Genomic DNA, 67,561 nt, shown 5'->3' with positions numbered 1-67,561 from the left:
AGATAATTTTTAGGCCTGTGAAACTATTCTATATGACACTAAAATAATGGGGGATACATCATTATACATTTGTCCAAACCCATAGAAAGTACAAGACCAAGAGGAATCCTAATGTCAACTACAGACTTTCGGGTGATGATGATGTCTCAATGTAGGTTAATCAACTGTAACAAACGTACAACTCTGATGGGGTGATAATAGTGTAGGCTATGCATGCGTGAGACCAAGTAGCATATGGAAAATCTTTGTATGTTCTTTTCAATTTTGCTGTGGATTTAAAACTGCTTTAAAAATTGTCTATCGGCTGAGCGCGGTGGCTTACGCCTGTAATCCCAGCACTTTGGGAGGCCGAGGTGAGCAGATCACGAGGTCAGGAGATCCAGACCATCCTGGCCAACATGGTGAAACCCCATCTCTATTTAATATACAAAAATTAGCTGGGTGTGGTGGTGCATACCTGTAATCCCAGCTACTCGGGAGGCTGAGGCACTAAAATCGCTTGAACCCAGGAGTTGGAGGTTGCAGTGAGCCGAGACCGTGCCACTGCACTCCAGCCTGGTGACACAGCAAGACTTCGTCTCAAAATAAAAAAAAAGGCTATTCAAAAAAGAAAAAAGTATGTTGACTTCGTCAAAAATATTTTAAATTCAGAATTGAATATGTTATGGGAGTATTTTTCTCTTATTACATACGTTTCTATAATATACTAATATTTGATCATCAGAAGTGTGTCTACTAAAATGGAAATGACGGTGTATATACTTTATTTCTATTGTTATTTATATTTAATGAAACCACTTTAAAGTTGTCAGTCAAGTGGTCTATAATGGTGAGTTGTAAAAAGACAAGGATCCAGCTAAAGGTGTGTTGTCCCCCGACCCCCCGGTTCCCCACCCCCCATTCTTTGTGCTGTTTTTAAAGATTTGATTTATGAAAGACTGACAGGCACACTTGGCCTGGAGTCTGTGTGCAGTTACTGTTTTAGGTGCTTCGGTGTCCCTGGCTGAAGGAGCCTTAGAAGGACAGAACAGGCCTCTCAGAACTTGAGGACTTGACCAGCTCTGCAGTGGTGGACTCCAGGTCAGAGCGCGCCTCTCCCGGAATCTGTCCCGGGCTCAGACCCACGGGGCCTGTGTGCCTCCTGTCGCGCCGTCCTGTTACCTGTCCTTTTTGACTCCTAGGTTGAGACCAGAGATCCCCAGCAAAACACTGTGCTGCACTTTCGCCACGTTGCCCAAGAGGCACGCCGGTGGATTTTCTCGAGCTCTGTCATGGCGCACGGTTCCCATCCCTCGTCTCCAGCCAGCGCCCTGAGGCCTCTCCTCTAGTCCTGGAGGAGCCGGGGGCCACTGTCCCTTTCTTCTGCGGGAGAATAAACCGTTTCATGTCTCTGGGGAGAGGGTTGAGGACAGCCCAGACAAGTCCAGACGCGCAATTTTCCTCTCTGCTTTTCGCAGGAACCCCTACACTAGCGCTGGGTCACAGAAGCAGGTCTCGCTGTGGCCCCGCCGCCGCAAAGCCCTGCTGCTTACAAACCATGGCTTCCGAGGCAGGAAAGGACGTCACAGCCAACTCCGCAGGTCTGCTCTTGCGCGCGCCCTTTCGGTCGGCGCAGGCCAAGCGCGCACGCGCAGACCAAGCACGCCGGCTCTAGGCTCTAAACTGGGTGGCGGTGGTGTTCACTGCTAGGTCTGGAGGTAGAGTATCTGGGGAGGCGTTCAAAGGGAGGCTGATGTCTGTGGACAAGCAGGCTTGCACAGGACCTGGACCGTGCCGACCGGGGCTCCAGGACCCTGAAAGTCTCGTCGCAGTAAGCTTCCCCTGGCATCTCGCACTTAACTTTTTTTTTTTTTTAAAGAGTCTTCTTATCCCACCTCAGTCCCGGAGCATATTGTCTTCCCACTCCCCTCTGGGCTCTTCCGCATATGTTTCTAGAAAGTAAAGGAGATTATTAATGATTGAGAGCCCATTCAGCAACCCATGTCGCGGCTGTGGTTTCAGAGTGTGGCAGCACATCTCCAAGGGAAACTTATAAGAAAGAAGAGAAGTACGCAGTTTAGATGTAAAGAAAAAAGGGTATTCTGCAGAATCACTCCTCCTCTCCTCTTCTGGCTCTGTCTCATTCCATTAAACCTTACCTTTAAATGTTAACCCTAATGTCAAATGAGTGTCATGAATTCAGTCACAGAGATACACATACAAGATTTGAAGAATTCAAATTTGTAGCCAACGTATGCAATTCATATCAAAGATACATGGTTCCAAGGATGCTGAAGTAACATACACGTAGGGTAAAGGAGAAAAGGTTCTCCTTTATGAGGTCAATCCTGGGAAGTGACCAGTACATCATCTTTATATTACATCTAGGGAAGTGGAGCTATGGTTAATGTCTTAGTCTGTTTGTGCTGCTATGACAAAATTCCTTGGGACTGGATAATTTATAAACAATAGAAATTTATTTCTTACAGTTGTGGAGGGTGGGAATTCCAAGATCAACGTGCCAGCAGTTTTGGTGTCTGCTGAGAGCCCAGTGTCTGCTTCCAAGATGATGTCTTAAACACTGTGTCCTTTAGAGGGGATAAATACTGTGTCCTCGCATGACAGGCAGAAGGAAAGAGTTAAAAGGGCCAAGGTAGTTATCTCCAGACCTTTTATGAGACAGTAATCTCATCCATGAGGTCAGAGCCTTCATAGCCTAATCACCTCCAAAAGGCCCCTCCTCTTGATACTGCTGGATTGGGAAGTGAGTTTCAACATAAGTTTTGGAGGGGATGCATTCAAACCCTAGCAGTTAAGAAGCTTGAAAATTATGATGCTTCTAAGTGACTAGGTAGGAATTTGAATCTACTATATCATTTTCATTCTATTACTAAGATTATCAATGGAAATAGTAAATATATTAAGGAGGCATACGATATGGAGAGTTTTTCTCTTATGTTTGTAGAGGACAGAAAAATAATTTAAAAGCTTTAATAATAACTCTTATTAAATAGACACATTTTCCAAAGATTTAAAACTTAAAAATCAGGAGGCAAAGACATAATATTAGAATATGTGTCAGAGAGTGAATGTACAAATAGACAATGGCCAGACCATGTATGAAAGTAGACCTCTGACCCACAACCTCTGCAGCAATCAGCCCAGAATGGCCAGTGACTGCCAATATTTTGCCTCGCTCCAACCAGAACCAACCAGAGAAAACCAAATAGATCCTCAAACCAATCACATAAGTTGTCCCATTTCTAGTTCTCCAACTTCCAGCTTCCCCATGCCAGCAACCCCCCAATCAGAGCACACTGGGAGTCTTTTCTTTTTTTCACCATTAAAGTTTTTTCATTTTCCTTTTTGCCTTTGAGTCTCTGTCAGATGCAAGTAATGGTGGCATGCAAACTCTGAATAAATAGGTTCTGGTTATTCTTATTTGGGTTATCTTTATGTGCACAGTTTCCGTAGACCACCAGTGAGATTTGGTCTATACTGCTTGTTACTGCAGACCCCATCCTTCAACCAGTGGTTCCCGTGGAGACTCCTTGCACCTTGCTTTTCATGGCTTGTTGAGTCTTTGCTGATGTGACTAAGTCAGCACAACTCTGCATTCTGCTTTATGTGTGTGTGTTCAGTTCCTCTACTATTTTTTCTTCGATTTTCTTGGTTTCTTAGTTTGGTATCTGGATTTTGCTACTGACTTTCATTTGTTTGGCATCTTTGGTGAAATCAGGCCATTCTCTTTTATTCCTTCTTGCTCTATATTTGGACTTTCATTTTACATTGTGTTGTCTAAAGTGTTGTTTGTCATAAGAAGGAGAATCACAAGATAAAACATACCCAATGTTTTGTAAGCCTGGTGTTTAAGCTGGTCTCACAGACCAGTGAATGCACCAGGCTGGCATCCTATTTGGACAGACTTTGTTTTTGATCACCAATAAAACTGGATGAGGCGTCAATTTTTTTTTATCCTGAGATCTTGAGTTTGAGTACTGTTTCTGATTTTCCACCTGTCAGGGGATTGGGAGAGGGACACATTGTAGAATCTGTGTTTGGAGCAGGTCAACCATCAGATCGGGTACCTGAGGTACAAAGTGTACAAGCATCACTTTTGTCAACATAAGAATCACAAATGCATAAATTAAGAAAGGAGACTTTATTTCTTATAAAAGGTTGCAGCCTATAAAGGTGGCCGGCCATTCTGACAGGCTGGGAAGCCTAGCCTTTAGCAAAGACTGTTAGCAGGCACTTTGAAGGAGGAAGTGTTGGGGCAGGAACTTTATGTTGCACGGGTTGGCTAAAGATTACATATTTAACAGGTGATAGGAAGAGCTGTGAATAATCATAAAAGGGGTCCTGACACATGAATGAGGAGCATACATGCATGCTACATGCATTCCATGTTCACTTTGCATTTAAATGCATTACAGTTAGGCCCATATGTCAAAAGGTGAAGCAGGGATATAAAGGCACTCAAGCACAGAGCCTCTGTAAACTGGCCAGAGCCAGTCTATGGTCAGCGATCTCTTATCAGAAGAAAGTTACTGAAATCAGTCTCTTGTCCAATCAAAGCAGAGGTTATGGCTTGTGGAACAGAGGAGTCAGTTATTCAGTGTCTGTCGGTTGGTGAAATGCAATTGTTTGAATATTGCTTATCATGAGGTCAGTGCTTGTTTAGCTGCTAGAGAAAAAAAAACGTCTCCTGACAGAACAGTTTATTCTTTAGGTGTAGCAGTGTGTCACTTAACCCTTGCCTGGCATGACTCTAGCAATAAGATACCAAATTAAAAACAGGACATAGATATCTTATTGCTTAGGTATCTTGTTCCAATTTGATATCTTATTGCTACAAAGAGTCCATTCTGTCATTCTTATGATCTCTGTTTTGACGTTAATGCTGATCAGTTATTGTGTCTGCACCACAAAAGGGAGGGGGTATAATGAGGCATATTGAGCCTCCTGTACTGTCATGGCTGGGAGCTCAGTTTTTAAGGTTTCTCTGGGGTCCCTTGGTCCATTCAGTCAGTTGCAGGGATTAGAATTTTATTTTTAGTCCTCACTTTAGACTGACTGTTGCCAACTGTTATGGATGGAATCATCTAAATCAAAATTCTGTCCTTCTCCAGGAAAAGCTGCTGCTTCTTACATGTACACTTTTAAACCATGGAGGAAAAAACACTGATAGTACAAAACTGAAGCTAAAATATGTCCCAGGCAGAGAGAACAACATGTGTGAGAGCCCTGAGATCACAAATGGTTTGTGGCATGAGCACAAATGAGCAAGGGAGAATGGTTTAAAGATATACTCAGAACATAGATCATGTAGAAGCTTAAATATACTTGCTAAGAAATTTTCATTTTTCTCCATGAAGAAACAACTTAGAGTTTTAAGCAAGGAGAGTGACACAATTTGATTCATATTTTGAAAGAAGTATCTATATAAGAATTATCTAAAAGGTTTCTTCTCTCAGGCACAGCCTGGTCTTATAAGATAAGCAGATATCAAGAGCTCAGTAAATTATCTGAAAAATACTCCAAACCAGCTCTGTCTCTTCTGTGTTCTCTCTTCTGTGTTCAAGGTTGTGTGTTACAGGGCTTGGGGAAATTGCTCTAGGTTACATCAGGCTAATGTTTATATTTTGAGTTGTAGGAAGTGAAGATATATTGGAAAGTTTTCATCGAAGTTTTTAATAAAGTTAATGCTGGCAGCAGTGTGGAGGATGGGCAAGACTAGTCATAAAAGTTGCGGCTCAGTGATCATTTAGATGTCTGTTGTAATAGTTTAAGGAACAAAGAAGAGCCTGGACGAAGGCAACAGGAATGGGAGACGAGGGAAAAAGGGAAAAGATAAAAAACAGATCGTTAGAGATAGAAGTCCATACCCTTCTCTGTGTCTGTGTACCTCTCACATAAATGTAGATCTCCTGGGCTCTAGGTTCTGATGGGCGGTCCTATAGGATAGAGGTGTTATCTTCCCGAAGAGAAGGAACAGATATCTGGTGGAAGCAGGTTTGAGAAAGAATGTGAGGAGAAAAACTAGAAAAATAATTCCACACAACTCCATTAAGGAATTTTTGTGCTAAGAGAAAACGAGATCTAGGCAGCAGCTGTGCGTGTGTGTGTGTGCGTGCGCGCACGCGTGTGTGTGTGCATAAGCACACCATAAAGCATTGAGAAATTGCAGTATCTATTGAATGAAGGAAAAAGAAAACATCATATTCAAATTAGAAAAGGGAGAATTAGTGGAGCAATATCCTTCAGAAGTTAAGAGGTGATGACCTGTTTCTCAAGGGCTGGCCTACTTAGGAGCAGAAGCATTTCATCCACAGTAAGAGGAATAAAGGAACAATGGGCAAGGTGCAGTCAAGAGGGTCAGAGTGGTCCAGGAAGACTGTGTAAGTTGCCTTCTGCTGGCTTTTCACGTCAGTGAAATACAAAGTCATCAGAGTAGGAGACAGGTAGATATAGAAGATAAGAAATAGTGATCTGCAAGGATGGAAGTGTCAGTAGATCAGGGAACTATCATTTTAGCCAAGTGACATTTAAACTAAGTAGAGGAGAAATTTCACAAAATATACACACATCAGGTATTTTCAGTGACTCACTTAGAATTTATTAATATTGTAAATGGAGCTTTGAAAGATCGTCTAGTATAATAGCCTTTATTCAGAAATGCTTTACTTTGAAGAGAAACAGAGAAATCTTCAACTGGCACTTAGTACTAATACTTTTACATTTTTTTTTTTTTTTTGAGATGGAGTCTTGCACTGTGGCCCAGGCTGGAGTGCAGTGGCTTGATCTCTGCTCACTGCAAGCTCCGCCTCCTGGGTTCAAGCCATTCTCCTGCCTCAGCCTCCTTAGTAGCTGGGACTACAGGTGCCCGCCACCACACCTGGCTAATTTTTTGTATTTTTAGTAGAGATGGGGTTTCACCATGTTAGCCAGGATGGTCTCGATCCTCTGACTTCATGATCTGCCCGCCTCAGCCTCCCAAAGTGCTGGGATTACAGGATTACAGGTGTGAGCCACCACACCTGGCCACTTTTACATTTTTCAATCACACTGATCAGAAGTAGATAAAAATTGTTTATAGCAAGGAGGTATCTATATAAGAAGTATAGATAGGTCCTGAGAAATGGGAGTAAATGTCACAACAGGGCTCAATTCACCTCTGAGGTATGTATGAATGAAAGAATTAATGGATAAAGGCCCTTAGAGGACTATTTTTAAAGAAAATTCAGAAAGAAAGGTAATAATTTTGGTGTAGAAATATCTCACAATTTTGCTATTTTTAATTTCCAATTTTCTTAAGTAGGACTTGATTCTAATCTTTGTAAAATCTACAGAGTATACTAAAATATACGTTCTTTAATTTGGAAAAGGAATTATATATTTTCAAGTAATTCAAAGAAACTACTAATATTATAACAAAAGAGATATAATCTTTAGGTTTATGAGATTTCTGTTCCTGTACTTCCCAAGAACAATTTCTTTATACTAAACTTTTAGGAAAATTTTGTATATGAGTATTAATGTTGATTATAGAAAGTAGGAAAATTGATGAAAAAAGATAAAAATAGTGACCATAAACAAATGTGAAAAACAACCATTTATCACTTTAAACACACATAAGTCATTGTCACTTTTATTAAGAATCATTTTTTTTCATAAATCTTGCTTGGATACTTCAACAGTTGATTTCAATTATTATTCTTTCTAAATTTATATTATCTGTTTTTTAATACTTCTTGGAATAGGCATACTGTAAGTATTGAAAATAAGCCCTGATATGTAGTTCTTGTCAATTTTCTTGATGACCACTGTCCACACTGTCCACTCTGGGACTGAGTCATCTGGTAAAAATCAATATATAAGTCAATATATAAATTTGGAATTTACACCGATTTTTATTTTTTATTTTTATTTATTATTATTATTACTATTATTTTGAGACAACGTCTGTTACCCAGGCTGGAGTGCAGTGGTGCAATCTTGGCTCACTGTAAGCTCCGGGTTCACGCCATTCTTCTGCCCCAGCCTCCCGAGTAGCTGGGATTACAGGGGCCCACCACCATGCCCGGCTAATTTTTTTGTATTTTTAGTGGAGATGGAGTTTCACCGTGTTAGCCAGATGGTCTCGATCTCCTGACCTCGTGATCCACCAGCCTCGGCCTCCCAAAGTGCTGGGATTACAGGCGTGAGCTACCGAGACTGGCCGCCTATTTTCATTATGTAAATACTCTCATTTCTGAGTGTAAGCTTCCAACAGTTCTTGTATATTTAGCAATCTAACCCTAGGTATGATATGAATGACCTCCAGCTCACCACTGTTTGAATGATGTTTAAAGTGAAGGTACAGAAGCTATTTAAAAGGTCACAGAAGTAATCTAGGCAAGAGATAAAGAGACTAAATTAAGGTACTGGAAATAGGAGAGACTATTTCCGAGTAGAAGAGATGGAAGGGAGCTCCTGAGGGAAAGAATCCTTCCATATGTCTTTATATCCCTCATATGGATGTTGGACTCCTGTGTTCTGATGACTTGTTCTGTCAAGCAGAGGGTAAATTGCCCTAAATATAGTGGATTTTTAAAAAGCAATCATCCAAATAAAAGACATCCTGGAAGAGGAAATGAAGGATTGAGTTGCGGCTCTTTATCACATGGTAGAACAATTCACTAGTCTCTTAGTGCTGGACTCAGAAGATTCTATGACATGAACGAGGGCATATTCTCTAAGTTGATGGCCTTGGAAAAGCAAAACAAAACACATTCATAGGTACAATCATGTGCCACTTCACAACAGGGTATTATCTGAGAAATATGTTGTTAGGTGCTTTTGTCATTATGTGAAAATCCTAGAGTACACTTACACAAACCTATATGGTATAGCCTACTACACACCTAGCCTATATGGTGTAGCCTATTGCTTCTAAGCTACAAACCTGTACATCATGCTACTGTACTGAATACTGTAGGCAGTTGTAACACAATGATAAGTGTGTATCTAAGCTGTCTAAACATAGAAGAGATACAGTAAAAATACAGTATAAAGGATAAAAAAGGATACACAAATATAGGCACTTACCATAAATGGAGCTTGCAGGACCAAAAGTTGCTCTGGGTGAGTCAGTGAGTGAGTGGTGAGCAAATGTGAAGGCCTAGGACATAACTGTACACTGCTGTAGACTTTATAAGCACTGTGCACTTAGGCTACACTAAATTTATAGAAAAACCTTTTTCTTTCTTCAGTAATAAATTAACCTTAGCATACTGTCATTTTTTTACTTTATAAACTTAAATTTTTTGACCTTTTGACTTTTTGTAGTAACACTTAGCTTAAAACACACATTGTGCAGCCGTAAAAAAATACTTTCTTTTTTTACATCCTCATTCTACAAGGTTTTTCTATTTTTTTTTTAACTTTTTAAACTGTCTAGTTATTGTGCACATTAGCCCAGGCCTACAGAGGGTCAGGATCATCAAGACATCCAAGACATCAGCAGATCACAGAAATTTTTCAGCTCCACTACAATCATATGGGCCTATAATTGTATATGCAGTCCCTTGTTGACTGAAATGTCATTATGAGGCACATGATTGTATTTTTTTGATTTACATACTAAATATATGAGTTCATGTGTCAGTGCACTAATATATCATGTCTATTGTAGAGCACACAAAATTATTTTCAAAGGAAGATGTAGAAATAGGTATGAAGAAGTTCTGATACTTTTTTCCCACCCGGCAGATCACTGTTTTTTATCACTTGAGTGTTATGCACTGCTCTTTAAAGATTCCTGCTCTCAGGAGCACCCTAAGGGTAGAATAGGAACTGGCAGTCTCCCATGGCCAGGACACTGCCTTCTGGAGGCGCTTATGGAGATGGACTGGAGTCTGGGGTCTTGGAAAGTAGACATATCTGATGGGCCAGTTTTACATTAAATTCTGTAGTCTCATTGCATCTGATACCCTCAAGTTTTTTATTAAATACTACAGCCTGGTTTTTAGTGTTCCATAGTAGGAAAAGTTTGAGCATAGGAAAAGTTCTGTGCCCAAAATTGCATCCAAGAATTCAAAGGGCAAACAGAAGCAGAGGCTATTTTTCATATACTTATCCGTTCATTTGACATACATTTACTGAGCACTTAATGTGCCAAGACCTGTTCTGAGAGTTGAAAAGTAGCCTGGAGTAAAGCATACAAAAATGGCTGCCTTCTCAGAGCTTATATTATTGTGGCAGGACCAGCATTCCAGGAAAGGGGAGCAACAAGGTCAGGGTCCCTGAGACAGGAACATGCCTAGTGTGCTGGGAAATAAAGAAATCACTGTGATTGAAGCTATTTGAGCTTGGGTAAGAAGAACTTGAGGTCAGAAAAGTAAAAGTGGAGGCAGGGCATATGGGATTGGGGTCACAGATTGCATAGGGCCATGTGGATCAGTATAAGAAATTTAGTTCTTACTGTTAGGAATTTGAGAAACGATTGGAGAGTTTTTTGCAAATAATTAACTTCATCTGACAGTATGTTAACTGGATAATTCAGGTGGCTAGGTTGAGAATAGACCAGGGCAAGGGAAGTGTACGAAGGCAGAAGCATGAAGATCAGTCAGGATTCTAGTGTAAAATATTAAAGCAAGGTAATGCAAATGGGAGAGATGATATTAGTCTGGGAAACATTGACAGGAGTGGTCAAATTCTGTTTATATTTTGGAAATAGTGCAGTTAGGGTTTGCTAACTGATTAGATGTGGCCTTCGAGAAAGAGAAAAGTCAAGGATGGCATCAAAGCTTTTGCCTTGATCAACTGGAAGAATAGGATTACTCGATCTCAAGTAGGAAAGACAGTAAGAGTGGAATGTCAGGAGACCAGTTTAGACCTGTTGCGAGTGAGATGTTTTTTGAGTCTACAATAGAAACAACCAAATTCAGGTATTGAATAGGCAAGTGGATATACCAGTTGGGAGTTCAGGAGAGGGACCAGACTGGAACTCTCAGTTTGAGTGTCAGTACCATATAGATGCCATTTAAAACCATAAGACTGTGATAACCCAGAAGGGAATATGGATAAAATTAAAAAAAAAAATCTGAATGTATTTTGTAGCTACAATTGACAGGATTTGCTGGCTGTCTAAATGTAGGTATAAAAGATAAAATTTGAGAATGTCTCCAAGGATTTATAAAGAATAAAAAAAAGCTGTTGATGGATTGATTCTGGGGCTCTCCAATAATTGAAGATAAAGAGGAACCAACAAATTGGATTGAGAAAAAATATTTAAAGAGGTAGGAATCAAACCAGGCAAGTGTGATATCTTGGAAGCCAAAAAAAAAAAAAAAAAAAAAAGTGTTTCAAGGAGTTAGCAATGGTCAGCTGTGTCAAATGCTGCTGTATTTACATGAAAACTCAGAAATGATCATTAGCTTTCATGTGATAGACATCATAGTCAATCTGGCTTAAAAGTAGTGTCAATTTGAGTGATGGGAGCAAAAAGATGATGATGGGAACTGCTTTAAGTGAGAACAGAAGGAGAAAAATTGTAGCAGAGATTATAACATTTTAGACAATCCTACTGAGGAATTTTGCCATAAAAGAGAGCAATTGCGGTGATGATTTCAGGGGTAGATGTGGTCAATCTTCCTGTTTGTTTTTTTAGGATGAGACAAATACTAGCATGTGTTTAAGCTAATAAGAATTGGTTAACAGAGAGGGAAACTTTAAAAATACATATGAAAGCAGGGAAGAAGGGTTTACTGCATAATGTTTTTGGATAGGCTAGAGAGGATGGGGTCTAGTACATGCAAGAATGGTGCTGACCTTTGCTAAGAACATAAACATATCATCTATATGAACAAGAGAGAGGTAAAGGGTTTTTTGTTTGTTTTGTTTTGTTTTGTTTTTGCAGGTAAGTGGGTAGATATCTTGGGAGCAGGTACAGTTTCTCTTTTGACTGGATCTTTTTCTCAATGGATCAGGAAAAAGGGCCATGAACCAAGGAGGTGTGAAGAGAGAGGAAGAATAACATACAATTTGAGGTGGATTTTCCTGAACTGGAAATGAAAGATGATGGCAGGACTGTGTTTTTTCCTTCAGTCACATTTCAGTGGCTTAGGGCAGACCAAACAGTTTAGATTTAATGAGGGTTTTGGTTTAGGCACAGATAGGTAAGAAAGGGAATGGGGGAAAACTTGTTGAAGGTATCTGCCTGGGAGTGATTATGATGATTGACCGTGGAATTTAGTTAAGTAGTGAAGTGAGGACACAGGGTGTGGTGGTCCAGGCCAGCGAAAGGATATGAGACTCATGGACTGTAGGTGCAGTGAGTTAGATTTTCAAAGGACTTTTGGAGTTTTGTGACCAGACAAAATGAGCTGGAATATGAGAAGTGGTGTTAAAAAGTGTGTATGAAATTGAGGTTATTGAGGAATTGCAGTTATTATGAAGACAATTTGTAGCATGTGGCCAGGGAGGTGAGAGGCTGGGAGTAGGTTGGAGGGAAGATCACTGGAAGAGATCCATCCCTATCCCCATCCTCATTCCCATCCCCATGCCCATCCCCATGCCCATCCCCATCCCCATCCCCATCCCCATCCCCATCCCCATCACAAGGAAGGTAAATATTAGTTTGCAAGAGTTCAAGCCCTTAGATCTACTTTTGAAGGAGAAGAGGCTATTTGTAAGAAAGTTGGTAAGTTTCTATTCCAAGATAGGAAGACTGCAGGTGTGGCTGTCAGGCCCAAGTCCTAGGTGAGAATGCAGGTCTGCGAGCCCCTGGGACCGGACCATAACGACCTTAACAGCCATAACGACCATAACTGCCATAACGGCCGGCTGCGCAAGGCCCTTCCAGCATTTCCACTTTCGTCAGGTAATGGAGAGAGCCGCTGGCCGGGTGCTAGGGCAGAGTGGCAGGGCGGACGGCTAGGAGGCCAAGGAACATCCTGGTCTGACGGAAAGACTGCAGCCTGCACCGCCATGAATAAGCTTTTCAGCTTCTGGAAGAGGAAGAATGAGACCCGCAGCCGTACCTCCTCAGACCCGTCCATAGGCCAGGGCTACAACCTTCGAGAAAAGGATTTAAAGAAACTTCACAGAGCTGCTTCAGTCGGGGATTTGAAGAAGCTGAAGGAATATCTTCAGCTCAAGAAATACGATGTAAACATGCAGGACAAAAAATACAGGTGACCAGACTGAAGAGCCAGCGGGGGAGGACGGATTGGGGCCCGGGTCCTTCAACCAGAAATAAGACAAGTAGGGGCTGTTTAACCCTGATTGTCACTCAGGGTTTCCCAAAGAAGAAAGATTGTCTGGTGATTATTGGCAGAGGGTCCCACTCCAACTTTCGGCTATTTATTTATTTTTAAATGTTGTGCCGGGTGCGGTCGCTCATGCCTGTAATCCCAGAACTTTGGGAGGCCGAGGCGGGAGGATCACCTGAGGTCAGGAGTTTGAGACCAGCCTGGCCAACATGGCGAAAACCCGTCTCTAACCAAAAATACAAAAATTAGTGGGGCATGGTGGCGGGTGCCTGTAATCCCAGCTACTCGGGAGGCTGAGGTAGGAGAATCACTTGAACCCAGAAGATAGAGGTTGCAGTGAGCCGAGATCGGGCCACTGCATTCCAACCTGAGTGACACAGCAAGGCTTGTCTCAAAAAAAAAAAAAAAAAAAAAAAAAAAAAAGGAATACTTACTTGAATATTTTCTGCCCTTCCTGAATCCATCCCCTCCTCTCACTGGCTTGGTCTCCACTGGCAATCCATCTTTTCCCCACCTTGTTGTTTTGCTTCTTGGTAATTGATTGTCCCCAGGCACTAAGATGCACAAGTTTGCTAATTGGAGAATAGTAAAAGAGTAGAGACGACCCACTAGAACATTGGTTAGTCAGATTTTAACACTTGGAAACATCAAAACAAGTAACTTTTTAATTTTGTGAAAAAGAAGCTTGCTGAGTTTATTGATGCTTAGCAAACTTATTTGGACAGAGGATGATTTTTTTCTCCCTTCATTGCTGCCCATTACTCATCACCAATTTTCTTAAATCTGATTTCATTTTCTCACCAAATATGTGCTGCAAATATGTGTAACAACTGTATAAACGTGTCAGATTCTGGGATAATATGATAAGCCATACTATTCATTAACCACACTCATTACCATTGAACTTGTCAAGTCACAAAGGTCCCTTGCAGCCCCCTGGGGCCTTGATGCAACACAATCAGCTATATGAACTCTGTTAAACCACTGTGCTTACTTTAGTTACAATTTAAAAGAGACTTTGAGAGTCTCCAAACTCAGAATTGCTGTTTAGCTGGGGTTGACAAAGAGAGGGACTCCCCAGATAGCTTCATACCCAGGTTAGCTTTATAACAAGTACAGTTTTAGACTCTATCTTGGCATACTTGAGAGCACAATGGCTGCTTCCAAACAGGCATTTGAACTCACTGTTTAATCAAATTCTCCTTAAATCTAAAGTGAGTTTCTGATAGAGAGCATATACACTTAACCCTTGAACCACATAGGGATTGGGGTGGGGAGCCAACCCCCTGTGAAGTAAAAATTTGCTAATAACTTTTGACTCCCCCAGAACTTAGCTATAAATAGCCTACTGTTGATTGGAAGTGTTACCAACAGCATGAACAGTTGATTAACATATATTTTGTATGTAATATGTATTACCCATTGTATTCTACAATAAAATAAAGTTAGCAAAAGAAAAGAAAATGTTATTAGGAAAATTATAAGGAAGAGAAAATATATTTACTATTAAGTTGAAGTGGATCATCATAAAGTTGTTCATCCTGTTTTCTTCACATTAAGTAGATGGAGGGGGAGGAAGAGGAGGGGTTGATCATAGTATCTCTGGTATTTTATGGTAGTTAATGATAAAATAGACTGGTATCTACATATATTTTATGCATTCATGGCATATGTAACCTTTTCTTAATTTTTTAGTATTTTTAGGCTACTTGTTTCATCTGGAAGTTTTTTCAAATTGTTGCAAATTTCCAAAATTTTTCTAATATAGCTATTGAAAAAAATCTGTGTATAAGTGAACTTACACAGTTAAAACACCTGCTGTTCAAGGGTCAACTGTAGTTGCACCTTGTGTTTTATCTATTCAGCCACTCTTTGATTACAGAGCTTAATCTATTTACATTTAATGTATTTATAGATAGGGAAAGTTTTACTATTGCTATTTTGTTAGCTTTCATGTTACTCTTATAGTTCCTTTTTCTTTCTTCCTGTCTTCCTTTGTATTTTCTTGATTTTGTGCTTTGATATTGATGTGCTTTGGTTCCTTTCTCTCTCTTTTTTTGTGTAACTTCTACAGATTTTTTGTGGTTACTTTGAGACTTACATAAAATAGCTCATAGTAGTTTAAGTTGCTAACAATTGAAGTCCAATAGCATGTAAAAATTCTAAATTTTATCTCTCCCACAAATTTTGTTGTCATAATTAACATGTATTCATATAGTTTATGGGGAAGCTGGGGTGCTGGCAAGCCACCCTCTTTGCTCCCTTGGGTAAAGCTGGGAGCTAGTGAGTCTCTTTCTGATCATATGGCACTGTGTTGGAGGCAGGATCTTCAGCGAGAGGGTGTTCTGAATCTGTCTATAAGTTCTACTACCTCTGGTTTTGTATTCTCCCAGGGTGCAGGAGACTTTCAATTAGTTTCTGATTTTTCACAAAGGGAGTTTGTCCTTATGCTGTTGCTGAATTGGTGTGTTTGTTGTGGGGAAGGGTACTTCAGGGTTTCCTACTCTGTCATATTGCTGACATCCCTCTGGTTAATCTTTTTAATGTGGATCACTTATGAAAGATTTCCTCAATTACCTAATATCTTCAAACCCATTAACAACCACTTGCTGCAAAAATTAATACATATTAAGAAAAAAAGTTATGTGTTTGGCATTAGTAACAGTAAATATGTACTCTCTGTGGCTGCCTTAAAATATTTTTGGGAGTTTCAAGTCAAAGGGTATGAAAAGCATCATCTTTCATCACAATAGGCTAAGTGAAAACTATATGGTTAGAAAAAATATTTGTATTTAGCTTACTGGTAGTATTATGTCTTTTTTTTTTTTATTTTTGAGACAAAAACAGTGTTGTCCAATCTTCTAGATGGCTTTTATCTTACACCACTCCACTGAATGACTTTATAAGGTAATCGATAACTTCAACATGACTTCATTCAGGGGTTACTTTTCAGTCTTACCTTGCTGGCATGTCAGCAAAGTATTTTATTTGCCATATCAGCAGTATTTGAATTAATGTCTTTCAGAACACTGGGGCCATCTGGCATTTCTCCTAATTCTGTGGACACTTCTTTTGAGACTCCTTTGCTGGTTTCTCTTCATCTTCCTGACTTGTAAATACTTAAGGAGTTCCGCCAGAAATGATTTCTCTCTGTATTTTGATCTTCACTCTCCTAGTGAAGAGAGATTAGCTTTAAATATACATATTCCAGTGCCTTCCAACTTTTAATCTCCAGCCAACGAGACCTCTTGCCTGCCTATATTTATACTTGGATATCTGATATTCACTGCTGTGATAATAAATGTTTAATAACAGGCTCTTAATGGGTAGGGGAGGGAAAGAGGGAAAACCCTGATTCATAGGGTTTGTAAATAGTGGCCAATTTTAAGCTACCAATGTGATATCAACTGGCTTGCAAAATTCCTGAAAATTTAACAGTTAGCTTGCAAGAACCACGAGCTCCATCACATCACTACTTAACTTTCTCAAACTGAGGTCTCAAACATTCCCAAACTAAGATCCTGTTATTTCATTTCTGACCTGCCTTTTCTTTTTCTATAAATGCCAAATGTTGTCTTTCAATTGCTTTAGGCTGAAATTCTAGAATATTTTTGATTCCTCTAATTCCTTCACATCCTTCATTTGATAAAACAGGAAATCTTGTTGGCTCCTCCTTCAAAATATATCTAACATCCAAGCATTTCTTACCACCTTTATAAGTACTACCATAGTCAAAGCCACCATTATGTCTTAACTAGAATTACTACAGTGCCCACTTAACTACACTTTTCCCTTTTCAGCTTATTCTCAATACAGCAATCAGAATGATCCTGTATAATGTATGTCAAATGATATTACTCCTTGTTTTCATAACTTAGAATCACTCCCATCTTATTAGGGGTAAAAGCGATATCCATCCAGTGTCTCATACAACCCTATATGATCTTCATCCTCACCCTGTTACTTCTCTGATCTTACCTCCTGCAACTCTTCCTTTCATTCATTTACCTCCAGCTACACTGGTCTTCTTACTGTTCCACAGAAATGCGAGACATGCATTTAGGGTTTTTGGACTTGCTGGTCCCTCTGCCTGGGGTGCTTTTCCCTCAGATAGTCGTATCACTTGCTCTTTCACTTCCTTTAGGTGTTATTCAATTGGTACCTTACTAGTGAGGCCTTTCCTGGCTACTCTTTACCTAAAACTGTACCCTTTCTCCTCACTGACATTTCCTATCCTTCTTCCCTGCTTTTCTCTTTAGAACTTAATATTGTCTGATGTACTTTTCATCTTTTAAATTGTTTGTTGTTTACCTCTTCTACTAACGTGTGATTTATAAAAGCAGGTATTTGCACATGCTTTGTTTGCTGATATATCCTCATCAGCTAGAACCCTGTCTAGCCGTAGTGAGTGCTCAATATTTTAAAAATACGTGAATGAAAGGATGAATACATACATACATACACATATAAATAGGATAACTTAAAGATACTATTCAGTAATAAATGCAATGAATTATGGATATATGCAAAAAATATGGGTGAATCTTGAAAGTGTCATGCTGACTGAAAGAAACCAGACACAAATGATTCCATTTACATGAAATTCTAGAAAAGGTAAAGCATTGTAGCATACAGGAAACAATGAAAAAAGAAAACTACAGTCCAATATTCCTGATGAACATAGACACAAAAATACTAGCAAACCAAATCCAGCAGTACATCAAAAAGATAATTCAACACAATCAAGTGGGTTTTACTCCAGGTATACAAGGATGGTTCAACATATGCAAATCAATAAATGTGATTCACCACATAAACAGAATTAAAAGCAAAAACCAGATGATCATCTCAATAGTTGCAGGAAAAGCATTGATAAAATCCAACATCCCTTCATGATAAAAACCCTCAACAAACTAGGCATCGAAGAAATATACCTCAAAATAATAAGGGCCATCTATGACAAACACACAGCCAACATCATACTGAATGTGGAAAAGTTGAAAGCATTCCTCCTAAGAACTGGAATAAGGCAAAGATGTCTGCTCTCACCACTCCTATCCAACGTAGTACTGGAAGTCCTAGCCAGAAAAGTCAGGCAAAAGAAAGAAAAGGCGGCCGGGCGCGGTGGCTCAAGCCTGTAATCCCAGCACTTTGGGAGGCCGAGACGGGCGGATCACGAGGTCAGGAGATCCAGACCATCCTGGCTAACAGTGAAACCCCATCTCTACTAAAAAATACAAAAAAAAAACTAGCCGGGCGAAGTGGCGGGCGCCTGTGGTCCCAGCTACTCGGGAGGCTGAGGCAGGAGAATGGCGTAAACCCGGGAGGCGGAGCTTGCAGTGAGCTGAGATCCGGCCACTGCACTCCAGCCTGGGCGACAGAGCCAGACTCAGTCTCAAAAAAAAAAAAAAAAAAAAAAAAAAAAAAGAAAGAAAAGGCATCCAAAATTGTCAAAGAGGATATGAAATTATCTCTATCACATGGACATAAAGGTGGAAATAATAGACACTAGGGTCTCCAAATGGGGGAATGTTAGAATGGGCATGAGAGTTGAAAAACTACCTATAAGATACTATGTTCACTATTTGGGTAATGAGTTCAGCAGAAGCGCAGCATTATGCAAGATACCCATGTAACAAACCTACATATGTACACCCCGAATCTAAAAAAAAAAAGGATAGTGACATAATGCAAATTAATAGTTACCAGTGGTTTTAGATATGGGGGCGGGTGAAAGAATTGACTGCAGAGAATTGACTGTAAATTGACTAGTCAAACTTCATAAAATTGTACACTTTAATTTTATTATAAATTACACCTCGATAAAGCTGAATGAAAAAATCTCAAACTGTATATTTCTGTTTGAACATTTGTGTGTGTGTGTGTGTAAAGAGAGAGATACCAAAAATGAGAAAGATAATTTTTTTTTTTTTTTTTTTTTTTTTTTTGAGACGGAGTCTCGCTCTGTCTCCCGGGCTGGAGTTGCAGTGGCCGGATCTCAGCTCACTGCAAGCTCCGCCTCCCGGGTTCACGCCATTCTCCTGCCTCAGCCTCCCGAGTAGCTGGGACTACAGGCGCCGCCACCTCGCCCGGCTAGTTTTTTGTATTTTTTAGTAGAGACGGGGTTTCACCATGTTCACCAGGATGGTCTCGATCTCCTGACCTCGTGATCCACCCGTCTCGGCCTCCCAAAGTGCTGGGATTACAGGCTTGAGCCACCGCGCCCGGCCAGAGAAAGATAAAATCTTAAAGAACATACACTTAAATTGCTATTTCTGAGAGAGATGAAATGTGGGGAGAGGAAAGTAGATAGAGTGAGATGGTCATTGGGAACTATTCGTTTTGTTTGAATTTTTAATAAGGTAAATTACAATGTTTTATCAAATGTTTCACAGACTCATTTTGGAAGCATTGTGCTTAAGGTCTCTGAAACCTCATGTAAGCATATGTGCATATTAATGGCCTAATGGAAGTAATATTTTTATATATGTTTTCTAGTAAAAATAATGATACTGAAAATTGGAATTTCTGGTTAAAAAAAAAAAGGGACAAGGGAAATAGCATTAGCAGATTGTTCAGGAAGCCATAGTGGCCTAGTAGGAAAAACATTGTTCTGAGAGTCAAGATCTGAGTTTGAGGCCTTCTCTACATCTGTATAATGCGGATATACCTTCAGTCTCATCTTTCAAACTAGAGCTACTACTCGATTAGTGTTTTTTAAACAAAGATCTGCAAAGCTCTGTTGCAGGCATCTTATTAAATCAGAATAGCTCCCTGTTAATGTGCTCTGCATAGTTAGCTTCTATTTTTGTTTTTATTTCAAGAGCACTGTGCCTAATAAGTTTGAAAATGAATTGGAGATGTTTGATATCTCTCCTGATATAAAATCACTTTTATGGTTTTTAATAAAAAAGCCCTTCAGATCACCTTCATAAATTGGTGAGTGGAGGCCCAATTCTAAATTAATACCTTCAACCGTACTACTCAAACCTAGATTACATCGAAAGTGCCCAGTCTAGAGTTGAAAATAAATGACCTAGGGTGAGTTAGCTTCCTTGGTTACTTCTCCTTCACTCACCCTGAACTCTTAAGTTATCAAGAGTCCAAGAACATTACTTAAAAAGGACATTCTCATGATGAGACTCAATTGAAGGCTACAGCTATGCCCTGGCCCTGTACTCTGTCTAGCAGATAACACTTTTCACTTCAGCTTTCAAAGTAATCATTCAGCCTTGACACTCATCTGAGTCATGCCTTTTGCTGAAGTTCAATTTGAGATTTCTGGTATCTGATCATTCATCACCTGTCCACAGTCTATGCTGACAATTTTTCCATTGATATAAAAGAGAGTGGGAGTCTGGGAGAAAACAGAACTTGAATGAAACAAAATGACACCAGTTAGCCTGAAAACCTAGTAACCAATATTAAGCTTCACAGGAATTTAGATTTCTGGTTAGATTAAGTACCATGAGTTAAGAAGTAACAATATAAAGTCTTAAATTTGGAGTGTAATGTATTGATGAAAGTTAAGGATTTTTGACAAATGGAATAACATTGATTTAAAAATGTTTCTCCAAGATATCTGTAAATACACTTTTTGCATTCAACTATTTCAAAAAATAGAATGGCCTTTGTTTTTGACATTAAGTGGAAAAGCATTCCTATTGGCCTTGAGGCATTTACATTATATGTGTAAACATATAGAGAAGCCATGACAATTTTTTTTCTTTTGCTGCTTGCTCCAATTGTGAGCTCTAAAATTTTACACTTAAATCTAAAATTTAAAATAAAATCAATGTAAATGTTAAATCTGTATGTTTTTAAAACTTTTTTTTAAACTAAGATAACTGCTTTAAAAGGATGTCAAATATTCTAAGTAAAAATCTTCTTTACAAGACTGACAGTTTGAGTGAATATTGTCAACTTTTTAGTGTTTTGTGCATGCTCAAGCTAGATTAGCTCTTGTTTTCAGATTTTGTATAAATGACCCCAGGCTGCATTGTTCAATACCTCCTTTGAAGGTGCAATCTTTCAAGGCTATTTTATTTTATTGAATTTGTGGCTGATTTCCTAAGTTCTTGGAGTTTAATATGGGCCATGAAATTTTTTTGTAGATTTGTTACTGAAGGTTTTAGATTCAGTTGGTCGAAGAGTGAGGTATACAGCAGGATGCAGCAGCTATTTTTGGAGGACCTATTGGGAATCCATTTACTTTCTCTTAGTAAGAACAGTCTCTCTCTCTCTCTCTCTCTCTCTCTGTGTGTGTATGTAATTTTATGTATTTATTTTAAATTAGGTAAAAAATAAAACTGGAGTTGGAGGGAGAGGCAGATCTAAAAATTGGGTGGAAACCACCAAAGTTCCTTGGAACTAAATTCTCAAGATAGGTGTAATGGCAGATGAAGGGGACACATCAAAATGTTTGCCAGGATTTGCTATCTACTGCAAAGACTTATCTTTGGTGGGCTTAAAGCTATTTAGCCCTGTGTTGTGTTGGGATTGAGGGCTCTGAAAAACTCCTATTACATAAGGAATTTCATCCTTAAACCAAATTGTAAATGTGAGCAGAAAGGTTAATCAATGCTTCATTGTATCAGGATTACTGAGAAATTAGTCATCAGAAATGCTTGGTAAGGATGGAATCACAGTAAAGTAAGGTGGATAGTTTTGAGGGAAACATAATTTAGACCATGGTGTTTGATGAATCACTTTTGTCCTACAACAAAGTTCTTCTTTGTTTGTTCCTTAAGTTCAGATTGTCTTTTCCATGAAGTACGTTAATTATGGATAACTTCTGGTTTTATTCTGTTATGTTAGCTGACTGTCCTCTTCCTGACTGTGCTCTCTCTTTAGCTAAATAATAATATAACTGGTTAAAATTTGGCTTTTTATATTGTAGTTATATTACAGTCCTGCCTTCCAGAGATTACATTCGGGTAAACTTAATTAGATTTTTAGCTTTCTCCAATTTTTTCAAACTGTTTTTATATTTCCTTGGTTTACTGCTAGAGATGGTAAGTTATTGTGAATAGGTTTAGTTAGTTTATCTTTTTGAAAATTGCCTTATTTTTAAGTAGTTATCTTATTTTTGAGGTTCATCTTTTTGCTACTCCTGTGTGTCAATAGCGGGTCTATTTAGGTACCCATAGAGTACTTCTGAGGAGCTAGAGTGAAACAAGGAAAATATATTTAAGCTTCTTGTTTTAAATGGATTATTTATATGTGGCCTTGGCATTATAAAATTATCTAAAAACAAGGCTATAATGATATCACCTTAGGAGAAGATAAATGTTTATTGAGGGCCAGTCCAGGCTAAAAATTGCAAAATTTAAATGGATCTAATTAGTCTTCTGTCAAAGTTCATGAATGTGTGTCTGGTTTCTGGCAGGCTACCTAGAATATGGTTCTTTAGAAGTGGAAATTAGTGTAATAACTTAAAATAGGCTTAAGATCTACAACTTAGAGAGTCCTTAGGCATTCACCTTTTACTCCTCAGATACAAATGCCAACATTAATCACTGAGTTAATAAAGAAAAACACACAATTAGGGATAACATGTCATTAAGTAATATACTTTCCTCCTGTTACCTATTAGATGCATCTCAGGTTTTAAATATAATTTCTAAATTTTATTGTGATGCATAACTTTATTATCTTTTCCAAGCCCAGATATCATTTTGGTACTTTTTAAAAAATCTATTTTTCATCTAATTGTAGTTACATTTCCTTGAAGTGAAATCAGTTAAATACTTAATCTTCAACACACTGGCATAGCCCTGAAATTTCAATAAAAGGTAATTGTAGTTAATGTACATTTGTTTAAATAGAAATATGTGCATGCATCACGTACTTTAGCAATGTACAATCTGGCTTGTTTTTGAGTAAAATAAGTAACTTCTCAAACGGAGGCTTATCTCTAACTTTGTGTTTTGTTTTATTGACATAGAACACCTTTGCACCTGGCCTGTGCGAATGGACATAGAGATGTTGTACTTTTCTTAATTGAGCAACAATGCAAAATAAATATCCGGGATAGTGAAAACAAATCCCCATTGATTAAGGTATGCCATAATTTTTCGTTTTCAATTGGAATGTGTTTGAGTTCTCCTAGTTAACTTTTGTTGATTTTTCATGTTTTAAAACATAGTATCAAACATTAATTTATCATATCCCAAATAGTAAATTTGTTACTCATCTACTCTTGTTGCATTAACAGGCAGTACAGTGTCAAAATGAGGATTGTGCTACTATTCTTCTAAACTGTGGTGCAGACCCAAATCTGAGGGATGTTCGTTATAATACTGCTCTTCACTATGCTGTTTGTGGTCAAAGTTTCTCATTAGTTGAACAACTGCTTGATTATGAAGCTGATCTTGAAGCGAAAAATAAGGTAGTTTTCTATTAAAGGAAAAAATCCTATATTTGAGAAAGCAACTGAAGAGCATATTTCAGATAATTCATCTATGTTGAAATATATGTTATATAAAGAATGAATTTTCCAAACTGAAATTGGGGAGAAAGAGAAGAGATTATCAAAAACTGATAAAATTTTTCTTCTCTTAAAGTCTTTCTTTATTTTATTGCAGATTGTAATCCTGACCTCCAAAGAAACACTATATTTAACAATTATAATTGTTTAACAGGCCTTAACAAATGAGGAATATTTAATTCTCTTATAACTGGGTATTGATAAAAACATAAAACCCACCTTTTTTCTATTTTATTGATATACTCATGAATAATAATAATAGGGTTGAAATAGCAAATCACATAATATTAAAATTAATCTAACTCTTCTATTAAGGCATTATGAATAACCAATGAATTTTTTTAAAAAGCATATTGATACTTTACTGATATTTTGTCTACATGACATCCAAAATAAGTGCCAGCCTTGGAGGTTTAAATGAAACCCAATGGAAATCTGAATATGACAATATTATGAAATGTGAATTGATGGTATGCAATACTTACATTAAATGCTAGGTGCTCATCACTTACTTATTCTAGGCTGCTCTTAACCTACAATTTGAATTAAGCCTAAAATAGCAACTTTAATTTTTTGTCTGGCTCAACCCTGATTTGTTTTATTGGTCTTTGAAATCACATTTTTTTATGCACTAAAATCTTTTAAGGGTTACAGTGTATATTCAGAAGTTTTTATACACACGTATTTTAAGTTGAACTTAAATCTAAAGAGCATGAAAATTTGCTACAATATTTTAATCATTTTGAAATAATTTTTTCAGGATGGTTATACTCCACTGTTGGTTGCCGTTATTAACAACAATCCAAAAATGGTAAAATTTCTTCTGGAGAAAGGGGCTGATGTGAATGCTTCAGATAATTATCAAAGGTATAATTAATAAATAAGATAGCACGTAACTAGAGCTACCTAATAGGATTGTGTGTGTGTGTGTGTGTGTGTGTGTGTGTATGTCCACGAAACACAGGGATATGATAACGAGAAAATATAGAACCATAAGACCCATAGGATGTATGCTCACATGCTTTTGGACAGATTATCTGAACTTTCAGGATTTGTTTTTCCCTTTGTAAAATCAAACAGTTGGACCAACTACTAATTGGTTATTATTGTTGTTATTTATTTATCATTTATTATTAGAATTTAACGTTAGACTCTTACATAGATGACCAACTGTTGTAGTTAAATGGGATCAGGGGACCCAAAGTCCTAAGACACATTCCTTCATGGAATTTTGAGACATGTTTTTGGAAACTCTAGGCTTCCAGGAAGAAGAGATTGAAAATGACTGAGCTAGCTGCTTCCTAGGTACTGTTCAGTTTAGACTCCATGATATGATCTGTGACTGGCACCCTTTTTTGAGCAGATCTGCTGTACTTTTTACATTCTTGCCTTGATTCTTTCTGATAGAGGTCCTACATTTGAATAGTAAATTGAGAAGACTGACTTTTTAAAATGAGGCATGTTTAAGATCTTTAAATGGGCATTCGTTTCTATTTCTTGCTCCAGAACAGCCCTTATTCTTGCTGTCAGTGGTGAACCAACACGTTTAGTAAAGCTTCTTCTTCAGCAAGGTGTGGAATTATCTTGCCAAGATATTTGTGGATTCACAGCTGAGGAATATGCTTATTTCAATGGTTTTACTGTGTAAGTGATACTGCATGTCTTTTAACAACTGTGTGGGGTTTGATTGTAAGGATCGAAGCCTAAGCCCCCAAGTACAAGCCTGGAATAGGCTCAACAGTAGGGGTAACCACATACAAATCTGTGCAGGGATTCTTGATTTTCTCTGTGAGTTCAATCAATGTAAGGGCTACAAATGGGCTGAATATGCAAATAAACTACCAGAGGCACGAGCAGTGGAAGTGTGCCAGGACAGGGATTTAGACACTTGTAACATAGCCATTAAAAAACAAAAGGTGATAGAGTTGGACAAAAGATGATTCATTCACACAAAGCCTTTCATTGTCTTTAGATATAGATATTATTAATGTATGGATTTTATTCATATTTTGAATATTATTGTTAACATTTCATTAGCTAACTTTAGTTTGATAAGTGTTCAGAATTCTAAAGTACACTCTATTTACACCCAAAAGAAAAACTATTTTCATGTATGAATACGAAGTTCGGATTTTTAATAATGAGAAAATTAGATATGATATAGAGAAATTTAATTTATAGCTAATGAATTAACTTATAGATAATTTATAACTAAATTTATAGCTTAATGAAGTTAAATAACATACAAAGTATTTTCTCTATAATTTTATTTTAAGAGCAATTTAAAATTATAAGTAGGTATTTTTTTCAGTTTTTATTCTTCTTCTTTCACTGCTTTATTCACATTCTAGGAATACTTGTTAATCATTAATTCCATTATGAAAAGCATAGGTGGGAGGGAAGAAAAATAATCACATATAGATACAGATGTTTAGTCTTAATTTAACTTTAGACACAAAAGAATTTTTATTCTATTAAATGTATGAACCATGATTGAATAAATATAGTATTTTCATCTTTGTAATATGGAACATGTATACTTTGTTTTACTTTGGTTTAAGCAGATCACATGCATAAAAACTTAAATGAAATAAACATGTAAATTATTGATGAATATCCAAACTATAAAAGGATTCTTCACTCTATAAAAGGGATCCCTAATGTTTCTTTTATGTACAAATTTTTTTCCATCACTTAAAAAGCTTAGGTATATGAAACTGGAAGACACATGTATCTGTTTAGTAATTATCTATTGGTCAAAAACAGTACTTGTATATTAAAATACTTATTTACATCTATGTAAGCAAGTCTTATGAAGGCATTATTGGATAGTTTGATGAGAAGGAAATCTTACAATCTTCCTTTATCTACCCCAAATGGCTTTTAGAACAGAAAATTCTTTTTGTAGATTGCTCCATCATTAATTTAAAAATAAAAACATATTGACCATGAAGTTTTTGTCCTCTTAATAGATTCACATTTTCAATGTTGAAAATTCTAAGAGAATTACATTTTTTTTTCTTTTTTTCAAAGAGGTGAAAGGGAAGAGAAGCAACTTTCTAATGATTAAGCAATTACCTCTAGGATGTGGAAATGATCAACATTTAATAAAAATTGCAAGTGACTCTTCAAAACTACAGTCTAATTCCCCTTGTTCTTTTGCAGTATTTGCCCCTTTTTTGCAGTGGGAACTAAGCTTTCTGTAATTGTGACTTTTGTTGCTTGCGTAGCTGTTGCCTATCTAACGTTCTCAAGCATGTGCTGCTTCATAGCATCATTTGTTGACTCTCTATGTAGAATCTACATAGATTCTATGGCTTAGTAAAGTGGAAGCATAGATAATATTCCTTATATAGTTTTAAAAAATTAGTGAAACACTTCCAAATGAAGGAATTATATTTAAGTATTTATTTTATGGTTAGCCATAACCCATGCATTTCTCGCATTAAAATTCAGAAGCCATATGGCTCTTTTCTGTCATGGAGAAAAAGTATATTCATCACTGGATGTGTTTCAGTCCCTGACTGAGTTAATTGTCTTCACTTTGTTAATTTACTATTAAACCTGAGTGCTGTGAGCTGAATTTCCTCCTAAAATTCACACGTGAAAGCCCGTGGCCTAGTACCTGCGAATGTGACCATTTTTGGAGATAGAGCCTTTAAAGGGGTGACTAAGTTAAAGTGAGGACATTAGGGTGGGTCCTAATTTAATGTCTAACCTGGGTCCTTATGAAAACGGGAGATTAGAACATGCAGAGAGACACTGGGGTGCTTGTGCTCAGAGGGATGACGTATATGAAAAGGCCAGTCATCTAAAGGGCAGTCTTCTAAAGCAGGGGTCCCTAACCCCTGGGCCATGGACCAGACCTGTTAGGAACCAGGCAGCACAACAGGAGGTGAGCCGCAGGCCAGCAAGCAATGCCACCTGAGCTCTGCCTCCCGTCAGATCAGCAGAGGCATTGGGTTCTCATAGGAGCGCGAACCCTCTTGTGAACTGCTTTGCAGGGCATCTAGTTTGTGATCTCCTTATGAGAATCTAACTAATGCTTGATGATCTCAGGTGGAACAGTTTCATCCTGAAACACCCCTGTCCCTCAACTTCTGTGAAAAAATTGTCTTCCACAATGCCGGTCCTTGGTGCCAAAAAGGTTGGGGATTACTAATCTAAAGAACAGTTATCTAAAAGGCAAATAAGTACCTGGGACATTTTTTCCCTTAAGGACCCCAGGGAAAGCCTACCCCACTGGCACCTCAATAAATGTGCAGCCGACAGAACCATGAGAAAATTAGTTTCTGTTTAACCCACCCCATTTGTGGTGTTTTGTTATGGCACCCCTAGCAAATGAATACACCAAGTATAAATTAAAGCCATTTTTACTACCTTGATAGTGGCTTTAAAAAAAATCATATTTGTGATAGCAGGAAGAAAAGAGGTGCCAGAGAATGGGAGTACATGAAATAAAAGTGGTGTCTGTTGACAGAGTTGGCTCAAGAGGAAGCTTGTCCTCAAGTGTGTTACATTCTTGGGACGGCATTGGCTGGTGTCTAAGGTTTTGATTTGATATTTATATGTTAGGAATTAAATTTCTATGCATGTTGGCATTCACACATAATTTCCTTTATGGATAGATATCCACAATTCACTGCAAGTCATGGAAAGAAGAAACATGTTAAATAGACACCTTATTCTTGGCACTGCATGTGACTAAAGGAAGGTAAGAAGATTGCTAACTGGATTAGGGTTTTTTCCTTGCTTTTCGTTTGTTAATTTTTTAGGAAAGGAAACAACTTTCTTAAGTAACATTTAATTTTAAAATGAAATTTTTTATTATTTTGAAATGTCAAATATTTTTAAGAACTATTCTAAATAATATTTGTGTTTAAAATATTCCGACGTTGTGTTGGCTGAAAATGTAAAGATGTCTCCCAGTAAAATTTTTGGAAATCATTATCGATAAAGTAAGTCCTCTCATGTAAAACCGGTCCATTCTGAAAACAAGTAAGTGTTGGAAAGGTTTGTCCCATTTCTGGGGGTGTTAGTATTGTGTGGGAGGTTGAACTGAGGTCCAAATGTAAAGATGTAATGTAAAAATATGCTTAACGATTAAGATCATTTTTTAACCCATTGTCTCATGTCTAGCTATAAAAAACAAAATTTTTGCACATATATAGACATTTTAATAGATGAAAAGCTATCATTAAAATTTTAATTTTATTGTAAAAATACATTAAATAAGCAGTGTTGATAGTAGTTGATATAAGATATACCAAATAATTATATAAAATTTAAAACAAAACAATATTTGTAAAGAATTTACTGTGCATCAACTAAAATAAAATTTTGTTATTCATTTTCAAGAATGTATACAGTTATTTAGGTCTGTAAAAAATAGTTTTTATTGACAAGTATGTTTTACACTGACTTGTTTTATTGGATGAGAGAAACTTTTAGAACTCTCCTCTGTATTCACTAGCAGACTCCTGCACTACAATTCACCCCCAGTGTAAAATGGAAGAAAATAAAAAGGACATAGAAGGAGTGTGTAGGCAATAGGAGATCATATAAATTCACAATTATTCAAGCCCTCTCCATCCTCCATCTCCACAAATCTATAGTGATAATGCTTATAACAATGTTTGGTCCTATCAATTCCAGGTGAATAAACTTAAGGGAGAATTTCTCTGAATTATCTTTTTGTTTGTTTGTTTTGTTTTGTTTCGTTTTTGAGATGGAGTCTTACTCTGTCACCCAGGCCAGAGTGCAGTGATGCAATCTCAACTCACTGCAATTTCTGCCTCCGGGGTTCAAGTGATTTTCCTGCCTCAGCCTCCCAAGTAGTTGGGATTACAGGCGTCCACCACCATGCCCAACTAATTTTTGTATTTTTAGTAGAGATGGGGTTTCACCATGTTTGCCAGGCTGGTCTCGAACTCCTGACCTCAGATGATCTGCCAACCTCAGTCTCCCAAAGTGCTGGAATTACAAGCGTGAGCCACTGTGCCTGGCCCTCTGAATTACTCTTAATGTACACTCTTATTTCCTCTTCTCCTGCATCTCTCTCTCTCTTTTAAATGTCTCTGCAGCTGTAAGAAGTGAAGAATTTCTGTGATTTATACTTCGTTTCTTAAGGGAACTAAAGCAGTAGAAACTACAGAAAAATCATTGCTGCATTTTGAGTGCCTCTTGAGGGTAGACATTTAAAACCAGGCTCAATCATTTTATTTTGGCAAGCTTTGTTTACAGTTCATGGTGAAATGTTAATCTTAATGTTTTAAAGCATAGATTTATTGTGTCAAGAAAATTACCAAAAGATGTTGCAAAAATGGTGAACGTAAAAAGTTATATTTATGTCAAATTCAAAAGGGACAACTTAATCATTTAAAAAATTACTATTAGATATATAAATGCTAAATTATCATTGTGTCGTAGCTGAGGCATATAATTTAAGAAGTACATGTAGAAATGGAAATATTTAGTCATAAGTAAAGACATTATAAATATCATTTGTTTCCTAGATATGGAACCCATTTCTACAATTTCTTTGCTGCTTCCTTGAATTGGAAAAATATATTTTGAAAGAACCATTAAGTGAACTATTTTAACATTTTTGCTGACTACCCAGTTGAAGAAAAGTTTGTTAAATGGATGGGATATTTTTTTCCACATTAGAAGACATGAAGAAATTTTAAAAGATAAACATCTATATTGTGAACCATCAGCCAAAAAGATATAATTTGTGTTCAGCATATAAGCAGAAAAAAATTTGTGTCAAAATATTGAATGGAATAATAATGAATAAACTGTGTTAGGCATGCATTAAAATATTTAAATAAAATAAAAATACATTTCAGCTACAAAATGAAGGAAAACATTATAAATAATCCCGTATAAATCAAAATTATCTTTTATTTACAAGTATTTTCACTGGTAAAGCCTTTTTGATTTTTTAGAAACACTGCAGTACTATAATATATATTCAGAAAACTTGGGTATTACAGAAAAGAAAAAAAGAAAATGCATCACTCAAAGTCTCATTACGCAAACAAAACACTTGTTAAATTTTTGGCATGTTTTGTAGTATTTTAAAATTTGCTTAGATTTTTTTTTTTTCCTCATAGAGAATTTCCAATTTTACATTTTTCTTCTTGAAAACACAATACATTGTTCAGTTTTCACTGTGCTCTTTGCTATAGCTTGAACACATCAAGTGTGGTCTGGCTTCAGAACAGTTCCCAATAAGACCCTTTTTCCTTTAGCTATTGCCTAGGACAACTCCTCATGGGACCTCAGTCGCTGCTCTGTCATTCTGTCACTTACAATGCACCACTCTCTACTCCTCTTGTATCTTGGAATTAAAGCTCCATGAGGGCTTGAACTTTTTGTTCCCTACTACTTGTAAAATGCCTGGTATATAGTAGATATTCAATTTGCTAAATAATAAGTGATACTTGTCGGGCCCTGTTCCAGTAACCTTATGTATCTTACCTCATGATCTTTGCATAGTCTTGTTGAGGTAGGAAGTATTTATATCCTCATTTTAAGATGAGAACATTGAGGTGCAACATGGTTCAATGACTTGCTTGAGGTTACTGAGCTAGAACACTGGGAGCTGGTGTATAAACCCATGCTCTCTGGATTTGAATCTAGCCAGTCCCATGCTAGAATTCGTACCGTAAACCAATATGCCATGTCACTTCTCTCATGAATGAATGTATGTCATCCTTGTAGGCTCTATTTTTAATGGCTCAGAAGGAAGATTTTCTTTTAATTTGAAACTTGTTTAAATCACTCTTTTATTTAAGTATGTTTGTTTCACTTTCTTCTAGTGCTAGGTGATGTTGAAGAGCTAAAATGGAGGGAAAAAAACCCCAGACAATCCTGACTTCAAGTCAAAGAACATTTAATTTCTGCTATGGTTTTAATCAGTGATTCTTAACTGGGAGCAATTTTGACCCCAGGGGATATTTGGCAATGTCTGCTGAGATTTTTGGTTGTCAAGACTGAAAATCAATACTGCTAAATATCCTATCATGCATGGGACAGTCCCCACAACAAATAATTGTCTGGCCCCAAATGTCAACAGTTTCAAGGCTGAGAACTCTGACCTAGATTCTATATTATATGCTGGGGACCAAAGATGAAAAAGATGTTATTATATACTCTGTCTTAAATGAACTCACAAATGTTTAGTTTCCCCCCCGCCCAGTCTTTTTAGTAGGTAAGTAAATGAGAGTTAGAACAGGTGTAATGTACCTTCGTCATTAGCAGAAAAGGAGGGAGTGGTAACTAACTAGAGTAGGGAGGGTCAGGGGTGATTTCAGCTAAAAAGGAACTTTTTGGCTGGGATCATAGAATAAGTAGGGTTTCTCTAGGTCTCCAAATCAAAACTTACTCAACCATAATAAAAAGTTCATAATAGAGGCAGAAGCAAAACACCCAAGAATCAGAGGAGAGAAGAAGTCACCACAAGGTTAACATTGGCGGGGTAGATGAGATTTTAACCAGGTTCTGAAGGGTAGGTGGAATTTTGACATAGTACATCTAATAAAATATTAGGCTTGGCACGTTGGCTCACACCTGTAATCCTAACACTTTACGTGGCTGTGGTGGGAGGATCACTGAAGCCCAGAAGTTTGAGACCAGCTTGGGCAACATAATGACATCCCATCTCTACAAAAAATGTAAAAACTCGTCAAGCATGGTGGCACATGCTGGTAGTCTCACCTACTCAGGAGACTCCTGCTGAAGTGGGAGGATTGCTTGAGCCTAAGAGGTTGAGGCCTCAGTGAGCTGTGATTTTGCCACTATACTCCAGCTTGACCTTGTCACAAAAAGAAAAAAAGTAGATTAGGTGGAATGAAGAACTTTGTGTATCTTATAATCGAATTTGTGTTGACTACTCTTTGGGGAAAATGTGTACTCTAAAATGGTATGCTGTAGTGCAGATGCAGTACACAGATATTTGATCTGATTTTGCCAGCTCTGCTTCTCCATTACTGTTACCTTTCTAGGAAAATTTTTGTGAATTCTCTCAAGTATTTCAATTCTTAGAATATTGTCAAATTGTGAATTACTTTTTAGTGTGTCTGGTAATATCTAAAACAGAGAACATTTACTTTTCCTTTAAGAAGTTTAACAACAGAAAACTATTTAATACATACCCAACTTTAGGTAAACATGTACACTTCCTTTAAGCAACCATGTAAGTAGACTACTTTTCTCACTCATGTGGACAGCTGGGAGGAATACATTTCTTCATGAATGATCTCTTCCCCTAACCAACTTAGAGTTACGGCATAAAGTGGTGCAGATTTAGAGCACCCTTGTGGAGGGAGTGATGCTGACTAAACCATGTGCTTTGACACAAGCCTCTGTCAAAGAAAGGTCACATTTTTTTAAGTTTTCAAAGGTAAGTGGAAGTGACAGGTTGCTTTTTTTTTTTTTTTTTCCCTATCAAAGCCCATCACCCTCTTGCACTCTTGCCATCCTCTCCAAGGAGAGCATGTTTAGATAGCAGCTACTTCTCCAGCCTTGGTCTCCCAATGAGATACAGATGGGTCATGTCTGAATTAAGCCCAGCTGATAAGAGGAACCCTGCCGGACTCAGCAGAACCACAGCCAATACTCAAAAGTAAGAAATAAACGTTTGGAGTTTAAACCACTGATACTGTGAGATTGTTTATTGTCCCCAGCAAAAAGAAGACTGATAACAGAAATCATGGAGTCAGCTTGTCAGATCAACAGTGTGCATCTCGACCCATGTTCATTCTCTAGAAGTCAAGCCTCTCCCCACAAAAGATTCTTTTACCAGCTGCAAGGAAAACCATTTCATGTGCTACATAGGTGATGCTTTCATTCTGCAGTCTTTACTGAGATTTATCATACTTTTACATAATCACTTTTTGCCTTAAAAGAAATACCTGACATTTCTTTCCTAAGGAGTTCTATGAGTTTGCTATTGTTGCTTTAACAAACTACCACAAATGCAGTGATTTGAAACAACGCAAAATGATTATCTTACAGTTTTGGAGGTCAGAAGTAAAAAGTGGATCTAGCAGGGTAACCACAAGATGTTGGCAGGATGAGCTCCTTTCTGGAGGCTCTGGGGGAGAGTTTGTTTCCTTGCCTTTTCTAGCATCTAGATGCTGCCCACAATCCTTAGCTCCTGATCCCCAGCAATTATATCACTCTGACCTCTGCTTCTGTCCTCAAATCTGCTTCTCTGACTTTCCTGCCTCCTCCTTTCACTTATAAAGATGCTTGTGATTACATTCAGTCCACTTGGAAAATCCATGATAGCCTGCCTCCCATCTTGAAACTCTTAATCTAATCACATCTTTACACCTTTTTTGCCTTTTAAAATAACACATCCCCAGGTTCTGGGTGTTAGAATATGGATATCTTTGACAGGCCATTATTCTGCTACCCACAGGTGCAGTGGAGTGGATTGGAGATTACTTACTGATTTTATTTTAAATTTTGAAACAATCTCAAATTTAGAGAAAAATTGTCTTCTCGGTACAATTTTTTTCTGAACCATTGTGTGAGTAGCTGACCTTATGTTGTATCACCCCTAAGCCTTTTGTGTGTATTTTCCTCAAATAAGAGCATTCTTCTACATAATCACAATATAACTATCTAAATTGGGGAATGATTAATATTGATACAGTACTAACATATACTTCTCAGATTTCATTCATATTTTCCCAAATGATCCAATAATGTTCTTTATAGCAAAATAATCAAATATTGCCTCTATCTTATCTCTTGATTCTCCTTCACTTTCCAATAAATCTTTGGTCTTTCATTTCATTTTTATGGCCTTGACACTTTAGGAATTATAAGACAGTTGTTTGATAGGATGTTCTGATTTTGAGTTTGGTAATTCTTTATGATTGGGTCCATGTTATGGGTGTTTGGTAAAATTATCCCAGAAGTGTTGTTGCATCTTCTCTTGTGCCACACCATTTCAATTTGCAGTTTACTTTGATCACTGGATTAAGGTGGTATTGTCAGCCAGCCTTCTGCAATGTAAAGCTGCTCTTTTTTTTTTTCTTCTATTTGTAATAATGTGTATCTTGTGGGGAGGTATTTTGAAACAATGTAAAGATCCTGATCCTCATTACACTTTCCATTTGTTTACATGAATTTGAATTCATAGTTTCCTATTTCAATGGATTGTGTAACTTACTTGATGCTCAAATTTTCTCAGAATTGCATGTCTAATTTTTTTGTTTTTTTTTTTTTTTTTTTTTTTTTTTGGTGAAAGACTGGACATTCTAGAGAATATATTTAGCAATTCTGGTTTCTGTTTTATTTTTCTGAGGGATTTTTTTTAAGCCTAGTATACATTAGTTATTTTTCCTGATCCTCTCCCTCCAATTATCCGCCATCTGATAGGACCCAGTGCGTGTTGTTCCCCTCTATGTGTCCATGTGTTCTCATAATTTAGCTCTTGCTTATGATTGAGGGCATGCAGTATTTGGTTTTCTGTTCCTGGGTTAGTTTGCTAAAGATTATGGCCTCCAGCTCCATCCATGTCCCTGCAAAGGACATGATCTTATTTTTTTTTATGGCTACATAGTATTCCATGGTATATATATATATATATATATATATCACATTTTCTTTATCCAGTCTATCATTGATGGGCATTTGGATTGATTCCATGTCTTTGCTATTGTGAATAGCACTGCAATGAACATATGCATGCATGTGTCTTTATAGTAGAATGATTTATATTCCTTTATGTATATACCCAGCAGTGGGATTGTGGGGTTGAATAGTATTTCTGTCTTTAGGTCTTTGAGGAGCCACCACACTGTCTCCCACAGTCATTGAACTAATTTATACTCTTAACAGCAGTGTAAAAGCATTCCTTTTTCTCCACAACCTTGTCAGCATCTGTTATTTTTTGACTTTTTAATAATAACTTTATGAGAGGAAAAAAACACATTAAAAAGTAGGCAAAGGACATGAATAGACACTTCTCAAAAGAAGACATACATGCAGCCAACAATCACATGAAAAAAGCTCAATCAAAACCACAGTGAGATACCAACTCTGACTGGTGTGAGTTGGCATATATTCTAAGAAAATGACTAGAAAATAAGGCAAATATTTATATACACTGATGTACATCACAGATTTATTTAAATATTGGCAAAAGTTTGGAAGTCATTTTTGTTCAATCATAGAGATGCCTTGGACTTCTAAGGTGAGATGATCTTCTCCTAATGCTAAATATGAAAAATAAGTTTCTTGCCCTCCTGCTTACTGGCCAGTAGCCTATCTTGATGATTCTGCTGATTCTTTGCTGTTCTTTACTGTATTTGTTTTGCCATTTTCTTTTGATGCATTAGAAAATATAAACTCTGGATCAATTTATATACTTACGAAGGGAATAAATTGACTTATCCATCAACCTTGGCTGTGCCTCTCTTCTCATCTGGCAGCACTGGGTATTAGCAATCTTCAGAGTCTACCCGTTGGATACTAGTAGTAGGGGAATATCTTCATATTTATTAGCCATTTGATTTCCTTTTGGGATAATAGTATAAAACGCCTGACCTATCCTTTCCTGTTTTTTTCTTAATTACCTTCATTAATACTTAAAATATGAAGACTACAAATACACATTCATATGCATTTATTGCATATGACATACTTTGTAGTTGATTTAACTTTGGTTCAACAGATTTTTTCAGTGATTTCTTACAGCAATCAGCTCCACCCCCAATGATATATTTATTCTTCACTGAACTACTACATATTTGAATAGGTCCTCTTCGTATGATTAATATTTCTCTTCTAGACATAGTTATTATTAAGTGATTACAGTCTTTTACAATCTAGACTGTTTTACTCACAGAGTTGCTTATGGCACATGTTTATCTTATTTATACCTATTTCACTGAAAAATAACTGTGCACCTTGTATTTAATCCCTATAGTTAAGAAAGATTTCCTTTATATAACTTCATTTCTTGTCTTTTTTCTCTTTTTGGCCATGTTTTTGATTTCATAAGCAATGATAAGGTAATAGGAATATCAAAGGATTTTATTCTGAATAAGATTAAGATTCAAGGTGCTTTTAGAATATTTTATTTGGCATTTGCTTCATTTGTTAAAAACCCTGCCTTTTCTTTATAACAGAATCTATAATTCTATAAAGTATTTGTTCTATTGTGTATTTCCCTGTGTAACTATTTGCCATCTAGTGGACAATCTAAATGCTGCTCAGTTTTGCAAAATAAAGTTTCCAATTTGATCTTTTCACAATGTCTTGTAGGGAGAAAACGTTTTTTCCACGTTTTCAAGTTTTAAGCTATTTTAGTACACAGGGATTTATAAATCAGTTCTGATTTGTATATAAAAGAATTGTTATTTTGAAGGAATTTGTATCCTCTCCCATATCTACTACATTTCTTAGCACCTAGTAGGCACCTATTGAAATTAAATATTTTATTGAATGGAATATTTGTTGAATGAATGAATAAAATGTTTAGTGAACTATACATGTCTTTCAGTGGTTGCAGCATTTACAATTTTTATACTTCATTATTTCTATTTAGTAGAGTTAGCAAAAAGAATGGCTAGAAGTCAGAGGACTTGTTCATATATTACCAAAGAATGTCTATGTTACATGACCAATTTATGCATCTAGACTACATGTGAATGAATGTTGACTGATTTGCTACTTTCGCATTTTTTCATAGTCAGGGTTTTCATAATTCATGGGCCTAGTGAGTGAAGCTATGCTGCTTTTACTAGGAACTATTTCCTTTGGGATTTCGCTGGCATATTCAACTAGCAGGGAACTTCAAGTGGAAGTTCAAGGCAGTGGACACCTGATTGCCTTGAACAATTAAGGCAATTGAAGGTGCTGGAGAGTAAGATTAATCAATGCATGTTTTAGAAGTCTGTATTCACAAAGGAAAGTCAAGTGTTCCATTCAACAAATACTGAGTTTCTGTTACATGTCGGTCATGTATTATGCATGACAGTACTAAGATAAACATCTTATGGTCTATAAGATTTTTTAGCTAATTGGAGAGATAACACATTGAAAATCTCTTAACTTCTTCTTTGAGAACTTACGCTTTAGCTTTTTTGGTTCCCCATACCTTGTGTGATAGGCAGAATTGTAAAATGTGCCCCTGTGACCTATGCCCTTATGTATTCTTCTTTTGAGTGTGTTTGGAAAGTGTGAATATGATCAAGTGTCACTCCTGTAATTATGTTACCTTAAATGGCAAAAGGGAGATTAACCTGTTTGGGCCTGACCTAATCACATAGGCCCTTTAAATCTAGGTCCAGAGTTCAGACACGGAAGTCAGAGATGCAAGTGTAAGAAAGATCTGAGGTGAAGGAAACTCTCCTGCTGGCTTTGAGTATGAAGGGGGCCATGTGGCAAGATCTGAGAGTAGTTTCTAGGAACTGAGAGCATCCCATGAGCCGTAGCTAGCAAGAAAATGGGGACCTCAACCCTGCAGATACAAATTATTGATTTTTTTCTGTACCTATATGAGCTTGGAAGAGAACTCTGAGGAATAGCTGAGAAAGCAGCTTGTGGACACCTTGATTTGAGACCCTGCGCAGACAGCCCACCACCCTGTGCCAGGACTCTGACATATAAAACTTTGAGTTTATCAATGCTTTATAGCTTTCAGTAAGCCTTTCACCTCCCTAGCTAAGTTTATTCTTTTGGGTGTTATTATAAATTGAATTGTTTTCCTAATTTATTTTTCAGGTAGCTGGTTGTTGGTATATAGAAGTGTAGTTGCTTGTTTTATATTGATTTCATATCCCGCAACTTCATGGAATTTGTTTATTAATTCAGAGTTTCTTTGCAGTCTTTAGAGCTTTCTATTTAGAAGATTATGTCATCTGCAAACAGACAATTTTACTTTCTCCTTTCTGATTTGGATGCCTCTTCTTTCTTATTGTATAATTTCTCTGTCAAGGACTTGAGTACTTGATTGAATAGAAGTGCTGAAAGTGGGAAACCTTTCCTTGATCCTGATCTTACAGGAATAGCTTTCAGTTTTTCACCAGTGAGAATGATGTGAGCTACAGGCTTTTCAAATAAAGCCTTTATTATATTTAGGTAATTTCCTTATATTTCTAGTTAGTTGAGAGTTTTCATCATGAAATGGTGTTGAATTTCATCAAAAGCTCTTTTCTGTATATATTATGAGGGTCATGGGAGTTTTGCCCTTAGTTCTGTTAATGGGCATGGTCATACTGATTGATTTTTGGATATGGAACCACGCTTGCATCCTAGAGATAAATCCCGCTTGATATGATATACGATCTTTTAATGTGCTGCTGAATTAAGTTTACTAGTATTTTGTAGAGAATTTTTGCATCTTTGTTAATCGGGCTTGTTGACCTGTAGTTTTTTTTCTTGTGTTGTTTGTCTTTGATATCAGGGAATGCTGGCTTAATGAGTTTGCAAGTGCTCCTTTTTCTTCATTTTGGGGAAGAATTTGAGAAAAGTTGACATTAACTCTTGTTTAAATGTTTGGTAGAATTCACTAGTGAAGCCATCTGGCTCTGGGCTTTTCTTTGTTGAGATGCTTTTGATTACTGATCCAAGCTCCACATTAAAATAGGTCTGCCTTTATCTTTGAAATAACCTCAATTGTCAACAAGAAGTGTATCTGGAGAGTTTGTATTCCTTTTTTGTTTGTTTAATGTTGATTATGTCCCTGATAATTCAGGCATAAATAAAAATGTAAAGTAAAAAATTATATGTATAAAAATCTATGTAGTCGATGTAACTAAAATATTTGAGGAATTAATGCTGGATTTTGAGAAGAATGTATACATAATGGAGATTCTGGAGAAAATGCAACTGACCCACCCATAACAAGTGTAATTTTTCTTCTTCTTAGAAGCACATGAAATTAAAAGACTACAGTGATTATCTATTGTTTACAAGTATGATACTGTAAGTATTCTTTCCTGCTTTCCAGAGATTGACCATTCAGAGACAAGAAGGAAGGGGAACATGTGTTTTATGAATCATTCTTGTTTATTTTTATGTTTCTTAAAAGTAAGAAGTTTCTCCTTTCTATTTAAGTAAGATAAATTTAAGATGTGATAGAATGTCACGATGGATTTCTGATTTCTGCTTCAGGTTTAGATATATGTACCCAACCCTTCTTTTAGTCACATACACACACACTTGCTAGAAGGATCATCCCACTTCATTCAAAAGACTTGGCTGTACACTGAAGGCCTTCATAGCCAAGTGAACCACCCCTACTATGGGACTCAAAACTATTAGGATTGTTGAAGAATCCAAATGCCAGCAGAAGCCCTGAAGCCCTAAGGGAAATGTTGGTCTTCTGATGCCCTGGAATATTTCTATTATTATAATTAAATAATCGAAGTATGATCTTAAAGAAGACAAAGTATAAGAATAGGAACTTGGAAGGTGGGAGTTAAGGAGGCCATTGGAATTTTATCAGTTAATTGCTCCAATATGTAATGGGATACCAAGATTTCCTGAGAAAAAAAGTTTGGGTAATATACTAGAAAAGGAAAATAGCAACACTTTCCTTTGGCCTCTCTCTTAATAGTGATTCTATCTATACATTAAAGGGCCTGAATTGTTATGGTAATAGAAGGCATAGAATTATAAGGAAATTGCAGCTGGTATATAGTATGGATACACATTTACTTTTCAAATTTTGTAAATTATTTCCTCATTTGAGTCAGGCATGGAAACTCCCTAAAGTGCTGATAGATACTATAAGATAAAAAAAAATACATTGTGATATTCTATTCACTGAATCTGTCTCAGTCTTGTTTACATTGTTCCCAAATCTCAGACACTACAAGTGAAAGAGCCTTTTAACAGTAAATCTGTCAATGATTACGTATAAAAACATACCAAACCTCACAAAATTGACCAATCTATATTAAATACCTGTGAGAAGATAAAAGGCATGATTGTCATGCTATGAATTCTACAGACAGTTAACAATCTTTGAAAAACTGTGAATGCAACAATAAATTATCTGGTACCTTATCGGTCCCATAAGGTAAAAGCTGCTATAGGAAGTTATATTATGAACATGCAATTCTCTATCAGTATTCAGTTAATAGTGTGTTAGTGTCCAAATAGTTCATAGAAAAAGATACATGCTTTATGTCAGATTTTCCAGTTTTACAACTTGTGGTGGGAGCGGTGTCTAGCATCACCAAATTGTTACACCTAGGTACGATGGAAGTAAAAACTTTGTGTTGTGTAATGAAAATGAGTGCTTGCCTAGAGGGTCAGGAAACATTTCCAACTTAGTTCCATCACAGAGAAATATGAATGGGAATAAATCTTCCAATCTTTTGGGCCTAGGTTTATTCATTCATTAAGAATAATAGAACTTAGTTTGACTAAAACCAGCATGAAAGTAAATAAGAAAAGAATAATAGAACTTAGGACTTAAAATATTTAAGATATCACCTCTAAATTTTTTTGACTGTAAATAAAACATGTGAGTTTTTCAATGATTACCTTATGGATAAGGTAGATGTAGATGTTGGAACATACTATCCATCACTGGAGAGAGTGATCCTAGGGAAACTACAACAAAATTACAAAGTGGATATTTTCTCTTTGCTTTCATTTCCTATTCTTCCTAAATGCTTGAGGTCTTTGTGATGTCATTTGCCTAGTATGTCAAATTATGCTACAGTGCTCTAGGATTTAAGCATTTCCTAACTTCTATTAATTAAATTGTTTTTCCTCTTCACTAGAGCCCTGTTTTTGTTTAGGTGAAATTGACTGGTAGTGACTTACAGTCAATATATTTATCCTACTAATATTTTTAGCAACTAATATAAATTGCTTACTTCAGAGGGCTGTAAAGAATGATATTCCATAGTGATTAAGATAAAGTTTTGTAGACAGATACCATCTATTCAAATGTAGCTACATTTAGGTATATATCTACTCTGTCTTCCCAGGTTCCATGACAGAGTCTAGGGTTATAGTATTATTTAGAGTTGTTTCTAACCAGGCTGGTAGAAAGAAGTTAGTATAGAATCCCTGGTTAACTTTTGCTCTCTTCCTATAGAAAGACATAAAAATAGCTGACAAATATGTGTGATAGTGTGAATAGGTGATGGTGGGGATAGAGGAGAATGGAAGAGAGAAAAATAATGAAGGTATTTTGTTTTAAAAGGCTACCAGTGATTATGGCATGACAGATTTTCCCTGTTTTGCTACCCTGCCCCTGGATTTTGAGAATTGTTAACTCAGAGTTTACTTGAGAAAGGAGTATGCATTTTATTATCTAATTTAGACAAGAGAGGAAGAGAACAAATGAAAAAAGAAAAATAAAAACAGGTTCTTATGAAGTAAAAAGTATATTACTGTATTCTTGTATAAAATTCTTGCTTTGATATTGGGCTGGAAAGATTAAATAACTATGTTGACTTTTTAAATATTTATTAGGCTAAAACATACCTAACTTTTACTTTAGTATCTTTATGGGTGTTTCTAATGCCATGGATTATTGAAACCCACACATAATTACAAAATTTTATTTTAAATGATATTCTTGACAGCCATCCTTTTTATTCATTTCCTATATTATCTGAAAAGTATTCAATTTAATTGGTTGGAGGTTTATATTATCTACCTATTGGCACAGGATCAAAAACTAGGCAAATGTAGGTTGCAGGTGTGACAATTGATGACCTAGACTTGAAAGTTTGAGTTTTTGTCCACATACAAGTCTAACCGTAGTAGACTGAAGTATGTTTCAGAAATATCTTGCCATGTCCTTGATGTGAAGCTTGGTATGATCACTTGCTCTGACCAGGATTTTTGGAGTGTAGACAACATAGAGCAGAGCTTCAGTCAACCAGTAGTGGACGTCTAGCATGGACATAAATAAATCGTTGTTGTTTTAAGCCACTGAAGTTTCTTTAGCCATAGCAAAATACAGTCTATCTTGACATATACACTATCCTGAGCTTTGTATGTGTAATATCAAAAGTATGTATCAGAAGAATAAATGTATTTGTTCTTCCTTAATTTTAGAGGTATGGTCAGTGAGAAAATAAAGCTTAATATCACCAAAGGAATCTGTTTCTATCACTTCGAAGCAACTTGTTTGACATTTAAAGAAATATCTTAAAAAACAGGCAGGAAGTACAATGATTCTTTATGTTCTCACATAGAGTGGCTAATTAGAAATATTAAAAATAATGGCATATTTTCTTTAGAGAAGTAAAACAAATGCATCACCTTTGAGAATATCATATTTATGTACACTTTCTATGGTAAATTCATTACTTCAAATGTATTTGTGTATCAGAAATGACAGGAATATCAAAACTATTTATGAATAGCTGTAATTAAGAACACTTGACTTTTGTGAAAATTTAGAGATCAAAAATATTTTTTCAAGTTGGTTTATATGTGTAGCAGAAGGCAGCCTAAGAAAAAAGAAAGTTAACTTAAAGAGTAACCAAGAAAGAAATTACAACAGAGTTCTTTTTAGAAACTATGCAATCCAGAAGACAATAGAGGGCATCATCTTAATAATACAGATTAAAAGAAAAAAAGTAAACCCTAGAATTATATACCCAGTGAAAATATCTCTAAAAAAGGAAGGTGAAAGTCTTTTTTACACAGCAAAAAGCAGAAATAATTCCTTTCCAGCAGACATGAAATGTTAAAAGAAGTTCTTTGGACAGAGGAGTATGGAAAGAGATGGAAAGTTAGATAAGAACAAAGAAAGGATTGTAGAGGCCAGGTGCAGTGGCTCATGTCTGTAATCCCAGCACTTTGGGAGGTGGAGGCAGGTGAATCACCTGAGATCGGGAGTTCGAGAGCAGCCTGACCAACATGGAGAAACCTCGTCTCTACTATAAATACAAAATTAGCTGGGCAATGTAGTCCATGCCTGTAATCCCAGCTACTTGGGAGGCTGAGGCAGAAGAATCGCTTGTACACAGATTGGGAGGTTGCGGTGAGCCAAGATCGTGCCATTGCACTCCAGCCTGGGCAACAAGAGTGAAACTCTTTCTAAAAAGAAAAAAAAAAAAAAGAAAAGATTGTAGAAATGGGAAATATGAGAGTAAATAAGAAGTTTACCTTTTAAAAATTTATAACATAGGTAAATATAGAGATGTAACATGTATAAAAATAAAGGACAATGCAGGAAAGAAAATATATGGAAGTATATTGTTTGAAGATTCTTATGCTACATGTGAAGAAACATATAAACTAAATGGACTTCTACATACTAAAGAAATGTAGATGAATATTTTTCACAAAGACAACTCCAGATTCAGATGGCTTCACTTAGTCAACATGGTAATATAATTTCTAGACAGCATAATAAAGGCATGAAAAGAAAATAAAAGGCATAAAGATTGTGAAGAAAAAATAAAATTGTTCTGATTTGTAGATGACATAATTGGCTACATATAAAATTCAAAGGAACCTAAACCAACAAACAAAAACCAACTACTAGAAGTAATGAGTTCGTCTTTGCGTGTCATCCTTGCGCAGGGGCCATGCTAATTATTGCAGCACTATTCACAATAGCAAAGACTTGGAATCAACCCAAATGTCCATCAGTGACAGATTGGATTAAGAAAATGTGGCACATATACACCATGGAATACTATGCAGCCATAAAAAAGGATGAGTTTGTGTCCTTTGTAGGGACATGGATGCATGATTCTTAGTCAAACACCGCATGTTCTCACATAGGTGGGAACTGAACAATGAGAACTTGGACTCAGGAAGGGGAACATCACACACCGGGGCCTATCATGGGGAGGGGGGAGGGGGGAATTAACCTGATGTAAATGACGAGTTATGCAGCACGGGGGAGGGATTGCATTGGGAGTTATATGTAAATGACGAGTTGATGGGTGCAGCACACCAACATGGCACAAGTATACATATGTAACAAACCTGCACGTTATGCACATGTATGTACCCTAAAACTAAAGTATAATAATAATAAATAAATTAAAAAAAAAAAAGTAATGAGTTCGTCAAAGTCACAAGATAAACATACAAAATTAATTATATTTCTGTATACTAGCAATGAACATGTGGGCATCAAAACTAAAAATATTTTTTCATAAAGGAAACACTTCTGTGACATACTTGTAAATGAAAACATTACAGGATTTCTATGCTGAAAACTACAAAATGCTGATGAAAGAAATACAAGATCTCAATAAATGGAGAGACTTAATACGTTTGTAGATTGGAAGACTCAGCATGGTGAAGATGACAATTCTTTTCAAGTAGATATGTAGGTTTAATGCAATCTCATCAATATCCCAGCAAGATATTTTGTAGGTACAGACAAGATTATTCTAAAATTTATATGGAAAGGCAAAAAGAACTAGAATAGCTAAAACAATTTTGAAAAAAGAATAAAGTGGAAGGAGTCATTCTACCTGATTCAAAGACATTATATGGCTATAGTAAGAAAGTCTGTGTGGTAGTATTCTTGGAGGGATAGACACATAAATTAATGAAACAGAAGAGAAAACCCAGAAATAGACCTACGCAAATATGCTTGAATTTTGATGAAGATAGAAAAGCAATTCAACAGAGGATAGACGACAAACAGAGAGCTGGAGCTATCATACATCCATAGGCCAAAAAATGAACTTTGACCTAAGTCTCACTTTGTATGCAAATAAACTAGAAATGGATCATGGAATTAAATACAAAGCATAAAAGTATAAAACTTTTAGAAAAAAATCAGAGAGAAAATCTTTAGGCTTGGGCTAAACAAAGAGCTCTTAAACCTGACACCAGAGACATAGTCCAGTAAAGAAAAATTCAGTGAGTTACATTGCATTGAAATTGGAAATTTTTGCTATGTGAAAGACCTAGTTGTAGAGAATAAAAATTCAAGCTACAATCTATTATAGGAGAAAATATTTGCAAATTACATATCTGATAAAAGACTAGTATATGAATTATATTGAGAATACTCAGAAGTTATTAGTAAAAAACAATCAATTAGAAAAAGGACAAAATCAATGAAAAGACACTTCACCAAGGACGATATATAGATGGTAAATAAGCAAATGAAAAGATGTTCCACATCATTAGCCATTAGGGAAATGGAAATTAAACTGTAATGAGATACCACTATATACTTGTCACAATGGCTAAAATAAAAAACAGTGTCAATGTGAAATGCTGGTGAAGAAACTCTACCACTCATCCATTGTTGCTAGAAATGTAAAGTGGTACAGAAACTCTGAAAAATAATTTAGCAGTTGATTAAAATACCAAACATGCAACTATTATACAACCCAGTACTTGCATTCCTGGGCATTTATACCAAATAAAAACTTATGTTTACACAAAAACCTGTACACCAATGTTCATAGCAGCTTTATTTGTAATATCCACAATCTGCAAACAACCTAAATGTCCTTAAAGGGGAGGAGCAGTATTGTATGATATGGATGTGCCACAGTTTGTTTAACTGTGATCCTTTCCTAAGTTTGTTTAACTGTGGTACATTCATATCATACAATACTACTCCACCCCTTTATGGAAATCTAGGTTGTCAGATGACCTAGATGGATGTGGTACATCAATATCATACAATACTACTTAGCAATAAAGTGGAACAAACTATTGGTACATACCAGGACCTGTGTAAATTGCCAGAGACTTACGCTTAATGAAAAGAGCAAGGCCCAAAGGTTCTTATGTTGTATGATTCCATTTATAGAACATTCTTGAAATGACAAAATTATAGAAATGGAAAACAGATTAGTGGTTGCAAAGGGTTAAGGAAGTAGTGCAGGGCAGGAAGGAGGTAGGGATGGCTATAAAAAGGCAACATATGGGATCCTTGTGATGACAAAAATGTTCTATATCTTGACTATGTCAATGACGATATTTTAGTCATTTTGCATGGGTGAAACCAGGATAAAGAGTAAATGGGATTTCTCTATTTTTTTGTAACTGAATGTGAATTAACAATAATTTAATATAAAAAATTTTAATTAAAAATTATATATATATGAAAAAAGTTACTAGGCTAAAACATGCTCCTCTGAAGATATGGGTACTTAAGGATAGTTTACTTCTTCCAACCTAAGATAAATTTAGGGACACTTTACTTTACATATTTATGGCCTTGAAAACTAACTCTTCTATATTTTTGGAGAGCCCAGACTGTTTTGTGGGTACAATATTCATATTTTTCCAGAGACATGTAAGTTAGCAAAAATAGAACTAAAAAAAAGATGTATTTATTTTTCCAAACAATAGGTGGCATCTGAGTTTCACAAATTGATAATTCATGCTTGTATCAGAAAATGCAGTTTTATTTTTCAAATTAATTTAAAATTTAGTTTACATAGTACTCATTATGGTTTATATTTATAAGTATTGATTAATTAAAAATACTTTTTTTTCTAAAATTAACACTAGGAATTTTGCTAGCTTTGAGGGAAAATATGAAAATAAGCCATAGATTTCATAATGTAATATTTTTTGAATATGTTATAATTTATACATTGTATAACAATACACTTTTACTCTCAAATCTGTACTGGAAATTTTAACTAAAATTTAGTGAATTCTAATGCATGTCGAATGTTAATTTTTCTAATTTTCTTTCACATTATTCAACTGTGTAGAAAAATCTAAGTATGCAGTATATGAATGATATATAACTTCATTTTCTAACAAAACTTACATTATTTGGAAATACCAACCTTCTTGACTCTCAATTTTGACTACTGTTTTATACCTCAGGCACCACATGTTTTCTTGCTTCCCTCCCTTTCACAGTTTGGAACTTATTCTTGGGGACTGTTCTAAGCCTGAGGAACCAACAACCCAAGGTGATGTGTCTGGAATCGGTGAATTCTTGGTTTCGCTGACTTCAAGAATGAAGCCACGGACCCGCGGTGAGTGTTACCGTATTACAGTTCTTAAAGGTGGCATGTCTGGAGTTGTTCGTTCTTCCCAGTGGGTTCATGGTCTCGCTGGCTTCAGGAGTGAAGCTGCAGACATTTGTGGTGAGTGTTCCATCTCATAAAGGTGGAACAGACCTGAAGAGTGAGGAGCAGCAAGATTTATTGTAAAGGGCGAAAGAACAAAGCCTCCACAGTGTGGAAAGGGACCCAAACGTGTTGCCACTGCTGGTCAGGGCAGATTGCTTTTTATTCCCTTATCTGACCCCACCCACATCCTGCTGATTGGTCCATTTTATAAAGAGCTGATTGGTCCATTTTGACAGAGTGCTGTTTGGTGTGTTTACAATCCTTTAGCTAGACACAGAGTGCTAGAAAAGTTCTCCAACTCCCCACTAGATTAGCTACATACAGAGTAGATTAGCTAGATACAGGGCACTGATTGGTGCATTTACAAACCTTGAGCTAGACACAGGGTGACTAAAGCTTGACATAAAGGTTGTCCAAGTCCCCACTAGACTCAGGAGCCCAGCTGGCTTCACCTAGTGGATCCTGCGCCAGGGCTGCGGGCAGAGCTGCCTGCCAGTCAAGCACAGTGCCTGCACTTCTCAGCCCTTGGGTGGTCCATGCAACCAGGCGCCACAGAGCAGAGGGGGCCATCCGTCAGGGAGGCTCGGAGGCCACCTGGGTGTGGGTGAGGTGCTCGCGCATGGCTGGCTGCAGGTCCCGAGCCCTGCCCCCGTGGGGAGGCAGCTGGGGCCCCGTGAGAATTCGAGCACAGTGCCTGCAAGTCAGTACTGCTGGGGAACTGGGCTCACCATCCGCAGCTGCTGGCCCAGGTGCTAAGCCCCTCACTGCCCGGGGCCAGTGGCACAGGCCGGCCAGCTGCTCCCAGTGCGGGGCCGCCCAGCCCACGCCCACCCAGAACTCGTGCTGGCCAGCGAGTGCCGCGGGCAGCCCCAGTTCCCGCCTGCGCCTCTCCCTCCACACCTTCCCGCAAGCCGAGGGAGCTGGCTGCGGCCTTGGGCAGCCCAGAGAGGGGCTCCCACAGTGCAGTGGTGGGCTGAAGGGCTCCTGAAACACGGCCAGAGTGGGCACCGAGGCCAAGGAGGCACCGAGAGCGAGGGAGGGCTGCGAGGGCTACTAGCACACTGTCACCTCTCAGTGAGACTAATCATTTCCTGTTGTTTTCAGGTATTCAGTACCTCTATACCAGTTTTAAAAAAAGAAAAGTGTGGAGGCTTTTGTGTTATTTCTCCTAGCTGTAAGACTCTAAACTCTGAGATGCATTCAAAGCTGTTGAGTTTATTCTTTCCTAAGAACCACTAGATTATACTGGCTCTGAATACCTTTATATTTTGTTCTCATCCTTTTATGGTGCCTGCCAGCACACAACCCTACCGCGAAAACCATCTGCCAGCTTTGCCATAACTACCTGGGTCTGGCTCTCAGGCTTCAGCTCCCTAGCTCAATAGGATAAAAGCCTGAACTCTGAAAAAATGAGTGATAGAAACAATGCCAGGTTTTCACTTTAAAAAATGGATTTGGATTCATCCCCTGCCATTTTTGAACTCAGAAACTATGGTTAAGTTTTCAAACCTATCTGAGGCTCACTTTTATCAATGACATAATCTGTTGTGAGAATTAATTTAGGTTAAATATTACATTTGTAAGCCATTCTGCAATGGGGCCTTATTTATTTTTTGTTGTTCATTTGAAAATAAAAATTTTAAAGTGAAATCAATATGTAAATTCAAGCTATTGTTAATAGAGTAATAAATATAAATTTTGAGTAATACCTAACTGGCATAGCTGGCAGTTGTAAGCTACAGGAAACTTTTAAAAACAGATTCTTTTTTTTTTACTTCGGAAATTAGTGTTCAGCATAGACAGAGTAGAAATTTCCTTCCTTCCTTCCTCCCTTCATTCCTCCCTCCCTCCCTCCCTCCCTCTCTCTCGCCCTCCCTCCTTCTCCTCTTCCTCCCCTCCCCTTCCCTCTCTCCCTCCCTCTCTCCCTCCCTCCCCCCTCTCTCTCTTTCTCTCTCTCTCTCTCTCTCTCTTCTCTTTCTTTCTCTCTTTCTCTCTCTCTCTTTCTCTTCTTTCTCTCTTTCTCTCTTTCTTTCTTTCTTTCTTTCTTTCTTTCTTTCTTTCTTTCTTTCTTTCTTTCTTTCTTTCTTTCTTTCTTTCTTTCTTTCTTTCTTTCTTTTCTCTTTCTCAGAGTCTCACTCTGTTGCTCTGGTTGGAGTACAGTGGCACATGGTTAGGTTGGAGTGCAGTGGCACAGTCTTGGCTCACTGCAACCTCTGCATCCCGGGTTCAAGTGATTCTCCTGCCTCAGCCACCTGAGTAGATGGGATTACAGGCGTGTGCCACCACTCCCAGCTAACTTTTGTATTTTTAGTAGAGATGGTGTTTTGCCATGTTGATCAGGCTGGTCTTAAACTCCTGACCTCAGGTGATCCGCCTGCTTTGGTCTCCCCAAAGTGCTGAGATTACAGACGTGAGCCACCGTGCCTGGCTGAAGTGTTCTTTATTGTAAAGGTATTACCTGTTTGACCAAAATATTAACTATAAAATCTTCAAAGTGGGAGTTTGGAAAACCAGAAGCAGTCATGAAGAAGGTTTATTTTCACTAGACAGAAAGTAAAGACAGACTTCAGGAGAGATGAGCAATGTTGGAAGGATTTTGGTACTCTGTGAAGTGTGTGTGTGTATGTGTGTGCGTGCGTGTGTGTGTTGTGTTGTTGCTATTAATACTAAGTCAAGAATGTGAATGTGTGGTTGAAAACCTAAACTAAACATCGTCTTACAGCAATGTTCTATCATATCATAGTCATATACTGTCAAATATTTAATAACTTTATGAGAGTATATCTTATCTCTGTAAGGACAGCTTTTTGAATGGTAATGCTTTATATTTTCATGTCCCTAAGAGTGTCTAGCACTGATAATCAGATTAATATGTAATCTGACTACATAGTAGATGCTCAATGAATAATGACTTAAGTTAGCCTTTCCAGCTCTAAAAATAAAATCTTAAACTTTACATCTAGATTACAAAATGCTTTTTTTTTTTTTTTTTTTTTTTTTGAGATGGAGTCTCGCTCTGTCACCCAGGCTGGAGTGCACTAGCGCTAACTCAGCTCACTGCAAGCTCCGCCTCCTGGGTTCACGCCATTCTCCTACTTCAGCTTCCCGAGTAGCTGAGACTACAGGCGCCTGCCACTACACCTGGCTAACTTTTTGTATTTTTAGTAGAGACAGGGTTTCACCGTGTTGGTCAGGATGGTCTCGACTCCTGACCTCATGATCCACCCGCCTCTGCCTCCCAAAGTGTTGGGATTACAAACGTGAACCACTGCACCCAACCATAGAATGGTTTTTATTAACTCTGCAGTACACATCAATGCATATATTTTATTTTAGCTTTTCCTATTAGCCTCTTAAAGGATTTACTGTAGTCAAATCCTTTTAATAAAGAGTTATTTATTTTACATAAATGTAGTGCATTGTAATAGAGAATAGGGAGGACACTAGCTATATTTCCACTTGATGACTGGTATCTTTTAAATATATTTGTGTATGCCAAGTCTAGGTAGTGAGGAAAATGTTTTGTGTAAGATTTGCATCTAATTAGCACATAAGGGAAAAAATTCCTATATTAATGGAAGTAACATCATAATTTATTCAAACAGTCTTTCAGAATTTACTATGAATTTGACTTATGCAGGGAATATGGGTAAATGTTAGGTGCCTTAATCATGCCTCAACAACTTTTTTTCCTTTTACCTCTAAGTTCATACTGCCAATGAATTATCAAAGCATTTACAAGTGATTTGATAATATATCCAGATTTTGTTTATGTAAGTAAGCTATACTAAATTATTTTAAATTTGAATTGCATACAAAAGGTGTTCGGCAACTCTTCTGGTGCACTAAAATTTTAACTAAACTCTTCACCGGGAAGAACATGGTTGGAAATTACGTAGTATATAAGTTCCTTGTACTGTGGTATTTTTCTTAGTTGATTTACTTTTGCAATCATTGTATTTATTATTAACTAGCCAAATCAAATTAAACCTGCTGTCTTTAGAGGAAGCATGGTCTTTGTGTTCTGTGCTGAAACATTTTGTCCAAAAACTGACCATCAGCAAATTTCATCAATATTGAGTTCCACTGTCCAGTGTGAAGCAGAACCTTCCCCCACTGCACATACACTCATGGGTAGAGGACTGAAAGAGGAGGGCAATAACATGGTCTGTTGCTTTTTATTTATGAAAACATGGTTCTCATTTTGTCTGCTCTGGATAGGAATAAAGTAGCACATTGCAAACACTTTTACTGTTCACTTATCTGTGGAAAATGGTTTCCATGAACAAATTTAAATAAGGGAGAAATATGCTTAGATTTTTTTTTTTTTGTATAGAACAAATGCTGCCCTCATATAATATATTTCTTTTTGCTTGGCACCACTGCTGAGATCAGCATAACTTGTCAGTGCTGTAAACTGTCTAATAAATTTCCAGTCGTAATATATATTAAAAATAACACAGTGATCTGACAGACACATCATCAGTAGAAATGATTGTTCATGTGGAATGATCTAGTGCTGAGATTAGTTTAATTTTATTGGTGTTAGTGAATGTTTTATATTGTAGAAAGTCATAAGAGATCTTGTTATTCATGTCCCCTATTAATCTTGATAATATGGAAGCTAATCCTTTTAACTACTGAATTGTAGCTACTGTAATATATTTGGTGATGGCTGGCGGTGAGTTGCCTCCCTGACTGGTCCTCTTCTTATAGGTGCTGTTTGTGGAGAATTTCACCTACTATTGCAGCTTGAAGAAACTAAGTTATTACATGAATAGAGTGGTTAAAACGCATGTAAACATGTGTAACATATATAATATTCATTATAACAATCAGATATATAATATTCATTATAACAATCAGAGTCCCAGAAAGAAACTATAAAACTTAGATAACACGAGACATTAAGGAAGACATAATTTAGAGAGTTACGTCAGATTAAGGAAACCAGCAAGGAGGTTGAATAATTTAGAGACTAGCAATATTGAGATGCCATTAGTAGTCCAGTGACAGCTGGAGTCCTTGGACAAGGGGTGCAGGACAGGAACTGCTGTAACCAAGGGATAAAAGCACTGTCAGAAAACACATCTTAGAGAGTGAAGAATACACAGACATCGTTCTCCCCTTACCCTCTGATCACTGCCACCTCCTACTGGCTGAATACAAATGGGAGCCAGTTGGCAAGATGCAGTCTGTAGGGTTCACAATCTTGAAGAATAGAGAGAGGGTACAGAGAAAGGCTAAAAATGAATCTGGGGCATGGTAAGTGGACAATATGTGAATAACCAGCAAACTCTAACAACAATAAACTTTATTAAGATAGCCTCTGTGATGGTTATTTCTACTATGAATTTTTCTACTTTAGGCACCAGTTAGAGCCTTATTTGTAAGGCATGGACATTTAACAATACTTGGAGAGGTTCTTTAAATCAGAACTTACAGTGATGTGGTTCAGTGGCTTCTGGTGTGAAAATTCATAGTGGGCACTAGATGCTTCTAGTTGGGCTTGAGTGATGCCTCAAACTCAAATATCCATTCGCATCTCCTTGTGTACACGGAGGTCATGAAGCCCAGGAAAAATGTCTTTGACCTCTGTTCCCCAACAGAGTTCAATATAATGGTTAAAGAGACTGCTCCAACAAATGGTAGTTTGCAAAGATAAAGGGAAAATGGAGTCTGTCAATCCAGCAGTGGAGCCTGAGTTAGCAGAGAAGTGTAGGTTACAACTATATGACTGATTCTCAGCAATTCTACTGCTTCTCATCCTATTGCCTGGGAAATTTTTGCTGAGACAGTGTTGTAGTGTTGTTGGTGGTGTTGGAACCAGAGGAAACAGTCTGCCACACAGATGACTTTCTGTCTTCCTTATGAGGAAGGTATACTAATATCTTCTATGTACATGACTCAGCCCCCTGTTGTGTCAGCCTGAGAAGCCTAAAAATTAAAGTGAAGCGGGGAAGGTTTATTGCTGTCTCTGTCACCACAGTTTTAATGTGTAGGTTGTTATGTATATTACCACTCTTACCAATTGTTTTATTGTTGATATTTTATGTATTAAAGGGGCTTTGTAATTTGACTTATTTTCTGCCTCTAGGACAGAGTTTCTCAACTGCAACATTATTGGCACTTCAGGATGGATAATTCTTTGTTTTGGGAAAGTATCCTGTGCATTGTAGGATGCCTAGCAACATTCTTATTCTCTACCCACTATATGCCCATGAGCGTCCCTTTCCCCTGGTCATGCCAACCAAAAATGTCTCTGGATTGTGCCAAATGTTTGCTTGGGGCACAACATCACCTCTGGTTGAGAACTACCTTTCTGGAAGAACTTGATATGATAACTCATAGTAAAATTTCTTTTTTGATACATTCTTAATATGTGCAACACATATTAAAAGTTTCATATTCTCAATTTTCTTTTTCTTGTTCATGTGAGGAGCCATTCAGCATTATAAAAATGTATTGGTGATGTTTTGTATTACAGCAATTTCTCTTAGCTCTGCAGATACAAATGTTGGGAGAGGCTATCTTAAGAGGGCAACCTTCATATTAAGCAAAAATGCTAAAAATGTAGCTTACTTGTAGATATATTCTATTTGAATATGTTCATATATGAATGTTCTATTACATGTGAGAACAGAAATTCAAATGAATTAGAGGAGCTTAGCTTAAAGAATGAGGCTGGAGAAATGGAAAAGTTGCCTTAGTTTTTCAGCACACATACACACAAAATACAACATTGTAGTAAAATTTAAAATGTCAGCATTTTGAAGTAGTTTGTTTTAGATACAGGGAAATCAGATTTTCTCAAAAGGTAATATTTTAAAAGATGTGTCCAAACAGAAATTTCCTGTGTTTAAAGATAATAAACTTTATATCCAACACATTTAATTTGCTAATAAAAACTATTCATTCTTAAGAAATTTCTAAAAGGCATACAATAAAAGAGTACTTCGCTATTTCCCAAAAGACTTAATTCCAAAAACAAGCAAACTCAAATTTAAACCTTTTTTACAACTGTGTTAAGTACATCAATTACATTACTTTTTGCTATAAAACCTCTTCTGATAGAAAGCAGCAAAAATTACGTCCGTGTTCTGCATGCCAAATCTTCACAGTGTTTCCCAGCTGCGTTGGTGTTCCAAGCCAGGCTCTTTCTCTTTAGAGTCAGTGTAATGAGCTATAATTGATGGTAGCCATGATGATGATGAAGCCTGAAGTCAGTATTTCTCATGTAAGCTCATTCAAAGGAGTTTTGAGCAATCATTTCTGTGTCAGAGACAAGTTTTTATAGTGAATGAAAAAAACTATATATATCTATATATCTATATCTATATATCTATATCTATATCTATATCTATATCTATATCTATATCTATATATATCTTTCATTTTGGACCTGATAGCATTTTTTTTTCCTTTTACCAGCCAATAAATCTTAGAGTTTTTTTTTCTTGTTGTGGGGATTTTAAAAGTGGATTCATTTTCCAGAGCTTAAGCTTCCTCCATTCTATCAATGATGTTTTCCTCAAAGTGCCTTTGATAGCTTAAGTAGCCTTGAGAAGAAAGTTTATAGATCAAGTATAAGATTAATAGGTATACTTACTTCATTCTTTTAGGGCAGCTGCAATTTCACTGTAGATTTTTAAAGCAGTATGCAGCATTTCATATCATTAGGAAGTGGAATGGGTATATAACATTAAACTCAATGTCCTGGGAAGTAGTGCTTATATTTGAATACTTAAAGCATGCATATCATTAACTAGAGTTTAATATTTATTTTAAGGTAATATTTATATACAACGAAATGCCCAAATCTTAAGAAAACAAATGTAGATGCCCTATATAAAAAATGTAAGAAATTCACTTAGGACTCACTAACATATCCAAACATGAAATCCTAGAGTTGAAAGAGATTATTAGAAGTCCACAAGGTCAAATATTCTAACTCACGACAAAAATATTTCCCATGGGCATGGCGTTCCCTGGAATGGCTTTTTCTAAGAAACACTTAGGAATGATGGGGAATCTGTATTTATCAAAGGGCTAGTATTCTCTCCTAGGTAAGTATCTTTACAACTCTGTTGCTCAAGTGTTAATATCTTAATTTTATAGAATAAAAAACCATAGCTGAGGAAGGCAAAGTAACTTGTATATAAAATTATAGATGGAAGGTAGTTGAGTTGGCATTTAAACCTAATTTCTTCTAAATTTATGACCAAATCCCCATCACCTTTAAAATGTCACACTGAAACATTGTAAAATCACATAAAAATCACATTTTCTGTGTGTCTTTATCTCATTATTTTTGAAAAAATTTTCAAACATTAAGAAAATTGGAAAGAATATATGTATACCCTCTACCTAGGCATTTCTATTCTATATATTACATTATCACATAGTTACCCATCTACCCAGCCCTGTATCCACCCATCAGTCCTTTCTATTAATGCATTTCAAAGTAAGTTACAAACATCAGTATTTCCTCTCAAATACTTTCTTTCAAATATTTAAGAGCACATGTTAACTAGACTTTCATATTTACATTTATATATTTTAAGGTGAGATTTATGTAAAATGAAATGTCCAAATCTTAAGTATACTATGAGATGAGTACTCACAAATACATGACAAACTATGTAACTCAAAACCCTGTCAAGATACAGAACATTGCTTAGAAGGATTATTTCATTTGCTTTCCTATTCAATCCCCCTCCTCCACCAAAATTCTTTTTTTTTTTTTTTTTTTTTTTTTTTCTGGCTGGAGTAGTTTTGCCTTTTCTAGGATTTTATATAAATTGAATCGTCATATTTACTCTTTTGGGTAAAGCTACTTTCACGCGACATAATGCTTTGAGATTCATCAATGTTGTTGTATATGTTAATACTTATTTTCTTTGTCTTGTTGAATAGTATTCCACTATAGAATCTACCACATTTTATCTATTCTCCTATTAAGACCTGAGAAGTTTCTAGTTTTCAGGTGTAGTGAATAAACTGCTATGAACATGTCTGTTCAAGCCTGTTTTGTTTTTTAAATAAGAAACTGTGTGTTTTTACCTTTTTATACTCCTGCCAACCATGTATGAAAATTTCAATTGCTCCACATCCTCACCATCAGTTAGTATTGTCTATATTTTTAATTTTAGCCATTCTTGTGTTTTTTTCGTGTAGAGGTTTGTTCTTGTAGAGGCTTCCAATAGGGGTTCTACTTGTATTTCCCTGATAACTAATGGTAGTGATCAATTTTTCATGTGCTTTTTGGCCATTTATATGTTTTCTTTTGTGAGCTATTTATATATTTTATCTTTTTATGTATTTACTTTCATTATTGTGTTATGAGACTTCTTTATGCGTCCTATACATTAACCCTTTGTCATATTTTCATTTTGCAAATAAATTCTTCTAATCGGGATTTTAACTATTTATTTATTTATTTATTTATGTATTTATTTATGTATTTATTTATGTATTTATTTACTTACTTTGCTTCAACTTTTATTTTAAGTTCCAGGGTACAGGCCCTGGATGTGCTGGTTTGTTACCTAGGTAAACATGTGCCATGATGATTTGCTGCACAGATCAACCCATCACCTAGGTATTAAGCCCAGCCTCCATTAGATATTTTTCCTGATGTTCTCCCTTCCCCTGTAGCCCCCAACAGGCCCCAGTGTGTGTTGTTTCCTACCATGTGTCCATGTATTCTCATTGTTCAGATCCCACTTATGAGAACATTCAGTGTTTGGTTTTCCATTCCTGTGCTGGTTTGCTGAGGATAATGACCTCCAGCTCCACCCATGTCCCTGCAAAGGACATGATCTCATTCCTTTTTATGAATGCATAGTATTGATGGTGTTTACGTACCACATTTTCTTTATCCGGTCTGTCACTGATGGGCATTTTGGTTGATTTCATGTCTTTGCTATTGTGAAGAGTGCTGCAGTGAACATACACATACATGTATCTTTATAATAGAATGATTTATGTTGCTTTGGGTATATACCCAGTAATGGGATTGCTGGGTCAAATATATTTCTGCTTCTAGATCTTTGATGAATCGCCACTCCATCTTCCACAATGGTTGAACTAATTTATATTCCCACCAACAGTGCAAAAGTGTACATTTTTCTCCACGACCTTGCCAGTATTTGTTGTTTCTTGATTTTTTACTAATCACCATTCTGACTGGTATGAGATGGTATCTCATTGTGGTTTTGATTTACATTTTTCTGATTATCAGTGATGTTGAGCCTGATTTTTGGCCATGTGAATGTCTCCTCTTGAGAAGTGTCTGTTCATGTCCTTTGCCCACTTTTTAATGCTTTTTTTTTTCTTGTAAATTTATTTAAATTCATTGTAGACTCTGGATATTAGACCTTTTTCAGATGGGTAGATTGCAAAAGTTTTCTTCCATTTTGTAAGTTGTCTTTTCACTCTGATGATAATTTCTTTTGAGATGCAGAAACTCTTTAGTTTAATTAGATCCCATTTGTCAATTTTAGCTTTTGTTGCAATTGTTTTTGGTGTTTTTGTCATGAAATCTTTGCCTGTGCCTATGTCCTGAATGGTATTGCCTACGTTTTCTTCTAGGGTTTTTATAATTTTGGGTTTTACATTTAAGTCTTTAATCCATTTTGAGTTAATTTTTGTGTAAAGTGTAAGGAAGGGGTCCAGTTTCAGTTTTCTGCATATGGCTAGCCAGTTTTCCCAACACAATTTATTAAATAGGAAATCCTTTTCCCATTGCTTGTTTTTGTCAAGTTTGTCAAAGATCACATGGTTGTAGCTGTGCTCTTATTTTTGGGTTCTCTATTCTGTTCCATTGGTCAATGTGTTTTTGTACTGATACCATGCTGGTTTGGTTACTGTAGCCTTGAAGTATAATGTAAAGTCAGGTAGTGTGATGCCTGCAGCTTTGTTCTTCTTCTACTTATTATTATTATTATACTTTATGTTCTAGGGTACATTTTTACAACGTGCAGGTTTGTTATATATGTATACATGTGCCATGTTGGTGTACTGCACCCATTAACTTGTCATTTACATTAGGTATATCTCCTAATGCTATCCCTTCCCCCTCCCTGACCCCACAACAGGCCCCGGTGTGTGATGTTCCCCTTCCTGTGTCCAGGTGTTCTCATTGTTCAATACCCACCTATGAGTGAGAACATGCAGTGTCTGGTTTTCTGTTCTTGAGACAGTTTGCTGAGAATGATGGTTTCCAGCTGAATCCATGTCCCTACAAAGTACATGAACTCATCCTTTTTTATGGCTGCATAGTATTCTATGGTGTATATGTGCCACATTTTCTTAATCCAGTCTGTCATTGATGGACATTTGGGTTGGTTCCAAGTCTTTGCTATTGTGAATAGTGCTACAATAAACATACGTGTGCATGTGTCTTTATATCAGCATGATTTATAATCCTTTGGGTATATACCCAGTAATGGGATGGCTGGGTTAAATGATATTTCTAGTTTTAGATCTTTGACAAATTGCCACACAATAGTTCCACAATGGTTGAACTAGTTTACAGTCCCACCAGGAAGACTGAGTGTTTTACTGAGGAACACTCAGTAAAAGTGTTCCTATTTCTCCACATCCTCTCCAGCACCTGTTGTTTCCTGACTTTTTAATGATCGCCATTCTAACTGGTGTGAGATGGTATCTCCTTCTGGTTTTGATTTGCATTTCTTTGATGGCAAGTGATGATGAGCATTTTTTCATGTGTCTTTTGGCTGCATAAATGTCTTCTTTTGAGAAGAGTCTGTTCATATCCTTTGCACACTTTTTGATGGGGTTGTTTTTTCTTGTAAATTTGTTTGAATTTTTTGTAGGTTCTGGATATTAGCCCTTTGTCAGATGAGTAGATTGCAAAAGTTTTCTCCCATTCTGTAGGTTGCCTGTTTACTCTGATGGTAGTTTCTTTTGCTATGCAGAGCTCTTTAGTTTAATTAGATCTCATTTGTCAATTTTGGCTTTTGTTGCCTTTGCTTTTGGTGTTTTAGACATGAAGTCCTTGCCCATGCCTATGTCCTGAATGGTATTGCCTAGGTTTTCTTCTGGGATTTTAATGGTTTTAGGTCTAACATTTAAATCTCTAATCCATCTTGAATTAATTTTTGTGTAAGGTGTAAGGAAGGGATCCAGTTTCAACTTTCTTCTTATGGCTAGCCAGTTTTCCCAGCACCATTTATTAAATAGGGAATCCTTTCCCCATTTCTTGTTTTTGTCAGGTTTGTTAAAGAGTAGATGGTTGTAGATGTGTGGTATTATTTCTGAGGGCTCTGTTCTGTTCCATTGGTCTATATCTTTGTTTTGGTACCAGAGATACCATGATACCAGTACCATGCTGTTTTTGTTACTGTAGCCTTGTAGTATAGTTTGAAGTCAGATAGCATGATGCCTCCAGCTTTGTTCTTTTGGCTTAGGACTGTCTTGGCAATGCAGGGTCTTTTTTGGTTCCATATGAACTTTAAAGTAGTTTTTTCCAATTCTGTGAAGAAAGTCATTGGTAGCTTAATGGGGATGGCATTGAATCTATAAATTACCTTGGGCAGTATGGCCATTTTCACAATATTGATTCTTCCTATCCATGAGCTTAGAATGTTCTTCCATTTGTTTGTGTCCTCTTTTACTTCACTGAGCAGTGTTTTGTAGTTCTCCTTGAAGAGGTCCTTGACATCCCTTGTAAGTTGGATTCCTAGGTATTTTAGTCTCGTTGAAGCAATTGTGCATGGGAGTTTACTCATGATTTGGCTCTCTGTTTATCTGTTATTGGTGTATAAGAATGCTAGTGATTTTTGCACATTGATTTTGTATCCTGAGACTTTGCTGAAGTTGCTTATCAGCTTAAGGAGACTTTGGGCTGAGACAATGGGGTTTTCTAAATATCCAATCATGTCATCTGCAAACAGGGACAATTTGACTTCCTCCTTTCCTAATTGAATACCCTTTATTTCTTTCTCTTGCCTGATTGCCCTGGCAGAAATCACCCATGCTCTGTGTCGCTCACACTGCGAGTTGGAGGCTGGAGCTGTTCCTATTCCAGCTTTGTTCTTTTTGCTTAGGATTCTCTTGGCTATATGAACTCTTCGTTGCTTCTATATACGTTTTAAAATACTTTTTTTTTCCTAATTCAGAAGAATGTCAATGGTAGTTTAATGGTAATAGCATTGAATGTGTAAATTACTTTGGGTTGTATGGCCATTTTCATGATATTGATTCTTCCTGTCCATGAGCATGGAATGTTTTTCTATTTGGTTGTATCTTCTTTGAATTTTTTGAGCAGTGGTTTCTAGTTCTTCTTGAAATGATCTGTCACTTTTTTGTTAGCTCTATTACTAGATATTTTATTCTCAGTTGTGAATGGGAGTTCGTTCATGATTTGTCTCTCTGCTTATCTGTTGCTAGTGTATAGGAATACTAGCAATTTTTGTACTTTGATCTTGTATCCTAAAACTTTGCTGAAGTTGCTTATCAGCTTAAGTAGCTTTTGGGCTGAGGCATAGTAGCCTTGAATAATCTTTTATATTTCTGTGGTGTCAGTTGTAATATCTCCCATTTCATTTGTAATTGAGCTTATTTGGATTTTCTCTCTTCTTTTCTTGGTTAATCTTGCCATTGGTCTATTGATTTTATTTATCTTTTCAAAGAACAAAAGCTTTTTGTTTCATTTGTCTTTTGTATTTTCTTTTTGGTTTCAGTTTTATTTAGTTCTGCTCCAATATTGGTTATTTCCTTTCTTCTGCTAGGTTTGAATTTGGTTTGTTCTTGTTTCTCTAGTTCCTTGAGTTACGACATTATGTTGTCTATTTGTGCTCCCTCAGACTTTTTGATATGGGTATTTGTGGCTATGAACTTTCCTCTTAGCACTGCCTTTGCTGTATCACAGAGGTTTAGATAGGTTGTTCACTATTGTTCAGTTCAAAGAATTTTTTAATTTCCATCTTGATTTCATTGTTAACCAAATGATCATTCAGAAGCAGGTTATTTAATTTCCATATATTTGCATGATTTTGAAGATTCCTTTTGGAATTGATTTCTAGTTTTATTTCAATGTGGTCTGAGAGAGTACTTGATATAATTTCAGTTTTCTTAAATGTATTGAGACTTGTTTTGTGGCCTATCATATGGTCTATCTTGGAGAATATTCCATGTGCTAATGAATAGAATATATATTCTGCAGTTGTGGGGTAGAATGTTCTGTAAACATCTGTTAAGTTCATTTGTTCCAGGATATAGTTTAAATCCATTGTTTCTTTGTTGAATTTCTGTCTTGATGACCTGCCTAGTGCTGTCAGTGGACTATCGAAGTCTCCCACTGTTACTCTGTTGCTATGTCATTTCTTAGGTTTGGTAGTAAGTTTTTATAAATTTGGGAGCTCCAGTGTTAGGTGCATATATACTAAAAATTAGAATACCTTCCTATGGACAGGCCCTTTTTCATTATATAATGTCCCTCTTTGTCTTTGCTGTTGCTTTAAAATTTATTTTGTCTGATATAAGAATAGCCGTTCCTCCTGGCCTTTGGTGTCCATTTGCATGGAATGTCTTTTTCTGCCCCTGTGCCTGAAATTTATGTGAGTCCTTATGTGTTAGGTGAGTCTCTTGAAGGAAGCAAATAGTTTTTTTGGTGAATTCTTATCCATTCTGCAATTCTATCTTTTAAGTGCAGCATTTAGGTCATTTACATTCAATGTTAGTATTGAAATGTGAGGTACTACTTCATTCATGGTGATTATTTTTTGCCTGTATATCTTTTTTTTTTAAATTGTATTTTTGTTTTATAGGTCCTGTGAGATTTGTGCTTTAAAGAGGTTCTGTTCTGATGTGTTTCCAGGATTTGTTTCAAGATTTAGAGCTCCTTTTAGCAGTTCTTGTAGTGGTGGCTTGGTAGTGGTGAATTCTCTCAACATTTGTTTGTCTGAAATAAACTGTATCTTTCCTTCATATATGATGTTTAGTTTCACAGGATACAACATTATGATTTTTTGATTTTCAGATTTCTGCTGAGAAATCTGCTGCTAACCTAATAGGTTTTACTTTGTAGGTTTTTTACTGGTGCTTTTGTCTCACAGCTCTTAAGATTCTTTTCTTTGTCTTAACTTTAGATAACCTGATGATAATGTGCCTAGGCAATGATTTTTTTGCAATGAGTTTCCCAGGTGTTCTTTGTGTTTCTTATATTTGGATGTCTAGGTCTCTAGCAGGGTTGGGGAAGTTTTCCTCGATTGTTCTCCCAAATACATTTTCCAAACTTAGATTTCTCTTCTTCCTCAGGAATGCCAATTATTCTTAGGTTTGGTCATTTAACATAATCCCAGACTTCTTGGAAGCTTTGTTCATATTTTCTTATTCTTTTTTCATTGTCTTTGTTGGATTGGGTTAATTTAAAGACCTAGTCTTTGAGCTCTGAATTTCTTTTTTTTTTTTCTTTTTTTTTTTGAGACGGAGTCTGGCTCTGTCGCCCAGGCTGGAGTGCAGTGGCCGGATCTCAGCTCACTGCAAGCTCCGCCTCCTGGGTTCACACCATTCTCCTGCCTCAGCCTCCCGAGTAGCTGGGACTACAGGCGCCTGCCACCTCGCCCGGCAAGTTTTTTGTATTTTTTAGTAGAGACGGGGTTTCACCATGTTAGCTAGGATGGTCTCGATCTCCTGACCTCGTGATCCGCCAGTCTCGGCCTCCCAAAGTGCTGGGATTACAGGCTTGAGCCACCGCGCCCAGCCAAATTTCTTTCTTCTACTTGTTCAATTCTATTGCTGAGACTTTCCAGAGTATTTTGCATTTCTATAAGTGTGTCCAGTGTTTCCTGAAGTTTTGATTGTTTTTTATTTATCTTATCTATTTCGTTGAATATTTCTCCCTTCGCTTCTTCTATCTTTTTGAATTTCCTTGCATTGACTTTGGCTTTCTCTTGTGCCTTACTGATTAGCTTAATATTTAACTTCCTGAATTCTTTTTCAGGCAAATTAGGGATTTCTTCTTGGTTTGGATCAATTGCTGGTGAGCTAGTGTGATATTATGGAGGTGCTAAAGAGGCTTGTTTTGTCATATTACCAGAGTTGGTTTCCTGGTTCTTTCTCATTTGGGTAGGGTCTGTCAGAGGGAAAGTCTAGGAGTGAAGGCTGTTGTTCAGATTCTTTTGTCCCATGGGTTGTTCCCTTGATATAGTACTTTCCCCTTTTTCCTAATGGACGTGGCTTCCTGAGAGCTGAGCTGTAGTGACTGTTATCTCTCTTCTGGATCTAGCTACTCAGCAAGTCTACTAGGCTATGGGCTAGTACTGGGGGTTGTCTGCACAGAGTCCTATGATGTGAACCATCTATGAGTCTCTCAGCCATGGATACCACACAGTATTTGGGGTATGTCCTGGGTCCTGCAGGAGCAGTCTGCTTCCTTCAGAGTGTTTGTGGGTCCTCCCAGGTTTCCTGATTTATTCCTGCAGTTGTTCTGGAGCTAAAATTCACTATGCAAGCCTCCACATACTACTCTGTATGTCCAAGTTGTAGCTGCAACCTAGTCCTCCCCCTTAAATTTTTTTACAGCCTTTGATTTATAGTCTATTTTATTTGATTAGGTATAGCTATTCTTTTTTTTTTTTTTTTTTTTTTTTTTTTTTTTTTTTCGTTTCCAGTTGCATGGAATGTCTTTTTTCATCCCTGAACTTTTAATCTATGTGTCTTTACAGGTGAAGTGAGTTTCCTGAAGGCAGCATATAGTTGGGTTTATTTATTCATTCAGCTACTCTATGCCTTTTAATTGGAGAATTGAGACCGGTTACATTTAGTGTTATTATTAAGAAATAACTTATTATTGTCATTTTGTGGTTTGTTTTCTCATTGTTTTGAAGTAATTATCTCTGGTAGTATTTTGTTTTTTATTTGTTGGTTTTTATTTTTTGGGAATCTGCTATAGGTTTTTGTACTTTGGTTACCATGAGGGTTGCAAAATACATATCATAGATGTAACAATTTATTTTACAGAGGGGATGACTTATCTTAGATCACAAATAAAAGAATAGAAATAAATATAAGAAAAACACACAAAAAATTCTACACTTTAACTCTACTCCCCAACATTTTGACTTTTAGTTGTCTCAATTTAATATTTTTATATTACCTATTTCTTAATGGGTTGCTGTGTCTATAATAGTTTTTGATAGATTTGTCTTTGGTACCTCATATTAGAGTTATGCATGTATTGCAAACCACAAACTTATTAATAGGTCATTCTGGATTTGTCCATATACTTAATTTTGCTAGTGGATTTTTTACCTTGAAATGTTTTCTTTGGCACTTTTATGTTATTATTATTATTATTATTTAGATTGAAGAGCTCTCTTTAGTATTTTTTGCAAGATGGATCTGGTGTTAGTGAATTTTCTCAGCTTTTATTTGTCTGAGGAAGACTTTATCTTTCATTCAAATTTGAATGACATTTTCGCTAAATACACTATTCTTGGGTTACAGTTTCGTTCTTTGAGCACTTTGAAAATGTTGTATCACTCCCTCCCGGCCTGTATGATTTCTGTTGAGAAGTGTGTTGTCAGTTGAATTTGAACTCTTTTGTAAATTATTTGCTTATCTCTCATTGCTATTAGTATCTTCTCTTTGTCCTTGACCTTTGAGAGTTTGATTATTATATTCCTTGGGGTAGTTTTATTTGGGTTAAATCTGTTTGGTTTCCTCAGACTTTCCTGTACTTGGATATTTATATATTTCTCAACTTTTGGAAGCCGTATTTTAAAAGATTCAGTTATTTCTTTTAATAAGATTTCCATCTCTTGCTTTTGCTTTGTCCCCCTTGAACACCAGTAATTCAAGAGGGAACCCTGCTGGCTAGCTGCATGCAATGCTCTATAATCCTCAATTCTCTCTCTCAACTCTTACCTCTATGAAGTGTGGTAAAAGAGATTCCTTGTCTATGTTTAATAAAATTTCTTTATAATTTCTAAGATTTTGATTCATCTCTATCCTGATTATACCCTTGCATTTTTCTAAATTTCACAAGGTCTTCTTTATGTAAACAAGTTTTGGTCAGACATGGCAGCTCATACCTATAATCCCAGCAGTTTGGGAGGTTGAGGCATGTGGATTGCTTGAGCTCAGGAATTCAAAATCAGGCGGGCAACATGGAGAAACCTCATCTCTACAAAAAATACAAAAATTAGCTAGATATAGTGGCATGTGCCTGTAATCCCAGCTACTCTGGAGACAGAAGTGGGAGGAATGCTTGAGCCCAGGAGGTTGAGACTGCAGTGAGACATGATGATTGCACCACTGCACTCCAGCCTAGATGACAGAGTGAGACCTGTTCTCCCAGCCCCCACAAAAAATACAAACATATTATTTTGTTGAATGTTTCTGATTTTAGAAAGCCCTTTTTTGGGGAATGAGTACTAGGAAATGTTACAATATTTACTGCTCTAATTCTACCTTATATTCCTGGTAGTCTGGTCTGGGAAAAAAGCCCCCTACTTCCTATTCTCAAGACCTTCAAAAATATTGATTAAGAGCATGTTATTTGTAGTGGAGCACAATTTATACTATTCCTTGCAATTTAATTTATCAATTGAAGTTTACACATGTGGATACTTTTCTATTTATTTTTAGGTTAGAAATATCAATGTTTCCTTCAGACTTCCTTATAGAAATAATGAACTTCATCATTAAGAGATTAATTACTTCAGTATGGGAATATAATTTTATAACCAGAATAATTAAACGTGTTTGTACCTAAAAAGGCATTAGTAATCTTTTCATCAGTGAAACAACCAGAGTTGTAAATTAACAAGCATCTCTTTGGCACATGAGATCAATTTAAACAGCTTTGATCTCTTTAGTACAAGTTGTCTGTACCAGTAGAAATGAAAAAAAGCATAATAATTATTTTGCTTATAATCTTCTATTGATTACAGTCTATTTTTCTTAATTTAAAATGTGTTAATAACTCACAGAAATATATGGTGAAATATTTCTCATTTAGAAGGTGTCTGAAACTATTTCTGCACATATTGACTGTCCATTAGAATGTAGCTTCTGTCTAATCTTTTCTCACCTTGGAGGGCTAAGAGTGACTGCCCCATATGTTGTCATGTTAAGTACTGTCCAGTTAAATCATGCTTCTTCTTCCCAAATTACCAAGCTATGTGTTAGCATCCCTAAGATATGATAACCATTCTTCAGTATTGCACACAAGAAATAAATATATGGTATTCCATCATTAGATTATTGGGTTCATATTGCTAAGGGTAAATAATTATCACTTATCTTCTGTGCTACTTTTCAATTAACACCCTCTTCCCTTTTCTGATAAAAAGTTTGGCCATATGGAACTTTACTTCCTGATTCAAAAGAAGGACAGCTAGGAAGAGCCCTTATTTATTCTCCAAATTAGTTGATAATTTAGTGGAGAGAAATAACATAAATAAAAATCATTGAATTTGGGAATATGCACAAGGGGAATAACAATGAAGTCAGATGAAACAAGCTGAATAAGAGAAGTTAGTATAAGATACAAAGCCATGAATCTGTTGATGGCAGGCCAAAGACTTAAAAAAAGAATGATTTATGTGGATACCATCCTAAATTGGTCAAATAGTAATATTGTTTCTAATGTGAATTTTATATAATCATAATTATGAGCATTTGTTTTTCAATTGGAATGACTTTTGGTAATTAAGCATAATTGCAATTGCAAGGATATTTTATTTAATTAAAATGCACAAATTGTTTAGTTCAGGGGTCTCCAACCCCCAGGCCCAGACTTTTACTGGTCTGTGGCCTGTTAGGAACCTGGCCAC

At 36.6% G+C, this 67,561-nt stretch overlaps 1 protein-coding gene across 1 annotated transcript; it reads left to right on the top strand.

The window, feature by feature from the left end:
* The first annotated feature begins 12,572 nt into the window (after window positions 1-12,572).
* Window positions 12,573-30,578, top strand: ANKRD7 (ankyrin repeat domain 7). The gene is given in 8 exon segments (XM_050785110.1): window positions 12,573-13,157; window positions 23,182-23,296; window positions 23,452-23,625; window positions 24,485-24,591; window positions 25,231-25,321; window positions 25,323-25,368; window positions 28,353-28,438; window positions 30,240-30,578. Coding segments are annotated over 7 exon segments (1,041 nt in total). The 5' UTR covers window positions 12,573-12,729; the 3' UTR covers window positions 28,433-28,438; window positions 30,240-30,578.
* The last annotated feature ends 36,983 nt before the right edge of the window (window positions 30,579-67,561 follow it).

The sequence above is a fragment of the Macaca thibetana genome, chromosome 3, assembly GCF_024542745.1.
Source record: "Macaca thibetana thibetana isolate TM-01 chromosome 3, ASM2454274v1, whole genome shotgun sequence".
NCBI classification, from domain to species: domain Eukaryota; kingdom Metazoa; phylum Chordata; class Mammalia; order Primates; family Cercopithecidae; genus Macaca; species Macaca thibetana.
This window is presented reverse-complemented; position numbering and strand designations above follow the sequence as displayed.